Here is a 72,089-nt window from a genome sequence, read left to right as displayed (position 1 = left end):
ATTCAGTTACACTGCGTTATTGAATTCAAGGTTTTATAAAGGCTTCTTTTAAAATTCTTTGTAGGCTCACTAATACTGCCTTATCAAAATACCGTATTTAATAATATGAGATCACAGCATTTCAAAGTATATTTTTATTGTGCTGGAGATGGTATTCTACTGTTCTGTTATCTTTAATTATCCAAACATCCAGTTCCATTGGGTGAGGACTTATGCTCAACTCTTTTTTTTTGCATTGTATTTATTTATTTATTTATTTTATTGTGAAAATATTGTACAGAGGGGTTACAATTATATGGGCAAAATAATGAGTACACTTCTTATCAAACTCAACTCTTGAGAATATTAACTTATGAAAAGTTTTGGAGAAGGCTGCTTCTTCTCCAAGACATGTTGTAAGACAGGGAAAATTTATCCAGAACTGATTTCAAATTTCAGTCTTGTTATTTATTAGGAATGTCTATTGTGTCATAGTGTTTAAGTCTATAGACTTTTTGCTAAAAAAAGATGAATATGAAATGCAATACTTCCAAGGAATGTGGCTGTGATGAACTTTAAATGAAGTATCCCAGAACTCAAATTTTATACAAATAGAATAAAAAAGTAGCTTGGTACTGGCACAAACAGACATGAAGACTAATATAAAAGAAGACGCACAGTATTTTCACAATAAAAAAAGAAGACTCAAAAATAAAAGCACATAGCTACAACCATCTAAGTTTTGCCAAAAACAAAAATAAAAAGTCAAATTGCACAGTGCAGAGAAAACAGTCTTCAACGAATGGAACTGGGAAAACAGATTATCGGCATGCAGAGTGAAGCTAAACCATATCTCTCACTGTACAAAAATCAACAACAAATGAATCAAATATATTAATGTATGATCTGAAACTTGGAAATCCATACATCATAAGAAAAACTCCACAAGATATAATAATAGGTATTTTTCTGAATAAGAGTCAAATTGCTCACGAAATAAGAACAGGAATTGACAAACAAAGGTGAATAAAATCAAAATGTTTCTACATATCAACAGTAACAATTGCCAGAGTCAACAAACAACCAAAAAAAACAGAGCCAGCATATATAAAGAGGTTAAAAAAAAAACCAAGTCAACAGCCAAAGAGCAATCCAATTAGTAAACAAGTAAGTGAATTAAGCAGGCAATTCTCATAAGAAGTACAAAAGACTAATAAAATATGTGAAGAAATATTTGACATCCTAAGCCACAAAGAAATTGTAAATATAAACCACACCATGATTCCATCTCCCCCCAATTCGAAGGGCAATAATAAAAAAGAAATTATTAACAAATGTTGATAAGGATATGGGGGGGGAAGGAATCCATATGAACTTGTTGATGATAATGTAAACCAGTGCAACAAATATGGAAATCATCATAGTTATTTCTTAAAAACTGTAAAGTTTTCTTCTATATGTCCCCCCTGGGAATATATCTGAAATATAATAAATAAATATTCAAGAGTAAGATCTGTATACCCATATTTATTGGAACTCAGTTGGAAATAGCCAAACCATGGAAGCCAAGGTACTTAATGAAAATTTAAAAAAAGAAAAGAAAAACAATATACCATATATAATATACTATATACAATATACTGTATACAATATGTAACATGTTATATGTATTCATATATACTAAGGAATATTATTCAACAATAAGGAAAAATGATGACATTTATAGAAAAACTGATAGAATTGTATATGATCATCTTGATCAAAATAAGCCAAAGTTCCAAAGGCCTAAAATGATGATGATGACAATGTAGATGATGATTTTGATGATGATGATGATGATGAAGATGATAGCATGAATAGAAACATATGTCTCTCTAGGGGGAGTTCCTGTTGGAAGGGAAATGGGAAAGGAAAGGATACTGAGTGGGTAAACAGCATTAAGTTTTTATATGTGTATTGAGGTGAAACCAACCCACCAAAGGAGGAAGGGAAGACAGAACAGGAATATGATTCAGAGAGTACATTTATTCAATGTGTATTGTATGCTGTATGAATTAACATAATGAAACTACTTTATTACTCTATGGTAAGTCAAAAGTGAAATCAAAAGTAAAAAGTAAAAGAGAGGAAACATAAACATAAATCTCCCAAATCATTACCAGCCATGCATTAAATACTCATTATCTTTTCTCTGTTACCCAATGCTAAACAAAACTTTGCAGAAACACATTTGGGAGGCAAAATTAATTTTTTTTATCAATTTGACTGTATTATAGTCCTGATATCTGATCAAATACTATGTGTTGTTGTTCCTGGAAAAAAATCATAATGTGAGAATTATTATCCTCAGTGTGAGCGGGCATCAACTTTTTCACTGGGGATTGAACATAATTCAGGGTAGAGGAGAAAAAATACACTCTATCTCTGCTTGACGGCTAGAGATGAGACTTGAGCCTTCTTTTGCCCTTGGTTCTTGACTTTCCCTGGTCTTTTGACTTTCAGAATTCTACTGGAATCTGTACCAGGCCTCTGAACACCATCCCTGGTTTTCTTAGATCTCTGTCTCCACTTCCAAATCACATACTTCTCAATCTGCATTCCATAAATGGGAAACCAGTACTTCAAAGGAATCAATCTTTTCTTCAGTTTCTCTGTCTCTCTGGATGTCTCTGTTTTTGTCATTTTTTTCTTTGATGACAGAGGATGTAAAAGGAAAGCTTAAACAGACTCGAAGTAGTAATAGAATAGCAACTTATATAACCTTGTTTAAAAAATTCTGTATGTCATACCTCTCATTTAATAAATACCTTTAGATGGGAGAATACTAACTTCCAGACTTCGTAAATGTCTTTATCACCTTGCATACTACTTTCAATAGGTTGAGTGTTAGCCATTTTCTATGAGTTTTTGCTAAGAAAAGATAAGATTTAATTGCTTTATTTGATCTCTTTTTGCCTCTTTGTCATAAAGGAAGTATAATCCTTGATGAAAAAAATCAGCTGTATCTTTAATTCTTTCAAGCTACCTTTTCTGTGTTTTTGTTAAAGCTTCTCCACTCCCTGTGCAGTGAAAATACCCAACTCAACTTGTTTTCCTGGGAAATGATGGACGCATAGGAGTCTGCTTTCTTACCCATTATTGAGCACACATAAGTTTCCCTTTTTGGAGCAAATTAGTGTAAAGATCAATAGAGTTCTTAAATTGGCTACCCCACCAGCAGCATCAATTGAGTTTATGAAGGAGTTACCTTTGCCTTATGGGACAAACACTAACCAAAACTAATCTAAGTCTAATTATAGTCCATCGAATAAAGGTTTCTTACTTATCACCAGATTAAGAGCCTGATTAGGCCCAGGCCATGATGCCGATTGAAACAAATGTTAGTTCCAACTGCATCTACCCAGCCCTAGATACAAGATTCTCTTTAAAATGAAGAAAATTCAGCACTTGTTTGATGTGTTAAAGACAAATATTGACCTGGACAGAATAGAATTATATGCCCTCAAGCTTAAAAGGCACTTGAGAAGCTATTCATTCCAAATGAAAACTAGCCTGAAGGATATTAACCAGCCAGTTATACTATTGGATGTACATAAGCCCTTTATTCTTACCTACTTGACTAAGTAAAAACACTTGAACATTCCCTTCCAATTCTTAGAACCACTCTCATTGTGGCAAGACCCCCATAATGGAGAAGAGTTAGAAAACTTTCTCCTCAAGACTTTAAATGATATTCCTTGAAAAATAGCCATGAACTAAATTTAAATTCCTCAGTAAAACATCAACAAGAGGACCTCAAGTTCGTGTAGTCAACCTTTTAAAAATCTTCAAAAATATTGAAGTGTGTCTTCATCATGTCTTTCTTTTCTTTCAAAATTCCAATTTTAATATGCACTGCAGTTTTTACTACAACCACCCCTAAAATCCATATCTTATTTTATAATAAATGGTATACCAATATGTCTCTTTATATATTTTTTTATTTTTACATTTTATTGTAAAGGGGATATACAGAGGAGTTACAGTTACATAAGTCAGGTAATCAGTACATTTCTTTTTGAACAGTATCACCCCCTCCTTCATTGTCTCCCAGTTTTTCCCCTCCAGATTTTCCTCCCCCTCAAGTTTTATAGTTCATTTCCAACATAGTGTCTAGTGAATATCACTGCTGAATTGATTCACCCTTTGTCCCACCATTTCTGTGCTTCCCTTCCCTTCCCCGAATCAGATAAACTTATATACAGACAAAGGTCACAAAAATAAAAAATGATGGCAAAGGTTATAAGCCAAAGAATAAAAGAAAGAAAAAAGGGAACCACAAACAGTAAAATAAAAACCTCATGTTTCCATTTGATTCCAAATGAATCAAAAATTTCAATGTAAAACCAGATACGCTGAAAATAATATAGGAATGGATAGAAGAAACTATAGGGCTCCTTGGCACAGTCCAGAATCACAACCATTCAAAGAAAGACTAAATAAATGGGGTGGCATCACACTGAAGAGTTTCTGCAGGGCAGAGAACATAGCTAGCAAGTTAAAAAGCCCTCAGAATGTGAGAAAATCTTCATAGGCTATGCTATCAGACAAGGGTCTCATATCAAAATATACTTAGTGCTCAAAAAATTAAACCTCCCCAAAACAAATCTGCAAAGAAACAACAAGCCAATTAATATATCTATTATTTTTTACCTGTATGACATACACTTTGTTTTATAGTCTGAAGTCATTTTCAGTAATATGGCACTTTAGCACTGCTGAAAGCCATATTCTTTTCCTGATCACCATCTCTGTAATTATTAGGGCTGAAAATGTTTGTCTTTATCTCTCTTTCTCTACAAAGAGAATGTGTGATTATCAAGGATATATTCATCATTGTTTCTATTATCCTCTTGAAGCTTAATTATGACTTTTGTATGATATGGTTACATTAATGTCTTAGCAAATTCTGTAGCATTTACTTTTCCCATATGAATATTTAGAAGTGAATTGTCTTGGATGAAGGTCACAAGAGATCCATGCTGGGATTGACACTGTACATCAACCACAGTGGGAGGATGAATACCTATGGATCTTCTTAGAGTTGTCTCTCGATCCCAGATGTTTGAGGAAACATTGTAAAGCACCAAGGAACAGTTATCAGGGTAGGCCTAACAGGCATAAAAATCTAACTAAATTATCAGAGTAACATTAGCGTTTCAAGACTGGCCTAATAGAATCCATGACTTCACAAGCAAAGGTAGGAGAATAAATGTTATTTATATCTTCATTATTGTTTTTTATTCATTGTAAAGCTGTCATTAACTATGCAGTCCTCATTAGTGTAGTTATATGTTTTTATGAAAAGTTCCACTTTAAACTTCAACCAAACTGCTGACCTCCAGTTTGCAAAAGCGTATCAGCTTCATTATGAATAATATTGAAAATGTTTATCAGATGCACATTGAAAGCAGTATCTATTTATAACACAAGAAACTGGTGCAACGGAGCAAGCTGAGTGTTTATTAAATGGTAAAGTTTAAAGCTTAGTTTTATTTAAACTATATCACAAGAGCTTTCTTTCCACACAACAGTCTTTAATCTATTAGGAGAATGTGTAGTGGAACTCAAAGAGGCTTTTCAGGATGAATTCCATTATTGAAGCATTTACCATAAATATTGTAGCATTGTATCCCTGTGTGCCTACAGCTCTGGCTTAGAAATAAATGACGGTTCTGTCATTTACATACACTTTCTTTAATTTTGATAAATAGGTAACTAGACAATGGAACTGTTTGTGACACTAAAAGAAAATAATTGAAGGTATTACCTTTGATATATCACATTTAATGGATTCTGTTATCACCAGAAAATTAAGCAAATTTGCATTGTCTTCTCAACAACCACTAATTTCTCATTAGAAACACTTTGCTGTGTATGTATTGCACTAAAGTATATTAACAGACAATCTGGAAGCACTTTGCATAAGTCTGAAATAGATATTCAAAACCACACATTTTATCCTGATATGTATTGAATTTTGTTCAGCATGTAGAAGATATTTACACTGATCAGACATTTATAAAAAATTTTTTTGCAATTTCCTTTTAAAAAAAAGAAGTATCACATTTGACTAAACATTACCCAGTTTGAAAGTACCAAACTAGGTTCTATTTTTAAAACAACTCCTAGAACCACTAAAATGTTGGCAAGATTGCTAAATTTATTTTAATTTTTAGGGACTTAGAGATGGTTGTTAAGGAGAATTTTTGTTTCCTCCATTCTCCTAGAGTCTTACATATCTTTACAAAAATAAAATGTTCTCCCACAGACTGAACAAATAAAACACATAAACAACAGGTCTCTTTCTTATTTTTTTATGTTACTTTTTAGGGAGTTCTTTCTGGAAGAGGTTCACCACTGTGGAAACCACATCAGCTATGGGAAGGTTTCCTGCTTATTAGTGTACTTCTCAACCAGCTAATTGACCACTAGAATTGCTAACTTAACACAAGGCACAAACTTCAACCTGCATTTGTAACTGTAGTATTTCAAGTGATCTTAAACTTTAGGTAGGCAACTAATTACTTCATTATATTTTCTAAAGTAGTAATCTTGAAAAAAATATATATATATAAATTATTCTTTTACTACAAAGTTGTTTCTTCCTCTTGCTCTTTTAATGAGTTTTATTTTTATAAGGCAACTAAGTCACATTGCCGCTGAGTTTTATTTGAAGAAATACAATCTTAAAAGGGAGAGTTGTGTCTGATAAAGCTAAAGTCTGTGGCCTTTGAGATTCAAAGAAGGTCAAATTACTCTGTTTTATTTTCCAAGCTATTGTACAGTCCCCTAAGGATCTAATTTACCAAACACATTGAATTTGTTGCCAGAAGTTAAACATGATTCTGATTACAATAGATACAATAAATATTGAATGAATAAAAAATGAGAGCAATGTTCAAGGTTATAGAAAGATGAATTTCATAGAAACAAGGATCAGTGAATATAAGACTGTGTACTAAGTACAACAAATCTTCAAGAAGTAAATAAGATAACAAAGGACATAAGTGTGCATTAAAGAGAGTGATAATTCAAATCATGAAGCCATGGTATCTTGGAATGCCAAGTTCATAGTTCTGTGTGCTTGTTGTCCACATTTAAGAAAATTAAGAAATTAAGAATCACCATTCTTTATATGTATGGGACAAGAAAATTCTACTGCTCTTAGAGCTAGGTTAAAAATTAAAAGTAGCTACTTTTTCAAAGGGTACACAGTCCACACTTGCTTGGTTGCATGAGCGTTTACAGACTATTATTGTGGCTGACCACATGTCCAACAAGTGCAGTTCACTTAATGACAGACAGGAAGTGATATAGGAAGGGGGCAGGAACAAAGTATCCTGAAGATCCTCCTCCAAAGACTTACTTCCTTAGCTAAGTTTTATCTCCTAATGTTACTAGTACATTTGAAAATAGCAGGAATAGCTGGGAATCAAAGAATTTAAAAAAATGAGCCTGTGGGTAATGTTTTATATTCAAGCCATAATATTTAATCCTGAAAACCTCATCCTTCCAAATGCATTCAGTCTATTTTCCAGTTGCTAACTCCTGAATAATTTTGATGTTGTTCAAAACCAAAATTTCCTTTGAGACTCAAGAAAAACTTTCATTTGTGAGCACCTCTGTCTGGGAGCATGGACCAGGCTGCTGCTGTCTCATGATATCCTAACCATGCACCTCGGGAAACCAGAATTTAAAAACTGAATAAATCTTCTATTATTTAAACAAATAAGAAGTAGCTTCTGATCCATTATATCACTCATATTAAGGCGATGAATTCATAGCTAGTGCATAAGTAATATATCATGATACTTTTTGTTAAGAAAAGGCAGCCTGCTCTTGCCGTCTAGTAGAGGAAGCAAGTCTTTTGTACATTTAGTATTTTATTAATGAGAGAGAACAGGAAGTGTTTTTATATGTCAGTGATATCTAAAGAAAAGTGTTAATAAGAAATGTTACCCTGTGGTATTGATGCTGCCATGGGTTGCAGGAGAAAAAATCAGCAAAATTATATATATATATATATATATATACATATATATATATATATATATACATATATAGATGTTAGTGGTATAGAAAATGTTGTTGACAAATGGGGCAATGTCATTCTTTCTGCTGGAGGCATAGAATTCCATTGTGTGTGTGTGTGTGTGTATATATATATTACATTTTCTTTATCCGTTCATCTACTGAGGGGTATCTGGGTATCTGGGTTGGTTCCATAGCTTAGGAAAAAATTATATTAAGTGAAGTAAGCCAGGCCCAAAGCAACACAGGTCCCATGGTTTTCCTTATTTGCAATAACTAGTATATGTCTGAGTCAAGCAGAAAACGTCAGATAAGTTGATGTTAGGGAAATGAACCCCAAGATAAGTATTCAAATGTTTTTTCTTTCATGATATTGTTTCTAACGTATTTATAAGATGATTTCTTTGATGCTTTATATGTCCCTTCCCCAGGGTATAACCCCTGCTTTCACTGTATTTGATGTTGGTGTAATTTGTGGAGGGGAAAGGAAAAAACAAATCGTTTAAACAGAGATACAGGTGGACCTATTGCAACAATGAGATGTACAAGACGTTATGTCGAAATACGAACTTTACAACTTTGGCGGAGGGGGCGGGAGGACCGGGTATGGAGAGACGGGGATGGGGTTGGGGTGGGGGAGAGTGATGGGAAGAGATGGGGAGGGGAAACAAAGGAAGAGGCTACAATGCTTGATAAGAAACGTACTCATTTTCTTGCCCATGTAATTGTAACCCCTCTGTACGGTATTTTCACAATAAAATAAATAAAAAATAAATAAAATAAAAATTAATATAAAAAAGAAAATGTTGTTGAGACGAGTTATCATGCAGGCATATTGTGTATAACAACTTCTAGATTAAGGAAAGTATTCAGATGGAAGCAAAGTGGTGATTCTGAAATGGCATACATTGTAATAGTCATTTCTGTATGGAAGATCACAATAAGTCAAAGGGTAATAATATGCATAATTTGTTAATATCTGTAGTTACCAATGGGCTTCATCCATAGTATCTCACAAAATTCCAACAAGTTAAATTCTTGGGGTTTAGGAAAGTACCTGTTATTCTCCCCTGCAAAGAGCATTAGAAGTATACCAGTTAAACTACTGGAGCTTAAAGCTCTGTAAGATTGAGATCTCTCTCATTGTTTATTCCATTCCTCCTAAGACCAATTACCTTGAAAAATTAAAAGCCCAACAAAGCCTCAGCAGTCTGACTACCACACGCTACCTGTGAGTTTTCCTTTTCCTTTTTGGTTGAGGCTTTCTGTCTAAGACATGACATTTGTCATCTCTGAATATGAATGTCTCAGTATTTTTTTTCCTAGCTCCTGGATCTTCTTAAGCACATAACTTCTGATAGCATACTAGGCTAAGCTAATGAGGAAAGAGAAATTTAGGAAATAAAAGAGAGAAAAAGAAAAGCTTGAGTATGAAATGTGGCTAACTTGATCTACCATAAATCTTTGTTATAGATCAGAGAACTATGCAAACACCAATTATTTATCTCTAATAAAAGATAGATGCAAAGACAAATACTAAATTCTTAGGAGATAGTCTCATGCCTCAGCAAGTTGCCAAAGCTGCATGTGCCTATGTGTCTTTGCACAGTGCCATTACTTACAAATTGAAGACGACACTACAATTTTTCTACCATTCTTTCTCTGTGTCCTTCCTATTAAACACTTCCTATCAGCACTTACTCGGGGATTCTAAAATTTCCTCTTTTAGGAAATCTATGATAGCTGTAATTTAGCCTTTATTACTTTGTTGGAACTCTTTCCAATGCAGAAGCCAGATTTCTCATGCTTTTGACTTAAAAATCGGGATGGCTTTTAGTAACAAGTAGAAAGGACATTAGAGGGCACCCTAGCTTAATTTTCCATCCAGTTAAGTCTTGGGTGTTTTGGACAGGAGAAAAGAAACAAAGTTCCTTGATGCTTGTTTCTCTTTGATATGCAAATGACATGTAATCTTCTAAATCATTAGAGAAGAGAAAATCAGCCTCTATGAGAATTGAGTATGGGAGAATACCCAGTCATACTGGCCTTCTAGTAATTCAGGAGTATGAGAACTTCTAATGTATCATGTGCCCTGCCCTCACCTCACTTTTGCCCTTTTATACAAATCTACATTAATAGATCCTTCAGCAAACCATAATGACAATTATCTAATATTGAAATGTGCTCCTCGGTGACTTTTAACATGTCCTTCAAAATGACTTCTGTCTCTTGCCTTCCATAGCCTGTGGGGAGGGGTAGAGGGTTCTTTGTTAATGAGGTTCATTGGCCCAGGAATTTGTAATCTCTATATCTGGATTAATTTATTTAATCAGTCCTCTCAATTGATGGGGCGTGCAAATGTTAAGCTTGGGTTAAGTGATGCCATTAGCAGATGGCACTGACACAGACATGTTTTACAACTCTGGATGTAGCTCCTAAACCATGAGTGATCTATGGCACAGCAGTAAATAATGTTTACATGATGTCTTTGAGTAGGTCACAGCATAATAAGGGAATGATAAATGAAGATGAGCCTAAACCTAGTTAGCACCCAGAAAAGACTCTCAGAAAGGCTGGTTCATCTGATTACAGCCAAATAACAGAATTTTCTTCTGCTACTTCTCAAGGGTTGCTATTTTCATTGGTGGTGGGAAGGGTTATTCAGTTGCCTTTTAGGAGTTGAAGGAGTGATCACGTGAGAGGTGTTGTACAGTGTGCATACATTGCTGCTTTGGAACCTTCCCCATCCACACCTTAGTGATTCCATTTATACAGGACAGGACACATGGTACCAATTTTCCTGGTTAAATCTAAAAGCAGATCCTACATAACCTACATGAAAGAGCATGTTGCCTTCCCTAAATATGTTACATATGGTTTTCAAAGACATTTCTCAAAATTACTATGTTCTTTGTAAAATTCATCATAGACCAGTTTTAACATTACAATTTAGTTACCAATACAAAAAAATGCTTCAAAATACTGATTGAATTAGATTTGTTATAAAATGTTTCCTAAGGGGCTGGGAAGGTGGCTCAGTGGTAGGGCGCTTGCCTTGCATGCATGAGGCCCTGGGTTCGATTCTTCAGCACCACATAAACAAAAAGAAAAAAAGCCGGAAGTGACACTGTGGCTCAACTGGTAAAGCGCTAGCCTTGAGCTAAAGAGCTGAGGGACAGCGCCCAGGCCCCATGACCGGACCCCCCCCAAAAAATGTTTCCTAAGATAAAGAAAAATAAAGATGTCATTGTCCAAAAAAAAGCACTCATTTCCTGACTTATGTAACTGCAACAACTATATCTATCACCTTTTTAATAACAATTTTTAAAAATACATTAAAATGTTTTAAAATAAAGAAAAAGACATGTATTGAGTGAAGATTTCATATTGTATAGTTTGTTTTTTGTTTGCTGGATTCAATTAAAATCCTAGTGTGATGGAAAGCAGATGTTAAATTTATACTAATCCCAAACTGGATTTTCCCTAGATTAATAAAATAAAGAATACATGAAACAATGAAATTGATTTCTTTCTGTTGTTCCCAGTTATTTCAATATAGAGCTCTACACAAAATCAATATTATACATTACAATGTATGTTCCATACTAATTGCCATATAATAGTGTGGCACCTAGTTAAGACAGTTGTTATTTATACACTATATAGTGCTTGGAATGAATCCCCAATGGAGTAATTCAACTATATTAAAAACACTTAATCTACTGGAGACCAATTAGAACCAAGAACCCTTAGAGGATCATCCATGATATAATCCCTTACAGAGTGAAAACCACTTTTACAATATTTAAATGTAAATCCTAAGTTGGCTAATAAAGGGAGAAATGAAAAAAATCTTTTATCAATGTTTAATACAGGACTATTGATAATGTGGTAGCTGTTATTAATATATTATTTTGATTAGCTTTATAGAATGAACAGCCTGTTGTAGCAGGAATGGGGGAAAGAGTGTAGATTTACTAGTGAAATAGTTTTGTGTTCAGTTTTCAATGTCAAATATCAGCTTTTGCTCAAAAGTTCAGTAACATTGGTTGTAAACAACAACAACAAAAAAAACATAAATGGAACTGGAATCATAGTGGATGCTGAATAGATATTGAATGTACATGTCTTTTTCTAGATTTAAGGAGGATTTAGATCATTTAGCTTTCCTCTGTGTCTTTACAGCTATATAGAGTCTTCAAAATCTATCTTTTTACCATACAATTCCATTAATATAGTTTCCTACTTCACCCAGTCACAAAACAATTACATTCACAATCAATAATTTTAGGAAAAGTACTATATATGATGATACAATTAGGAAAAATATTTAACAATGTAATTAAAAGACAAGAAAGTGAAATTATACTTCTCTATGATAGAGTAGTATAGAAACCTCTCAGATACACTATTGTATCATTTATTTGTGTTCTTACTCAATATAAAGTTATATATATTTAAATCTTAGCATTTTTGAAACTTAAGCATATTTGCCAACACGAGGTTTGCTGTTTCTTTGTGTGTGTATTTTGGCACATGTGTATATTTACCTTCATAAATCTACTAATACAAATATGTGTACATTTGTGTTTATATATAAATATATCATGTTCTGTTATCTATTATACTTTATAAGGACATCATTGATATTTTCCTTATATTTGGATACTATGTTGAATATATACATTTAAATCACCTTTTGAGAACTAGATGCCAACTAGGAAAATGTCCATATGCTCTTACCTCTCAGAATTGATTTCACATATCATTCAGAATAAGTGTTAATTTTATAGAGATTAAACATAGGAAAAATATAATCTGTACAATATAACTAGTAAAGAACTGTCAGGCACAGACTCACCAGACAATTAGAGAGATTCCTTTACTCAGTTTACTGGAGTAAATCATCATCAGTGTGGGACATCTCAAGGAAAGGAGGGGGATCAGAGCCCTTATACAATTAGGGAAATAAAGGAAACCAACGAAGGAGAGTACATCTGGAGTTATTTAAGTCATGAAAGAAAGACAATGGGACAGACCAGAGTCATAAGGGAGAATGAGCTGTGGCAGTTAAGATTTTTTTTCTGAAACACAAGAACAGACAGAGCTGTTTTAGCTATTACTTTTTTCTAAAGTACAGGACTTGAGTAAAATTAAACTTTGACTTTTTTATCAACAACATCATAAAATGAAAGAACCTATATATCTGTGACAGCAGTGGAAGAAATCTTATGGTATTTTTTAAAGAGATATGATTATTTTCCCTAATTCAGCACCAAGATGGTAGAGAATCAGCTCTGTTAGTATGCCCATTTACAATGGCAATGCATTAATCTCAAAAGTAAGCAGAACCCCAAACCATCATTATTGACTATAGTATAAATCTCTCTGACTGAACAGTATAACAAGATGTAACTCCCTTTTGAAATGCCTTTATTGTATCATTTCAAGAGGAGTACCGAATAGGGAGAGTTTGTTATTTCTTATCAATTAAGCCATGAATCTAAATAATAGTTATTAACACAAAATTACCTGATTACACACTAACACCTGCTTTGCCCCATCTGTTATTATCATAATCAAAAAACTACCATTAACTATTAAAAATTATTGCCACCACTACAATGGTCACACTTACAGAATTTTCCTTCTAAAAATGTCCGTAGATCTTAATATACTGAGTATTTGACAATACTTTACTGATATCTATTATACTGGAGAGTAACTTGAAACTTCAGGATATTCTCTCTCTCTCTCTCTCTCTCTCTCTCTCTCTCTCTCTCTCTCTCTCTCTCTCTCTCTCTCTCTCTCTCTCTCTCTCTCTCTCTCTCTCTCTTTCTCTCTCTCCCCCTCTCTCCCTCTCTCTCTCTCTTCCTCTCTCTCTCTCTTTGCTGGTCCTGGGGCTTGAACTCAGGTTCTGGGCACTGTCCCTGAGCTTCTTTTGCTCAAGGCTAACACTTTGCTGCTTGTGCCACTTCCAGCCTTTTCTGTTGATGTGGTATTGAGGAATCAAACTCAGGGACTTCATGCAAGCTAGACAAGCACTCTACCACTAAGCCACCTTTCCAGCCCCAGGACATTTCTCTTTACTGAAGCCACACCTTTGGTGTAAGCTGCTTCAATATATATCAAAATATGGGTTCCTTTTCTTTCCCTGTGGCCAAACTTTTCATGGAACTTTAGCTGCAAAAGAGTTGGGATTTTGTTTGCTTGTTTGATTGTTTTAAACAACTCTCACATGTGAACAGATAAGTCAAACAAGGATATATTTTAAAAGCATTTACTGAACAATTATGCTATTGTATTCTAAATGGGAATCAAATGGTTTCTATTTTTAGTTTGTCCTACTTCAAAGGTTACACAAATTTCTATTAATTAGTATATCTTAGGTGGCAAAGTGGAGTATCATCACCCCAAAATCTCAGTAGTTTACAATTTATTTGTCAATTAAAGGACATGCCCTTTGTGGTTACTTCAGACTAATGGAGCTGACATATGTAGAGTAATATTAATATCCAGAGGAAAGTAATAATAATAATAATGGTGGTAGTAGAAGTAGTAGTAATAGTAGTAGTAGTAATCGCATTTTCACCTAGAAGAGATCCATATAAATTGCACGACATTGATCAGAACAAATCACAAGGTTTTCACTAATGGGAAGGGGCTCATGAATTATGTATTTGACAAGTTAAAGAGGCAAAGAAATACTTTATCTGAACCTATTGAAATACGGGAAAGAAACCAGAAGTCATTCTAAGCTGAACTTCACAAAAACAAAGAACTAGAGGGCATATTTTTCCAAGAAGGATAAGGATAGGGTCACTTATTTTTCTAATTGGCTTTACCCAAAGGAGAAGTAAATTTTACAGTATACAGCAATGGTACCCACCTAGGTGGGAAATTAGGCAGTTAACATTCATTTAAAGAGGGAGATGCTTGCAGTGTCCTCAGAGAAAAACACTTACACATGGCAAAACTAGGAATATTTTGAAAAGGTATCTATCTTAAAGGAAAAGAGCAGAAATGAACAATTAATTACAAAATATCTGAAGTGGGTGCTAAGATAGAGAAGTCTGCAGCCTAGAAGCAGAATGTGGAAATCAGAGAGGAACCGAACAGGGGACATCAAACCCATATGCTTTCATTATTAATTGGTGAATTTTCTTCAATAAGCTTACCTTAGGCCTCTATTAAATTCCATCCTTGTTACTACTGCTGAAAAGCTTCTGTTGGCTCAACGGTAATAAAACCACAAAAAGGCCAGGCGCTGGTGGCTCAAGCCAGTAATTCTAGCTACTCAGGAGGCTGAGATCTGAGGATCGCGGTTCAAAGCCAGCCTGGGCATAAAGTCCGTCAAACTCATATCTCCAATAAACCAACAGAAAACCGGAAGTGGTACTGTGGCTCAAGTGGTACAGCGCTAGCCTTGAGCTGAAGAGCTGAGGGACAGCACCCAGGCCCAGAGTTCAAGCTCCACGACCGACAAACATTCTCCCCCCATCCCCGACACAAGGTGAGAAACCTTATCCTTTACAACTCTAAGCAGTAATACTTTCTCTAATGGCAGCCTGCTCTTTCTCTACTGTACGTAGCCTTGATAAGTTTTGTTTTAGAGACACCTGGTTTTCTGTCCAGACAATGTGTATCTTGTTCTGGCAGAAAGTCCAATTTAGTGCTTCAGGGAAAGAGATTCATCCTGCCAAACAATCCAAATAAGTAGCTCCATCATCATGACAGAAAGAAACTTTGGATTCATTCCTGACAATGCCACCACTCTTTTTTGAGGGTCTTACTCCGATCCTGACACTGCCTTTAATTGTTTCCTACTTAAGGGCTGAATGCATGGTTTAAGTGGTAATGCGCCCGATCAGCAAGCAAGCTAAGCAAGCATGAGGCCCTAAATTCAAGCCATGGTACAAGCACAAAAGAAAAAAAAAGCCTATTTTTAAGAAAAGGAAGACATTTCTTACTTAAATAAAAAGAGACTCTAAATGTTGCTCTTAATGTCATAAATCTTGGCAAGAAGGAAGGGATTCACAGGCTAATTAATACACCAGAGGTTAATTAGGAACTTGTCACCTGCATCCATGCTTATGCAAATTTGCAAGCTTCCGGCAAGAAATTTTCCCTATATGTTATTTACTCCTCCTGTGAATTGCTAAAAAGTCAATGGCTACAACAGCACAAGTAGCTGACTGAACTGAGAAGATACCGCCTTTTATTCTTCCTTGAGAGGTCTGGTGCTCTCAGCAAGAGCCTTGAGTTCCTTCACTGGGTTCTCTATGGGCTGACTCCATATATTATTTATTAGAAGCTGACTGAACCAATAGAGTCTTACTGGAAAAGAATGTGTCCTGGCAGATAATTCTCTGAAGTCATCATTACTTTTTCTTTCTATTTATAAACTAATTTTATTTAGGTAACACAAGACAATAATTTGCAGTTGAAGCTCACTAATTCATGTGTTCTGAGTTCTTTTTTTTTTAATTTGCCATGCCTTTTACTTTTTTTATAGATAATTTTTTATTGTGAAAATACTGTACAGAGGGGTTACAATTACATGGGCAAGATTACTTTTCACTTACCCTCTAAAATTAGACAATGATCTCATATAGCTGGAGGTGTTGGTAATCCCGGATACAAAAGCAGATTGAAGGTCTCTAGAAATTGTGTTATTAAACCATTTGAAGGAACATTTTCATGGCATGTAGTATATCCATCTACTATGAGGGTATAGTATATACCCATGGTTTGAGAAAAGCCCACATGCATGCTCAGTAATTACTGCATTTGTTATTATATGGTTTCAAAGAAAATTTCTCAACAGAATGGGACCACTGCAATGCTAAATTTGTCTATTATTAAGCAAATGACAATATGCCCAGCACTATGGTTTATTGCTGTGAGGTTCCTGAATGTGCTCCAGTGCCTCTTTTCATTTCTATCCCTAAAGATTTGGAGCCCAAAGTTCAACCTACAATCCTTTCCCTGGGATGCACTGGCTATCCTGAGAGTGACAAAGTTTCATGTACCAGACTATTGCTTTTCAGATACTGAATCATTATATTTCCAGTGTTCTCATCTGATGGCAAACAGTCATCTCTATCATCTACATGATGGAGAGGAATTAATTCATAACACAGACATAAAACTAGAGTTACTGAGTCCTTGTTTACCCTTTAGGGAGTGAATTACCTGCCCCCATGAAGAGTCCACTATTCTATTCCAAACTGTAATTACTTATCGAGGCAAGAGATTGACCCCTCCTAGTAAACTGCAAGACTTATTTGGAATAGGAGTCCAATGAACATGAAGCTCTCCTTTCAGCTCAGATTTAAGGTCAGCCCTTAGACTGTCAAAAAGAAGGCAAAAGTGCACTACTATACTATACTTAATATCTAAAATAAAATTACCAGATGATTCTTCTAGATCTTTGAAATAGAAAGAGAACACAATAATTGCAGCAACTTCTCCTTAGGCTTCTAATATTTAGGCAATAAATGTCTTTTGTATATTGACTGGAGCATTTCAATTGTTTGTTGGGAATATTATTTTCATAACATGTATAATAGAAGAAATAGCAATATATGTAAATTTTCCCTAAACTTTCCATTATATTTCTCAGGAGCTAGGAAAATGTCAAAGGAAAAGATGATGAGATTTTTTTTATCACTACCTGCAATCTACTAAAAAAATTTTTTTACAGAGAAATAGAAGAAACATCATTCATTAAAAAATGATCTCGACAAGCTATCCCTAAGCATTTCCTAACTTTCTAAGATAGCTAGTCCAGGAGGTTTATAAATCAATATATACCAGAAAACACTCACATTAAATCAACCATGACTGTTCCACCATTCATAACTCAACCTTAATCGAACTAGACTTTGAGTGATTAAGCTCTGTTTAGATAAGGTGGAAAAATACTGTTTGGAGAGAAATTGGCTCTATTTCTAAACATTTAAAAGCTAACTGCCTTTAACCTGACCATCTCTGAGAATTCTGTAAGGGAATTCTAGCAAAGCTTAAAGACGGATATGCAAAAAAACCCTACATAGATGTATTTATTATTAGTGTTAAATTTGGTATATTAATATAAATAGATTGTCCTTTAGTACCGATTGTTAAGCCTAACTAAAAATAGTTCCATTCATTTGGAAATTATTCACTTACTGCAATCCATACATTTCAAGGGCTAGGTTGCAACATTTATGCTCTTTAACTTTACACCTTCCTGTCTGTCAAATGTTCAATTATGATGTATCTTCATGAGCTCTAAGACAACAGAGTATTACTTGGGGCAAAGATACTGTGCTGTTTGATTGGCTGAAAAAAATTACCATTAAAGAAAATCGTCTGCCTTTGTACCAATCATTAGAGAAATAATTTTCCCATCTACTCTCACAAACAGTAGATGTAAGAGACATTAGCTTTCAACTCCGAATTTAGGTCTCATGTTCTGAGAATATCTTATCTTCAGCAGTTTGTTATACCCACCACTACAGAATGGTTACCTTTAGGCTCATTTGACTGGGTTCATGGAATGCTAGGTATATCTGTGAGGGCATTTCAATCGATAGACTAAAAAAATCAGATGATCTGATTTATCATTGATCTGATCCAGTGTTGATGAGCTTCATCTATTCAATACACAGAAGTCCTGAATAGGGCAAAAAGTGTTTGAATAAAGAAGACTTGTTTTTCCTGAGTGTCTTTCAGCAGAGACATCTCAAACACAAATGTGGATTCATTTCACTGGCTCTCTGAGTGCTCTGCTTTGGGTTGAAACTATACCAATAGTCCATCCTGAGAATGCAGGTCTTGGGTCCTTTCAGCCTCTATGGTCATGTGAGGAAATTGTTCCTTGCTTGGGGCTGGGAATGTGGCTTAGTGGTAGAGTGCTTGCCTAGCACACATGAAGCCCTGGGTTCGATTCTTCAGTACTACATACAGAGAAAAAAAACAGAAGTGGTGCTGTGGCCACTGTGGTAGAGTGCTAACCTTGAGCCAAAGAAGTTCAAGGACAGTGCCCATGTCCTGAGTTTAAGCAGCAGGGCTGGCAAAAAAAAAATCAAAATAAAAAAAATTGTTTCTTAAACCTCACATGCTCTTCTTTGATTTTTATCTTTATTATCTTTAAGTACTATAGTTGTACAAGTAGGTGCCATTGAACAATGTAGTTTTTAGGTACAATACATCTTGATCAATGTCACCCCCCTTTCAACATTCTTACCACCCTTCCGCTAGCTTCTTTGCTAGCTTCTTCCCTTAAAATTTCCCTTTTTAAAATGTCGTGGTATATCCACTGAGTTCTTGACTGCATTTCCCCACTTCCCATTTCATTCATCTACTCCTCTCCCCTCAGTCCCACCCCTACTCTTGGATGTTCACATTTTCCGATGTTGATTTTGTTGGGCTTTGACCTAGTCCTTCTAACAGCTTATACTATTTGAGCTCTCCGTAGACTCTATTATGTTTCAGTTAATTCATCTGTAACCACTTTCATACCACCCAATGTGTTTATTTATAGATTTATAGGTATTCTGTCTACCAAAAAAGAAGAAAATTATTCAACCTTTGTTTCTCTGGGTCTAGCTTACTTACTCTTTTACTGTGTTTCTCTGGAGAAGCTGGACTGATACAGATTTCAATCAACAGTGTTATCTTCTGTAAGGAATTACCAGTCTTGAAAGGAGTCATGACTATGTAGGTAATTAATTAAATCAACCTTTGATCTTTCTTGGTTGCACACATAGATTATGGACCACCTTCTTTTGGTCTAGCATAAGTGGGAATGTGTTGCCAAATTAGCATCCCTCATGTCAGTAGACAAGAACAATCTACCACTTAATTATATGGCATGCTATAACTTCTGAGTTTTAATAGAATACTGTAGAATATCATCTTTAAAAAATAAAAGCTAATGAAAAATGCATGGCTGGATACAACAAAGGCATCTGTATACCTCATGTTCACTGTAACAAAATATACAATAGCCAAATTATGGACACAAGCTAGATGCCCCACAATGAACAAAAATGGACCCAAAATGCATTCCCTACATAAAAGGAAATTTTATGCAGCCCTTTCAAAGAAGAAAAAGAGTGTCATTTTCAGGGAAATTGATGGATCTAGAAAACATCATACTGAATGAAGTAAGCCATGTTCAAAAAGACAGAGGACTCACAATTTCTCTCATATATTGAACTTAGACCCAAAATACAACCTCCCACATAAATACAGGGGCATATGCATATATACACAACTAAGTTAACTAACTTATAATATGCACAGGAGTAAACTTCTATTGAACAATTAACAGAGAGAATACCAAAATGGATACCAGGAAATGAAATATAATTTGAATAGGTTCAAGTTTATGGGTAGGGAGGTTGATGAAGAGAGAAGGAAACAGGAAGGAAAGAGTCATGATATATTCCTGTTAAAGGAAATGAGAAATGCAATATGATTACAGGGGGATGAGGAGAATAGTGGAAGTTATAATTCTGAATAAGAATCACTAGACACATATATGGATCACCATTTGAAGATTAAAAAGGATAAACACAAAAAATAAATACAATTGGCTAATTATTGAGAATAATCAAAGAATTCCCAGGCTTCAAAGAATTCATATATCAATGAGTTAGGATTTATTGTCAACCCCATAATTACTAAGAAGTCTGATATAAGAAAGAAATTGTAATTAGCAACCTCTTAGGAAGACAAAATTTTAAGTATTTAGCATAGCTTTCTATTTATTCAAAAGAATGTTTCAAAAATGAATTTGAATTGAGATGTCATACTTACGCAATGAAAACTTCATTTTAAACTTCAGGGGATGTACGGGGTTGGAATAAAAGAGGAGGAGAATAATGTAAGGCGTGACAGTGATCAAGATGCATTGTTTACTTAGATTGACATGTTGAATTGAAACTCCTTTATAAAACTAGTAAAGATAATTTTACCATTAAGGGAAAATAAGATAATAATCATAGATAAATCAATTAAAAATCAATAAAATGAATAAGAAGAATGTGTGCTTATGAGTGTGTGTGTTCCTCAAGAATATAGAAATAACTTGATCAAAAATTCTTCTTTCTACAAAACCTTTTCCACCTTTGAGGTGATAGTGCTTTTGTCTATAATACCTAACAAGTGTTTGTTCATAACCCACAAAATAAAGATATTCAGGCTGAAATTCAGTCAGATTCTAAATTTAAACTCACATATCTTTAAGTCTATATTTAGAAGTCCATTTAGAAATTTCTTGCCCACATTCCTTGGAAAATGAGCTACATGTTGAGATGGGGAAAGCTTTCATACCCTAGATACCATGATACCACAAGATTTTAGGGCACTGTCTTCTTGAAATTAGATGTGGTCATGTGACTTGGCTTGACCAATGAAATGAGTTGAAGATATTTACCTTTAACAAATTTCCCAATATATGACTGCCTGCTTTCTGTCTTGTCCTTTGCTTCCATCAACCTTGTCCTGTGATCAGCAGGCCTTTGTATGTCAGATTTGTTCCTTACGAAAAAAGTAGATACTGAGTTTTATTCAGTTTTAAAATGAGCACGCTAATATGTTTCAATGCAAGGATATCCTATGATAAATTTGGAACAAATCTATAATAACAGTATATTCATTATATTTCTAAATATCAACCTTGATGCAGGTCTTGTCATATATTCAATAGCTATAATCTACATTCAATTTTATACTAGGTTGAGGGTGATAATCATTTGTAGTTACACATTATCTAGTTGATCTAATTTTTTATGCAGCTGCTAATGTTGCTTTTCTTATTAACTTATGTGCAGCTTTCTTCCTATTTTCTAGAAAACAAGAACAAGTGGAACGTTTTATTTCTTCTCAGAATTGGCTCCCATTTAGTGGCTTTGTAAAAGAAGAGATGGCATTTCTAATCTAGATGTGACAAAATTATACTGAAAAAAATACTGAGAGCTATACAGACCTCTAGGGATGGAAAAGGGTTTCATAACAAAATACAGTTACCACAAACTTAGCTTTGTATGGAGTCAAAAAAAATGAGACCAATTAGGGAAATAATATTTAAGTTTAGTGTGACTACAAGTTGATTAACAATGACTAGTTGACCTGTAGTATCTGACTCTCTCACATCTGGTGACAACTTGTCCCATACTTACTGATTTTCTAGCAAATGGAGACAAATGGTGTCATTTGACCCTCATTTCTACTATTTTGCATTCCTGACACTAAAATGTGATTTCATATAATTGATTTGTGACTATTTGGGAAAGGAAGATCTTCCTTTAAACATGAAACATTGAGTGACTTGGCCCCTGCTAATTGCTTCCTATTGAACAGTTCATGTTTATCATTCCTTCCAGCCACAACAAATTATTTCCACCCAATTGGAAAGTATAAAACATTTTCTGAGTGATACAAACATTTAAGGTTTAATAAAAAATTTTCAAGCTTAAAGAATATACACTAATAAATTAAGATTCATGAGGATTATTAATAATTATAAAATTTGATCATCTTATGTGTGTGATAAACTGTACCATTGTAATTGTCTTTCAGAATTGTGGGGGAGTAGAAGTCGCTTGTTATGAGCTATTATAATTTAAAACATAACAGATTCTAGGGAGAATTCCATATAAAAGATGGCTAGAAAAACAAGTACCAGTGGTTTTTCCAGAATCTTCCCTTGAGTTATCATACCTCTTGTTACAGATTCAGATCAAAAGAAGTAAAAAACAGTGTTTTCCCTATGAAAGAGGATTTATGTTCCATTTTTAACACCCAAAGTCTTGTCCTGGGTGTAACAATCACTGCACAATTGCATCTAAAAACAGCAATGATTTTATTCTTATGGAAAAGGAAAAACATAAACATTTGCCATAAGTCTCACATTTTCCTAAACAAAAAATTATCAAAAGAAAAGACTAGGTATTAAGATTAAGGCACGTTTCCTCATACTTGACGATAGCAATTTCTCTATTTTTCTATGAAGGAAAAATGCATTTTCACATTGTTATTTTGATATTTAGCATCCACAACGTTTATCTGTGGTTTATTTGTTTTCTTCTTTGTCAGTGTAAAACTGATTCTTAAATTTCCTCAGAAATGTACATTTGATATTTCTAAATTTTGACTAGCTATATTTGTTCCTTTGTTCACTTTAGACAGTTTTGGAAGGAAAATAACAGCATAGTTCCAATTCCAAAGATAGTCATTTAAATGTCATTGCTTTGCAATTTATTCTATTTCTTTCTAAAAAAATCAAACACTGAAATTACAAACTGATGAGATGATTATAAAGAGTATATCATTTTATAGCCTGCTTTTGTACCTAATAAAAAAAGCATGACCATAGTCCTTTTATATAAGTATTTTCACAGTATATTGATTACTTATTGAATAATTTCCATTTTATGGAATGAAGTATAATTCTTTCATTAAATATGACTTTACAGGATATTTATATTTGTCAAATTTATGAAATAAATTAAATAGCCAAAAATGGTAGGTAAATGTTTTTCAGTTGTACCCTGGGCTTACCCAAACACTTTTGATAGCTACATTGATAGGACAGTACTAGTTAAATTTTTGAGTTATATTCCACATTAACTTCCAAAAGCTTTTTATTGATTTTAACTCCTAACTTACAGGAAAGGTTTTTATTTATCACAATTATCTACAGAATTGGCTAGTAACCTTTCATGTTAATATTTTTAACTTATTAGGGTAAAATTCTCCTTATTATAACTTGTGATGTTTGATATTTACGAGTTTGGACATTCCAAAACTACCTAAGTATAACTTTGTTGTTAGAGCTACTGGTTCTAATAAGTATATCCTATGTTACAAGTAGTAAGACTTTTTTCAAACATGATGGAGATAATTTTCTAATATATTGTTTTCATGTGATTTTACTTTTATTTTCATAATTTAAAAAGTTAAGTATATTAATTTATACCTGACAGTAAATCAATGAGTTCCTTAGAAACTATAATGATCATAAATGGTCACCTGAGAATCAGGAGTCAATTCTTTGGTATATTTTGATCTTAATATACATTAATATATATACTATTCATAATATACATTAATGTCACTTCTGTTTCTTTATTTATTAACTTTAGTAATATTGACTCTGTCCTACACTTTTGGGTGATAGTTTAGGCCAGATTGTTTTCTCATTCTTCATCTTAAAGATTGGAAGTTAAATTATTATATTTTTTTCCTTCATGGTTGACCTTTGATGCTTTAATAACCTTTCCAACTCTATTTCTTTTTCCCTCACCTTACTCAATATCTTAGCTCTCCTCTAGGTAAGATAGAAACAAATAATCTTATGCTTTCCTTGTATTTTCAGTCTCTTTCTTTTTAATCCTTAAGCTTCTGACAGTTATATTAACATTCACAAATTTATCAAAGATAGAAACCTACATATATGGTCTTTAATCTTACATTTTATCAGCATTCTACCTTAAAATTAGTAAGCAATGGTTGTCATATTCATGATGTACATTAAGAGATACCTGTATTGCCATATAAGTACTGTGCTGTCCCTTCTATTTCATATTTTGGAAGGAGGTTTTTAACATCGTCATGTTTCCTATTTTTAAAAACCAAGTGGCATTTTAGTTTGATAAAATTCTACTATATTTTTATAGAGATTTTTGTCATGCATGGTATTTCTAATTTTTTTCTGAGTTAAAAAATTACATAGTTTTATATTATCTTATAGCTTATATCTCCCTTCTCTCTCATTATATCTCTTTCTGACTAGAATTTGTTCATTCCTAATGACATCACCCCATTTTTTTCTACAGCAGAGACTGATGTATCCCTAGGTGCATAGTAGTGCTAACATTATGAGCTTCCCTTCACTGCTTTCTTAAAATCATGTGTATTCTTTCCTATATCCTTTATCTTTCTTGTTCTAAAATTTTCCCATAATACTTTTCCCATTATTCCTAATTGAACAATAACCAAAACCTACATACTCTTGAAGAACGTCATTCCACCTGCTGGCACTATTAAGTTTGGCAAGTTTCTAGTTTCTAGAAGTGCCTATTTCATAGAGTTGTAATAAGATTTAAATGTGTTACTATTTATTAGATAATTATAAGTATATGTAGCTTTATTATATAGGTTCCTAAAACAAAATTTTAGTCTTTTATCACATGAGACAAAATTGTCTGTAATACTATGTCAAAAAATGAACTTTACAATTTAGGTGGGGAGGTGTAATTGAGGAGGTCGGAGGTATGGGATGGTAGGGGAAAAACAAAGGAGGAGGTAACAATGGTGGATAAGAAATGTATTCATTATCTTGCTCATGGAACTTTAACCCCTCTGAACAGTATTTTCACAATAAAAACATTTAAAAAAATACTTTCTAAATGATTATACTGAAAGTTGCTCTTTTTCTCTCAACTTTCATGGAAATGCTTCCATTGAATCTCAAGGCTTTATAATAAATATACCATGTCTTATTTTTCAAAAGCTTATCCAAGTCAGACTAAACTACTTTTAAGTCATAAGCATTCAACAAATTTCAACAAATGTCTTGTGTTATGTCAATTATTTTCCAAAAAATCTATATGATTAATATAAAATAACTGTAGAGGTCTTATGGTCATTCTCTGTAAGTATGTTGTACCACACTCTTGACATATTTGTATAATATTAGATTTTTCTTGTAATTACAGAATGAAGTAAGCCTAGCTGTTTTTGAAAGTACAATTCTATTGCTGCTTCATTGTGGTCATACCATATTTACAGAAATAATTGATATGAGTATTTGGTATCTATAACTGCATAACAAATTTACCCAAGAATTAAAATCTTAAATAAGTAGCCGTTTCTTAATTCACATAATGTTTGAATGTGAAGAATCTGGAACTATATTAGTGGATAGGTTCTATCAGGATCCTTCACAAGGTTACTTTGAGGTTGTGAGCTAAGGATGCTTTCTTCTCAAGAAAACTGGTGCTGAGGATGGGTTTCTAAGCCTGAAATTACAAACTGATGAGCTAGAGATTTTGTTTGTGATTATAGGGGCCTTTCTTTGGGGTTGCTTTAGAACAGAGCAGCTTACTTTGTTCAGAATGAGATAATTTATCAGTAGAATAATAAGACAGATGATAAGTCAGACAGAGGGGGGATCAGAGAAGAAAGAGGGAAATAACAGGCAGAAAACAAGAAAAAGAATAGAGGAAGATAGAGGAGAAAATGGAGAAACAGAGAAAGAGAGCAATCTCAAATGAATGCTCATTTCTCATTAAATAATCTCAGAATGAGTATACCAGTAATTATGCTGATACATACTGGTGAAATGTGGAGGGAGTTGATACACTGATGTCAATATCAATGGCTAGAGATTGTTAAACTATACCTTTGAAGATAATTATTGTCGGAAATAATCATTATATTTTAAAACTGTGTGTGTGTGTGTGTGTGTGTGTGTGTGTGTGTGTGTGTGTGTGTGTGTGTGTGTGTTCCTGTCCTGAGGTTTGAACTCAGGGCCTAGGCGCTGTCCCTAATCTCTTTTTTTCAAGTACAGCCACAGTGCTACCTCTGGCTCTTTTTTGCGGGGAGGGGGTAGTTTTTTGGAAATAAGTGTCATACAGACTTTCCTGCCCAGGTTGGCTACAAACTGCTTTCCTCTGATCTCAGCCTCTTGAGTAGCTAGGATTACAATGAGTCACTGGTACCCAGCTAGTTCTAAAACTTCTATAAAGAGAAATGGTTTTATCCATGGGTTGCATTAATTCATCTTTCTATTTCTTCTTCCTTCCAACTTCCTCAACATTTTAAAAAATTTACTTGTCATTTTTTTTATTTTTATTTTTTTTATTGTGAAAATACCTTACAGAAAGGTTACAATTACATGAGCAAGGTAATGAGTACATTTCTTATCAAGCATTGTTGCCACCTCCTTTGTTTCCCCTTCCCATCCCTTCCCATCTCCCCTAGCCCCCGTCCCCTCCCCCACTCACCCCCAGCGCCAAAGTTGTAAAGTTCATTTTTCGACATAACGACTTGTACATCTCATTGTTGCAATGGGTCCACTTGTATCCCTATTTAAACAATTTGTTATTTCCCTTCCCCTCCCCAGATTATACCAACATCAAACACAGTGAAAACAGGGGTTATGCCATGGGGGAGGGACATACAAAGCAACAAAGAAATCATTTTATAAATATGTTAGAAACAATTGCAAGAAAGAAAAAAACATTTGAATACTTATCTTGGGGTTCGTTTCACCTAACATCACCTTATCTGACCTTTTCTGCTTGACTCAGACATATACCAGTTATTGCAAATAAGGGAAACCATAGGACCTATGTTTCTTTGGGCCTGGCTTACTTCACTTAATATAAGCTATGGATGAAGAAATGTGGTATATATACAAAATGGAATTCTATGCCTCCATCAGAAAGAATGATATTGCCCCATTTGTTAGGAAATGGAAAGACTTGGAAAAATTATATTAAGTGAAGTAAGCCAGGCCCAAAGAAACATACTTCTCAAATTTTTACTTCACACATTAAAAAAAATTTCCTTGACAATTTTTTTTCACACTGTCTTCTCTGGATCCAAATAAAGCCTTTGCATCTGTATATTTGAAAATACTTTTAGATTATATTTTTCCAGAAATTTCTATTTGTCATTATCCTTACAATGTTCTCAATTTTTATTACACTTATAAGGGTGAGTGCCACTGGGTCAACACCTGTCATCCTAGCTACTCAGGAGGCTGAGATCTCAGGATCATGATTCAAAGCTAGCAGGGGCAGGAAAGGTGGTGTGAATCTTATTTCCAATTAACCACCAGAAAACAAAGTGGAGCTGTGACTCAAAGTTGATTCGTGTTTTTTTTTAAACATGGGTTTCTTCTTTTTAAAAAAAAACATTCTCAATTTTGTAGGATTTTACGTTTGAGCTTTTTCCCCTCCTATGGTGAGTTCTTACTATGCTCTTTGTTTCCTGTTCTTTTCGTGTTCTTGTGTATCTACCCTGGTGCTCTTAATTAGAGTCCATGCTTAGGTTTTTGGGGAGTTTTTTTTGGTCTAATGTTTAAATGCAGATAATAGTAAAGTGCCTCTACTCTGACTCTATTCATATATTGAAAGGAAAACTGCTATGCTTCTTCATTCCAACCATGCCTCTAAATTTACTTCCTATATAATCAATTGTACTGAAAATTGACCGACACATTTTCACTTATGGCAGAACTTCTTGGTTATATGCCAATATTTGACTTCCCCAGAGTCTTCTAAGGAGAAACTTGATTTAGCCAGGTATTTTTTTTTTCCTTTTCTGCATGCATGCCTCTTACCAAGGCAGTTCACACCCCTGCCCAGGATAAAAAGCAGCTACAGGTGAAATTACCCCAGATACAACACTCCTAGTAGTTCCTTCCTTTGTTAACTACAGTATTATTGTAGGTAAAAGCTGGTGACCAACTTGGGGAAGTTGAATTGAGAAGAAATCAGCGTGAGACATTTTGGAAAGTTTTCTCAGCTCTACAATAGAGGAGTAGGACCCTGTATGACCCTGTAACTAATGAAACAAACTCATTTTGAAAGGAACCTATCAACAAGAAATGGCAGAGGGAAAAATACAAAGAAGTCAGATTTTGACCACTTCATTCAGATATCATATTAACCATTTGTGACCTTTCCTTGTAGAAATTTGTATTTGTATTGTGATATAACTTTGCTTATAATGTATTTGAAAGTTTTTATTTCCTTTGCTATTAAAAACAGATTAAATGCTACAAAAGTTAGCAGCCATTATCTCAAGAAACCATACAAATGAATTTATAGTCAATGACTTTATTGGTAAAATCCAAGTTCTAAAGATTTAAATATTTTTTAATTGAGTCAATTGTACTTTCATAGTGAACATGTCTAATGTCATAAGTATTTTCTCTGTAATTTACAGAAAAAAGACTTTGGGGCCCAAGTACAGAGATTTTTTTTTGTAAGTCCATTAAGAATTGCCTGGTTAGCTGGGTGCTGGTGACTCCTAGCTACTCAAGAAGCTGAGATCTGAGGATCGCAGTTCAAAGCCAGCCCTGGCAGGAAAGTCTGTGAGACTCCAATAAACCACCGGAAAACTGGCAGTGATGCTGGAGCGCTAGCTTTGAGCTGGCTGAAGATCTCAGGGACAGAACCCAGGCCCAGAGTTCAAGCCCCAAAACCGGAGGTTAAAAAAAAAAAGAAAAAGGACTTGCTGGCAGATTGAGATTCTAGCCAGGGCTGAAACAATTTCAGTTGGTAGCAAACGCTACCAGTACACATTGTAGTTGGAGACATAGTCCTCTATGTAAATGTATGACCCGAGGAATTGGCATCAACACACTATTCTTCGGGGAGTCAGAATTCATTTTCTTTCATAGATAGATGTTTCTTTAATTGTTCTGTGTATGCAGCAAAGAACCTTGGGGAGCTACTAAGTGTTCTTGGGGGGCCCACTAACAGAGGAACAGCTGTAAGGCACTGTGTCTCCGCACACAGAACAGCAGGCTGGAGAACAAGGGACCAGAGTTTCAAATCCCTTTTCCCACCACTAAGGAGGAGGAGTGACCTTGAACAAATTCCTGTGCTGGGTATGCCTCTACCTCAGCAGATATCAACAAGAAGACTAGAAGGGCTACACTTGATGTGCATTTAATGTATCGGGTTTCTATACCTTAAGGCTGTTTCCATGGAAACCTGCATTCATTTGGAAACTTAAAATGTGTTTGCCTGTGGTGGATGCTTGTGGCATTTTATCCCAGTGCAATAATATCTAGACTTTTATTGTGTGGTATATCAATAAAAGACATTGTCAAAGGCTATTAAAAATACTTTCAACTTTAGATAACCAAAAGTCATTTTAATATACTTCGAAGTGTAAAATTATGAAGTTGAGGAGGTGTTGGAAAAATAGCAACCTCGATTTCATTTTTCTCCAAAACATAGATATAAATAAAATCAAGACATTAACAGGAAAGAGATCAGAAGTGATAAGCAACAGTCTGTCCTGTTTCATGAAGAATTTTGGAGAACTAAAATGTTGAATGGCTAAGGAAGAATGGAATAACAACTATTTGTTTTATTGCTTCTGCTGTAAACACTTGAAACATGAGGGATAATCCTTCCCATTAAGTGGGGCAAAAGTGCCGGGCGCTGGTGGCTCAGCCTGTAATGCTAGCTACTCAGGAGACTGAGATCTGAGGATCACGGTTCAAGGCCAGCCTGGACAGTAAAGCCGGTGAGACTCTTATTTCCAATAAACCACTAGAAACCTGGAAGTAGCGCTGTGGCTCAAGCGGTAGAGCACTTGCCTTGAGCTAAGCCCAGTGACTGACCCTCCCCCCCCAAAATAAAAAGAGGGACGAAAGTTCTCTGCCTCTTATAAAAAAAGGCATTTCAAAGTGTGTGTTTATGCTGTTTAGGAGAACTGGGTCCTTCATTATCTGAGTAAAGCCTGGTGGCTTATGTTTTGGTGGCAGAAGGAGAGGGAGAGGGAGGGAGTAAAGGGAGGGAAAGGGGGGAAGGAAAAGGGGAAGAGGAAGAGGGGGAGAGGGAGAGGGAGAGAGGAGGAGAGGGGAAGGGAGAGAGACACAGAGAAAGGGAGAGGCAGAGAGAAAGAGAGACAGAAACACAGAGGGAAGAAAGTTTTCTAATCCAAAATCCAGACATTAAAGTCAAATAAAGATTTAAAGCTCTCCATTTTATGCGTTGTAGTACTGATGGACCAGTTACTAGAACTTTTCAATTCTCTTTTACTGTTTTGGTAAATGGTTGGTGCACACTTAAGCAGTCATATAACAAGGTAGTAAAGATGGCATTGTTTGGAGACAGACTGCCTGTTCTTACTTCCTATACCCACCACTTAGGAGGCATGTGACTTTATAGCTTCATTTCTGTTTTTTATTCCTTCCGGGGTTACCCTATGGTCTATGCCTCGCTATCCACCAGCACAATTAAGTGTTGAAACCTAATCACCAGTATGACTAAATTAGAGATGGTGTCTCAGGCAGGTGCCTAAATCACGAGAGCTGGCTGAGAAGTTTGCATGTCCAGAATTATCAAAAATAAAGCCCTGAGAGCTATCTTGTCCCTTCCACCATCACGTCAGGACAGAGATAGAAGGCATCAACTGTGAATCAGAAAACAAGTCCTGCTGAGATGCTGGATCTGTCAGTACTTTGACTGTAGCTTCTCAGGCCCCGAAACTGCAATCCATGAGTTTTTCTTGTTTATAAAATACCCAGCTCATGGCATTTCATTATAGTACAGCAATGAACGAATATGAGATGATAATAGGGCCTAAACCACAGAATTTTAGTGACAAATTAATGAATTCATTACTACTAACAAAATTTCTAAAATATTATCTTACACATAGAAGATAGGAATTGATAGCTATTAGAGGGTTTTCGTTGTCCAACTATCATATGCTGCTTAGATATTAAATGAGATAATACCTGCGAATGCCTAGACATTTTCTTGACCTGAGTCAGTACACATTTAGAATCTAGACATATTAATGAGCTGCCTGGTTCTTTGTATAATTTTTTCTACTTACATGTATTGTAGGGTTAACATTTCCATTGATAATGAGATCCAGTCTGAAAGGGCAATTGTGAGTACCATGCAGGGGAGGTTAATTAAGTCAGCCACCGAAGCATAAGCCACCAGGCTTTACTCAGATAATGAAGGACCCAGTTCTCCTGAACAGCAGATATTCAAGATAATGAGATTTCACCATCCAGCTAAACCATCCCAAATGTACATTGGGAAGAAAGCCCATTTCCTAATCCCGAGCTCATAGAATAAGAACTAGTATAAGCAAAGTAAATATTTATTGAATATGTGCATTTATGAATGTTAAAAAACAACTACAAAACCGTGATAAGGGATTTAAATTTAGTTAGTTCTGATATTTCAAAGACTCTACAAGAAAAGTCTGCCAATCAGTTTTACCATTAAGTGGGTAAATAGAAATAGGAAATTACTCACTTCTAACAGAGTTAAAATTTCCACCTTAGGAGTAGATGTCAACTCATAGCAAATAATATTGTGTAAATTCTATAAAGAAAACAGAATGTTTATACTTTAGAGAAACTCTTTATATTAAAAAAATCTTATTTAAAAAAAAGAAAAACAATAAATGAAGAAATTAAGAAAAACTATGACCGAAAGGATAGCATATGAATTAATGTAAAACAATGGCTAAGACTTCTGTTTCCTTTGCTACCCCCAAAATAATAAATAACCTCTTATATTTTGGGACAAGTCTATATTCATTCAATCACTATTTCCTCTTTGTCTTTTCACATTAAAAGGTCATAATTAAAAGGTCAGTTTCATGTAGGCCACCTGGCAACAAACCAATCATAGTGAAGTTTTAAAGAAAAATATTAACCCCCAGATAATTTATTTTAATATCTTCAGAAGAGGCACAGATATTTTTATTACTACTATAAAGCATTAAAATGATTGTGACTTAGCGAAGCACAGGGAGACTTGGGGAGTGGAAGTCCTCACTGATCTTTTTGGTTCACTATATTTGAGCTTTCCCTAGTTCATTAAGTCTGTCATTCTTCTACGGGATAATAATCATACACTAAGTGTTTCTGCAGAGCCTACAAACCTTTTGAGTTTTAATAAGGAATAATAACCAAAGCTATTTTGCTGGGCCTGGCACATAATAGTTGTCATGCTTTCCCTGGGCAACATGTCTTCTTTCCTTGTTATTTTAGGTATGGCCCCTCCAACTACAATTTTGGTTATTTATCAATTTTTATCATCAATCATAATAAATCATTATAAATCATTATAAAATTTTTTGTAGTGGATTGAAAGTAGCAGGTAGACTTACAGTTCCATTGTGGTCTAGTGAGACTATGAAGATTTTTTTTTTTAATTTTTATTTTCTTGTAAAGACGTCGTACAGAGAAGTTACAGTTATATCAGTAAGGCAATGAGTACATTTCTTGTCGAGCATTGTTACCTCCTCCTTTTTCTCCTACTACTTCCCTCCCCCACCTTCTCCACTCCCACCCTCCAAAGCTGTGAAGTTCATTTCCAACATAGCATCTTGTGAGTATCACTTTGCAATGGATCATCCTGTGTCCTTGTTTCAGGATTTTGTTATTCCCCTTCCCCTCCTCAAATTAGATAAATGTAAATACAAGATGCAACGTACCAAAATCAAATACAGTGGTAACAGGGATATATACCATAGGAGGAAGAGCATACAAAAGAAACAAAAAAATTATCACATAGTACATTACAAACAACACCAACAAAGAAAAACCTCTTGTGTTCATATCTTGGGGTTCATTTCATTTAACATCATCTTATATGGTCATATGTGTATGTATATAGCTTTTGAGCATTTTTGCTCATCTGATAAGATTATCCTAGACATGTACTAATTATTGCAAGTAAGAGAAACCATGGGACCTATATTTCTTTGAGTCTGGCTTACTTCACTTAATATGATTTTTTTCCAAGTCTTTCAACTTCCTAACAAATGGGATGGTGTTATGTTTTCTGATGGAAGCATAGAATTCCATTGTTTGTATGTCTGTGTGTGTATATGTGTGTGTGTGTGTGTGTGTGTGTGTGTGTGTGTGTGTATCACATTTTCTTGATGCACTCATCTACTGAAGGGCATCTGGGTTGGTTCTAAATCTTAGCTATGGTGAATAATGCTGTGATAAACATAGTTGTGCTAGTAGCTTTACTATGGCCTTGTTTGTGGTCTTTTGGGTAAATGCCCAGAAGTGGGATTGCTGGGTCATAGGGGAGCTCTATGTGGAGTCTTTTGAGGAAGGTCCTTACTACTTTCCAGAGTGGTTGAATAAGTTTACATTCCCACCAACAGTGCAGTAGGAAAAGGGAACCTTTTGGCCACATCCCCTCCAGCATCTGTTGTTATTAGAGTTCTTAATTATAGCCATTCTAACTGAGGTGAGATGGGATCTCACTGTTGTTTTGATTTGCATTTCTTTTATGGCTAGAGAAGTTGAGCATTTCTTCATGTCTCTGTTTGCCATTCTTATTTCCTCTCTCTTTAAGTCTTTAGCCCACTTATTAATGGGACAGTTGTTTCACTATTAAGATTTAACAGGTCATCAATAATCATTCTCAGAACCATAGTTTATTAAATAGCTATAATGCTTTTTTCCTTCTTGAAGAATTTCTTGATTTCAGTTCTCTGCGTTCCTGAGTGTTCAGGCATTGGCAGACACAAGAAAATGTCAATAGATGGCAAATTTACCAAAGTGTTTGGGTCAACTTGGCACAGCAGATTTCAGATCCTTACTTTTAATCTGAAAGTCACAAATTTAAAGTAACTCGTAGGCATATTTTGATGTGATAAATTCTCCACAGGAAGCCATTGACGGATGTCACACAAATGCCTCCTGTCCCATTTTAAAGTGCTTTCTGGTCAGTATTGCAAGAAGGCCAGATAGCTTTGTCATTTTCTGTCTTCTGTTTTACATGATCAATTGAAGCTCTTATCCAGGCATGTTATAATACAACACTATGGCATTGTACCAAACAAAGCTGTCACTAAGAATCCATTCCAAGACTAGGAAATGATCAAAGTTTCCACTCTCCTAAGGGAGTACTGATAACACCATCTTTGAAAACTAATGAGAGACCATGATAATTGACATTTAGTTCCTGCTATTACTATTCCCTAGGCTTTCATAAAACAATCATGGGAAGTGTAGACATCCTACGTATAATGAATGAAGCTTCAAATACAGGTAATGATTCCCTTTTATGTTGTAATCACACCAACCTTAAGCTGTAAATTAGTAAAAACATAAACAAATCAAGACAGAGTTGACAAAGACTCCTGGAAGAAAAGACAATAGTTACCTCAGAGGAAGAAAATGGAAATTAAAGTATCTCAAAGTCATTAGTGACTATTTATGGGAATAAAGTTGTGAGTTAAACAACATCATCTAGTTTACAAAACAAAATACACTTGTATTAACTGAAAAAATAGGAACAATAGGAACATATAATAAATGTTAAACTTCAACAATATAAATTGAGTAAATATCATAATCTCATTAAATATAAAAATCACTGACAGTTTTCTGAAATGATAAACTCAATGGCTGTAACAAAGACATAAAGATGAACTCATCATCTGTTTTACAATTCAGAGACAAGGACTGAAAGGGAGCAAATCACTAAAATTTATATCTGCTATTTTATAACTATTTCAAAATCCATATGTTGGTTTTTAAAAATCATCATTAGAGTATGTTTTGGAAATGTCTCTTCTGAGGTTTCATGAATTTCTGCTTTGTGCACACAGAGATCCTAACTTCCTTTTATTACAAGGATTTTATTTTTTCATGAATATTTGGGGGGGGGGTTCATAGTCTTTTTAAAAAAAATTGTAGAGGTAATGAACATAGTGCATATCCTTGGAAAAGAGAAATAAATAGTGTGTCTTCAAGAATAAAGTGAGGTGAATTTGCTATTCAATATAATAGACCCAGTTTCCAAAGATCACAGTTCCTCTCATGCAACACTAGCCAGTATATGCATGTGCATCCATCCATCCAGGGTCATTTACAACACCCCTGTGAACCTTTTTCCAATAAACCAGTGGGTAGCATTGCCTTTTCTCCCAGCAGCCACAAAAATGTGTGTCAGTCTATCTCTTTAGCTTGTAAATAGATAATATTTCTGATGCTTACCAATTCTTCTAGACCATATCTTTATTCTCTTAAAGTAGCTGTTAAAAGGGATTTCAATTCAACATATCACTGGATGAGTAACAAGCATCTTAATCAACATCACCCCTTTCATCATTCACAGTGCTCTTTCCCAAACTACCCACCCCTTCAAAATACCAGATTCCATTTTTTGCATATATGTGCATTGGATATTATGACAGTATTAGCATATGACTCCCCTTCCCTTGACCTTACCTCCACACCCACAATACATAGTTGAGCTTCCTGGTGTTCAAAATGAACTAATTACTGTAAGTTCATAGTTCCAAGGAGTTACACCATTGTAATCCTGCCCTGTGTATGTCATGCTCTAGAAAATATGTGTAAATTTAGGTCTAATGTCAGCATATGAGAGAAAACATGTGTCCTTTTTCTCTCAGTTTGACTTAACTGCTCTTGAACATAGCTGACAATTTTTAATTTATTTTTATCTTTAAGGAGTTGTACAAGGAAGTTGCCATTCAACAAAGCAGAATAGGAATGCAAGGAATCTTGACCAATGTCACCTTTCCATCATTCTTCCTCATCCCTCCAACCCTACCCGTCTCTCAATTTTCTTAATTCTGTAGAATATGCATTGAATTTTATGACTGATTTTCACCCCTCCCTCTCTTTGCTTGTCTGCTCTCCCTTTCAAGTACCCATTTCCTGGTGTTGATATTCATAGTTAAAGCAGGGAACCTACCAACAGATAAGTGATTTTTCTGGGATAGGAAAGCCAAGCCTCCATGACTATGTTGAAGGATGAGTGAACTTCCCTTGCATCTGATTTATGCTCCTTCCCATCATGCACAAGGGCTAAGAAGTATCGGTCTTTCACTCCCATAAATGCTCAGGAAAACTGAGCAAGGAAAGGTAGCATTGAAGCAAGCTGCCAAATAGTGCATTGCTGCTCTAGGAAGGTTGATCAAGGTTTGTTTGTGTGGCACTAGACAGAAGATAGCTTGACTAGAGCCAAAGGCAATGTAATTACTGCAGCTAGGTCAAGGAGTTCTCTAATCTGCAATAAATGGGGTCAGAAGAGAAGACTTCGCTGTACAATAGAAAGCACTGCACAAACCAAAAGCCTTTGAAATTTGATTTCAGATGAGTAAGTAGTTGTTAGAACTTAAAAGCAAATGTTTTTTGCATGCCTTCCTTTCTCACAGGCTACTTTCTCCTCCCCTCCCCCACCCCAAAGAGCTAGATACTCAGTGAAAAAAAAAGAAGGTAAAGTAATTGTATCAATTTATACAAGATTGACTCTTCCTCATCTGTATGCACCCAAGGAACTGAAGTTTAATTCTTCTACTTCCCTCCCCCAGTATAAAGAGTGGAATATAGAAAAATGTTAGTTTAACACACACCACTCACATACATAAGTGAATGGGCAAAAATTTAGCACAAATGCTTCTACAATATGATATCCCAAATTTTTGACCTATGGATGGTATGGTTGATTACCAATTCAGTATCATGAGTCTCAATATCCAGGAAAATATTGTCACCAATAAATTTCTAGAAAGAATTATTTGTTATTCCTTATGAAAAGCAGGCTACAATAAACAAAAAAAATTTTGGAAACATGAGGTCAGATTGATTAAAATAGGTGTTTCCCAATATTCAAGGAAAATGATATAGTCTTCAACTGTTAAAAAGTTAGGTATAGTGACTCAAGCCTGTTACCATAAGTACTTTGAATAGAGGAGAGCAGAAGATCGTGCTTTGAGGCCAGCCAAGCAAAAAGGAGTTTGTAAGGCTTGTTCAAGAAAAACAGCAGAATGCCTGTCCGCTATTCCCAGTAATCAGCACAAATAGGATCACAGCCCAGGCAATCCAAAATATAAAGTGAGACCCTACCTAAAAAACAACTAATACATAAGGGAGCTGGGGTCATGGGTCATGGTTCAAATGGTAGATTACCTAGCTAGCAAGCACAAGTAACACCAAAAGAAAGAAAAAAGCACAACAGGAAATTCAATATTTTGCTGGGCTGTTAGCTTCAGAAACATTCTGTCTGCCTCTTTGTATCAGCTAAACTTCACTCTTTTGAAAGATGAACACAAATCAATAGAGTTCAGCAATTTTTTCCTAAAGGGGCAAATATTGAATAGTGTAACTAGTTTATGTCCCTGAATTCTATGTAGTATTACTGCCATTTTATCACCATATCATCATAAATGGTAAAGACTTAATTAGGTCATGAGATATTCTTTAAATTTTGTTAGTCTTTTTAATATATATATATATATATATATATTTTAAAAGATCAGTTTCTAAACTCATGGGTCATATAAAATATGAGCCAAATTTGGCCCATTAGTCCCATTTGGCAAGCCACTATTCTATACTGAATTTATAGTTAGCATTTGAACACAGGTCATTTTGAACTGTTATTCATGAGATCAGCAATTGTATAATGTATATGTCTATCAAAATACCACTTTGTACAGATTACTTTTTAATTTTTGTTTGGTATTTTATGGCTAGGAAACAATTCTTTCACATATACTCTTCAATCATCTTCTCCCTTTCTCTTTCCTTCTCTAATTCTCTCTCTCTCTCTCTCTCTCTCTCTCTCTCTCTCTCTCTCTCTCTCTCTCTCTCTCTCTCTCTCTCTCTCTCTCTCTCTCTCTCTCTCTCTCTCACATCTATCTCAGTGTTGCTCGGGATAGAGCTTGACAGGCAAGCAACTGTATCACTTAGCTACATCCCTAGTCCTGTTCACTGACCTTCATTTAATCTTCTCTTTCGCCATAATAAATTATGACTTTCTTCCAGTTTCATTTCAAGCATCACTCAAAGTTTAAGTTCTCTGTACTTCTGACCTCTGACATTAGTAAACAAATTACATGACACCTAGGAGATTTGGACAGCAAAATATATAGTCCCTCACAGAGCTTCAGTATTCTGAAAGAATACTGAAAGAATATGGAAAGGTGATTACTGGTGAAGTAATAGTGAACATTTGAGAACCCTCAAGTTTTAGAATTTTCTGAAATTGTCTTCTATTAACTACTATGTTGACTCTGTATAACACATTAGATAAAGTTGTAAAAGTTTTATATAAGGCCAGAAATCACTAACTTAATCAATATTTAAATACTTTATTTTTAGCTAATACTCCTTCTCTGATATGGAAATAAATAGTACATTTTCTGGCTTTGTCTTGGTATTTATGCTTAAAGCAATTTAGTAAATTGGTGCATTTATGAACTATTAACTTCATATTAATGAAAGCATCATAAAGAAAAATAATAAACGTTTTTTTAAAACATAGCTTGTTCTAATCTTAAACAACTAAGAGCATAATCCACAAGCTGTCTCAAATATTTTACAAGCAAATTTTAAAAACACTTTCTATTGATTGAGTGTTCATGTCCATAATTTTTTCAGGATAGTTTATAATGGAAATGTGTTTTAAAAACCACACTTTTATCAATAGACGATCACATTTATGGAGGAAAAATTATCTGAAGAAAATCTTGAAACCATATAAAATGTATTTAATCTCTTAAAAACTGAAGGTTACAGAGGACTCAATTGATTAAAATGTCTTGCACGTTTTCTCATGACATTTTAATTTTGCCACTTATAACACGAATAAACTGAAAATGTGGTGATCCCAATAACACTTTCGATTACAAATCTGAGCCATTAAAAACCAACATTTTTTGATGTCTAAATTCTGTGCAAGGAGAATTCAGGATTAAGAACCCAAATATTTGATTTAAAGTATGCTTGAGAGCTCATGAAATAAAAACCTCTGTTGAATGCAACTTGGGAAGGAGATCCTTTTATCAGTAGACCTAGATTCAAAGTGAGGGCTGACTTCCACAGCTGCAGAATTTAGCAGAATTATCCACAAGTTCCAGCAGGACCCATACACCCTGTGGAGTCTTTTTCACCAAATCTCTGAGTTATAAACCTTCCGCTCTACAATTGCCCTAACCCTAAGTGGTTAAATTCCTTGTCCATCCACCATTAAGGAAGACAGTTTTGAATATACCTCCAATTTCTTTGAATGTGGAGTTTCCCTAACAGCTCTTTCGGAAAATACAATGTCATACTACTGGCTCCTATGTGAGGCCAACATGGAGCCTGTGGCTGGTATTGACTACAATAATGATTAAAAAGACCTTTCTCTTTCTCTGTTTACATTTTTCTTCTTATCTTTCTCCATCTTTATAAATGGAGACAACAGTGGGAGGTGCAAGGAACCCATCTTATAACCAGAGTGTGCGATGGAATCAATCACTAAAATAAAAGTTTACAAGGTATACATATATCAAAACATCATGTTACTCCATTAACAAGTAGCATCAGTAACAAATAGGCTTACTTCTCGTTTCAGTGATTCATATTTTCCATAATTAACCTCTATCCTATGAGGATAATAACTTACATTACTAATCCATTGTCACTTTCTTGATCCCTTAGACAGTTGAGTTATTTTTGTTAGTTTGACTTAAAAATCAATTAAATTTTCTTAGAATCACATTGTACTCAGCAAATGTGAATTTACTAATGTAATTTTAAAGTTGAAAAAAAGCACAATCTCTCCACAAGGAGTCACTTCCTTTGCCAGAACTTTCCCTCTCAGCTCTACTTATCCTAAGCCACAAATGCAGTTTCATTGTTCTCTAAGAGTAACAGCGAGTTTACCTCCTCAGGATTTTTGAAACAAAAGTAATTGTATCGCCATGTCAACTTGCTAGCTTGCTAAACCATGCTAATTTATTTACTGCTATGTAAGCATCAGTATTTAAGATGTATTAGAATGGAATTTCTCATGTAGCTGTAAACTTTTCCTAAGAATATCATTTCCCTGAGAAAAGTAGTATTCTGTTGCTAAACAATAGGGTTATTTTATTCACTTAAAGGACTAATTCATAGCCTTATGTCCCAGTTTTGATCCCTGAGATACTTTAGCTAGTTTGTTTTTGTTGGTTTGACTGTAGTCCATTTCAATTTACAGCGTTCTCTATTAAAATTCCAATAAAACTGAACGTGACTTGATATCTTCTGGTCTAATTTGAGATAAAAATGTAATAAGAAGATTATCCCCACATACTTAGGGATAATCTCTCAATTTATATGATTGATAGTGCCATCCACTAGTTCTTATGCCTAAAACTTCCCATTGTGTGGTTAGGTTGATGCTTTCTCTTTCTGTGGATATTTTCAGGTCACTCCATATGCTTCAGATGGTCTGTTGAATATTTCTTCATGTGTGTAGCTGTACCGTTACCTCCATTTTCATCTGTCTTTATTGCTATCTTGTAATGTAGGCTAGAAAGGCCAAGTTTTAAGGGCAGCAATTCATTATATTAAACTTAATCAAACTCAGTGATGTTGCTTACAAGTGACAGATTATCAATAAAAATAACTGCTTCTGACAATACCAAGCAGCTCTTCCATGACATTTTGTCTCAGCCAATTTTTACTTACCTTTCTGTCATTTATAGAACCATGAATATGGATGTGCCACTTATAGTTCCGTGTTATTTAAGACTTCTACTCTCTTCATTCTTTACTGTCATATTTGTGGGCCCTATGCTTTTAATTTGAAATTCCATCTTAATAAGTTTTAGCTGCGTATTTATAAATCTACATAGATATCTATAGATAAGTATTTATAGATATTTATGTAGGTTTATATTTAGATATAGAGATATATCTATATAATTGATATGATAAATAAATATGTGTGTGTGGTAGATAATTATACTGATCAACAACAAAGAAGACATCAACTCCCCTAACCAAAGATGGAACAATGCTATCAATTAACATGATGGGAAATTTGACACCAATATACACAATATAATCTGAATTAAATCAGGAATGTCATTATTGTCATTTATGAAGTATTGCCAGTAATATAAGTAGAGAGTTTCCCCACGTGGAACATAAGGATGTGCAATCTCCATCGCCTCTTTCACAGGCAAAGAAAAAATAAAATCACTTATTTTCAGAACAAATAAATCAAGGAAAGCTTATATCCTCCCAGATGACATATACTATAAAAGAATTTCTCAACTATCTATAATTAAGGCCACAAACTTGCTCTTATAGAATATGGCCGATAGAAGCTGAGTGTACAACTGTCAAAAATACCCATCCACAATCCTAATGAAATTGTGGTCCATACCCCTTAGCTTTATGGTAAGTTGTCTTAACCTTAGAGCATGTTTACCAGCTCCTATGACTGTAAATGCTGATTTTTTTAAATGATGACTAGGAAAATATTATGTGTAGTTTGCTTACTTCTAATTCAGAATCAATACTGAAAAAGTTGCAAGTGTGAGTGATATTCAGATTGTGTTTGTGAGGCCAGGTTTGTAGAGGACAACATGTCAGTGGTTTTCCCCTATCACCTATGTTCATTATGTTGCCTAAGGATGCCTTTCCTATCTGGTACATAGAGCTGTCTGGCAAAGACACACTGAAATATCTGCCGAGCTGAAGGCTATTATCTCAATGACCTCCACAAACTTCAGATGTTAAAATCTTTATTCTCAAGGTCATGGGATTTGGAAGTAATATCCTTGGGAGATGAATAAGTCATGAGGCACAGCTCTCATGAATAGGATTAGAGACTTACAAAGAAAACCCATGAGATACACAGCTCTTTCCTTTAATCACAGGAACTTAAAGTGAGAGAATAGAAAAAAGTGGACCTCACCAGACATTATATGTACCTTGATGCATGGACTTTTCAGACTCCAGAATTATGAGATAGTTTTTCTTTCACTTATAAGTCAATCTATGGCATTTTATTATAGTGGTCACAAATGACAAAGACACTGAGATACATTCTGAAATGTAAAAATACCTAAAATCCAAACAAGAAAAATGATGTAGAACATTTATTAAAGAATGACCTAAGCAAGGTAAATTTAGAACAGAGTCGAAAAATAAGAATGGATTTGTTGTATGGCTTTAATATATCATGAAAATTTTCTTGTTATCAATTTTTGATGCTTTAGATAAATCAAGAATTTTATTCTTCCAATAAATGATCACCTCAGTCCATTTCTTCCTCTCATTTCTCAATTATTTAGGACACTGTTATCTTCCAGATCTATAACATATTCCAAAATTCTCATTAAAACAATTCCTTGTTCTTCCCATACCCTCCTCTCATTCTAGAAAAATTATTTTTAAGCCTCATTATATCTTCCTTCAAACTTTTTCTTCACATCACAAAATAGTCTCCAAAAGTGCAGGGACAGAAAAGGACCAGGAAAAAGAGGAACCAGGGATTCTCCAAATAGAGTATACAATACTATCATTTGCTTCTCACATCAGAGCTACTATATAATGTGACAACAACTTTATAAAAGAAATCAGTAACCAAAGAAAATAGATAGTTTCTTTAGGAAGTCCAGTAATTATTTTAAAAATGTATAGGGATTATGTTAGAAAATTGTTTTTAATTAGCATTTTATCTAACAGGATTTTTTTACATATTTGCAAATAAATTATTTTGACACAATAAACAGCATCCAATATGTTATGTCAGAATCAATGTTTTCAGATATGATCTGAGGGGGAATAATTAAGATAATAATTGATAATTACGATTTTTAAGATAATTAATTTTAAGATAATTAATTTTCAGGAACTAATGCTTTAAGAATTAAATTTTCCAAAACCACAATTCAGCATTTCAAATACAGTTTATTATTCTGCTCAAAGGTAAAATAAAGTAGCACAATTTTTAAAAAAGTAGAATGTTAAATAAGAGCTATGTTTTTTTTTATTTGTAATTTAGGATAGGCAAAATGAGCAGTGGGATTGTTTAGATGGAAGTGTAGTTGACCATGAAAAACTAGAGAGATAATCTCATTAAAAAATTCACAGATGGGGGGAGAGAGAGATCTTTCTTTTCTTAATAATTACTTCATTGACAACAATATTAGAAAACATTACTCATTAAAAATTTCAATAAAGGAATTTTATAATGAGTGAGAGAGATTGAGTTTTTTGTGCAAAAATATCATTATGTATGAATTTTTTGACTAATCACCTCACCTACATACAAATGCCAACATATTATGTTGTACATGATATATGCAATAGAGTGTCTCTTTATAATATGTTGTTCTGTGGCTTTACAACTCAAATACAGTGAGCTGGATTTTTCTAAACGTATTGCATGTTTAGAAATGGTCTACCATATACTAAAGGCTATGTGTCATCCTCAAAAGGGAACTTCACAAAACAATTCAGTCTGTCCTTCCAAGTAGCTAGTCCTGAAGCACAACCAGCCCAAATCCCTGTCAGACAAAAGACACATGCTGAGAACAACACAGAGAAAAGCTACACCTTCAACAATGAGCACAAATCAAATCAAAAGAGCACATGCTTTGAATTTCAAGTATTGATTTACAATCAAACTGTTTTCTCACATGAGCAGTTCTATAAATGTATTCCAAGCTAAGTGGTGAGCATGGAGAGATAATGTACTTATGGTCAATGATCCTCCAGTGTGACTTTGAAAAGGGAAGCCCAAACCAGTCCACACAGAAACACACCAGGAGGTCACAATTGAAAAACAAACACATTCCCATTTGTCCAGCCTTTCTTTGATTTGTTGTGTTTCTGGATCTTTAAAAAACAAGAGGTTTATTTTTTGGTTTGTTTTGGGTTTTTTTGTATGTACTTTTTTCCACTATTCTTTGTTTTCTCTCCTTTGATTTATTCCCTGTTGTCACTGCTTTTGATTTCTGTATCCTTTGTCTTGTATAAGTTTGTCTGATCTGTGGAAGGGAAAGAAAAGCACAGAAACAATGGGACAAAGCGTGAACCAATGCAACAGTAATACTCACCAGACACTATGTTGGAAATGAACTTTACAAATTGGGTGGAAAGGGAGGGAATGGGCAAAGCAGGAGAAACTGAGGGAGGGGTAACACTTCAAAAGGAAATGTACTCATTACCTTACTTATGTAACTATAACCCCTCTGTACATCACCTTTACAATAAAAAATCAATAAATAAAAACGAACATAGCAGCATTCTTCCCTAAAGGACTGCAAGATGACATGCAGAAATAGATATTCTCTTTCTGTTATTGTCCTTTGCTATTACTTTGTTGAGAAATACCCCATACAACTAAAAACATCATACACGTTGATGATTACTCTCTGATATTTAGTGTATAGTTTCCACACATGATAAAATATGACTATGACAGGTATTGAAAAACTATTAATAAGTTAACAAATAAAATGTAATTGTCTGACAATATTTTAAGTAGCTATTATGTAGCTTTATTTAAAAAGGAATAGGAATACCTAATTATGTAGAAAATGGTTTATGATATGAGCATTATAAAAAATGCTAAGAAATCCTTAATATTGCCTACTAAGACCTCTATATCCTACCAGACTTAACTTTCACTCTAGAGAAAATAAGCCTTCTGTCAAGTTTTACAAAAACATTTATCCGTATTGCAATAGGACTGTATTGTGCTATATATACTGGTTGAAAAACTCATTTATACCTAGTTTGTGTTTTCTCAAACAAACAAAAAGCTATTGAGATCTATACTATAATAAATTATCAAACTAAATGTCCTTGTATGACATTATATCTTCTATTGCATCTGCTTATGATCACAAAAGTTTATCTATGATTGCTATTGTTTACTAATGCCTACATCTTCCAAAGAAAGAAATACTTGCAGTTGCTCAATTTTGAATGCCTAGCAATTAGCACCATTTTCAGCTCAAAATATTTGTGCTGGCAAATGCAGTATCCTCCTCAAATCTCAAGAAAGAACTTACTATTTAGCCCCAAACAGTGAAATTAATTAATCTCCAGCTGTTCTTGTCTACAGAATTCAAGTCAGAATCTGAACAAAGATTGTACTTATAACCCCAGTCAATGGTTAATTGTGGTGGTAACTAGGGTCCTTCTAAAAAAGAAACTTTGTGGAGCTCCCTATTGGATTATCTGACACTTGATTAGATTTGCCAATGTCATTTGAGGTCTTGCTGACCAATCCAGCTTCCTTCTAATTTCCTTTGCATCAAGGTTCTATTAGTGTCACTGTCTGATTCTGTATCCCCAGTCTTGTTATTTACCTTTCAAAGGCTTTAAATAACTTGCCATACCTATTTGCTTCTTAGACAGCCAGATACAACATATGCTTAAAAATATTATTAAGCTAATGAGCAAAAACGTAAATAACAGAACTGAACAATAATTTCATTACTGAAAAGGAGAAAAAAGGCATTGAAAAAGGTAATCCAAACCAATTCAGTGATTCTCACTAGACATTAGGTTGGAAATAAACTTTACCACTTTGCGAGGGGAAAGGTTTGGGAGGGGGAAAAAGTGAGAAAAAATGGGGAAGGGTTTTAACACTGTTCAAAGAGAAATGTACTCATTACCTGACATCATCACCTGTACAATAAAATTTAAATTAGAATATTCAATAAATATATAGCAAAAAAGAAAATTAAGAGAGAAGGATCTGGATTTCAACTGCCTGGGTTTGAATTCTCACCTGATACTGTCAGCTTGCTGTTTAATCTATAAACAACATAATCTACAATCTATAAATATTGTAGCAACTTCTCTCTAAATTATAGGCAATGAGCTATTTTTATATTCACATTATGTTAGGAAAATTATATTATTCAAACATTTATACTTGTATTTCGATATCAACTACAAAAATTGGAGGATCTAAATGATGATGAAGCCAAGGGTTATTCTTTAAGCAAGTTGGACCCTTGTTGATAATGAAAATGAGAAAAGATGAAATAAGAATAATAGTCACGGGAGGTGAAGGGTAAACAAAGGAGGAGGCTACAATGCTTGGTAAGAAATGTATGCATTATCCTGCCCATGTAATTGTAACCCCTCTGTACAGTATGTTCTCAAATAAAATAAAATAAAAAATTTAAAAAAAAGAACAATAGTCATCCCCTCCCTAAATGAAATACCAATATGTTTTCAGATGAGCCTGAGCTGTCACTTCCTTCTCTTCACTTTCCAGCTGTGAATGAGCAGTATCCTTAACCAGTTATCCATGATCTATCATGTGACTTCCCATTCCAGAAACTGTATCCACAGGATCCAGTGTTGTCAGGATTAAATGGCAAACATTTGTGTAAGTATCTGGCATATAAATATTATAAATACTATTCCTTATTCCCTTATGAATTTAAAAGTTCAAGTGTATCACATAGCAGAGTCCTACTGACTGCCCCATTAAGCCTAAGGACTACTAGAGATCGATTGTTTTGGTGTCCAGAGATAGGGTCATTTGTCTCTTGTCTTGCTTTGTTCTAAAACAAGACTATTTGGAAAAAAAAATGACTGCTTAATCAGTTGTAATCAAAATAAAGATCTTTCATTTATTTTGATCGTGGAAGATTGCTTGTAATATACCCTGATACATTACTGATATAATCCCCGCCCTCCCCCCCTTTCCCCCCCTCCCCGTCTGTCTGTCTCTGGCTCTCCTTTTTGATAGGAGATTCATTTTACCTATATTTACATATAATTAAAGATTTTTTATTAATTTTTCTCTATTTCCCCATTGTTTTCAATTTTATGCAGTTCTTTACACAATAATACTTTTTTAAATAAGTTTTTTTTTTTCGGGTCGTGGGGCCTGAACTCTTCAGCTCAAGGCTAGCACTCTACCACTTGAGCCACAGCACCACTTCCGGCTTTTTGCTTTTTGCTTATGTGGTGCTGGGGAATCGAACCCAGGGCCTCATGCATGCAAAGCAAGCGCTCTACCACTGAGCCACCTTCCCAGCCCCTAAATAAGTTTTTATTGTGAGAATACTGTACAGAGGAGGGGTTACAGGTACATGAGCAAGGTAATGAGTACATTTCTTATCAAGCATTGTTGTCTCCTTTGTTTTTCCCCTACCATCCCTTTCTTCCTATCTCCATGACTTACACCCCCCTCCCTTGTACATCTCATTGTTGCAGTGGGACAACCTGTAACCCTGTTTAAACAATTTGTTTTTTCCCTTCCCCTCCCCAAATTATACCAACATCAAATACAGTGAAAAGGGGCTATACCGTGGGGAAGGGACATACAAAGCAACAAAAATATCACGTGGTACTTTACACATACATTAGAAGCAATAGCAAGCAAGAAAAAACACGTATCCTTATCTTGGGGTTCATTTGGTTTAACATCATCTTATCTGACCTTTTCTGCTTGTCTCAGATATATACTAGTTATTGCAGATAAGGGAAACCATGGGACCTGTGTTTCTTTGGGCCTGGATTTCTTCACTTAATATATTCCAAGTCTTTCCATTTCCTAACAAATGGGGCAATGCCATTTTTTCAGATGGAAGCATAGAATTCCATTGTGTATATATACCACATTTTCTTGGTCCATTCATCTACTGAGGGACATCTGGGTTGGTTCCATATCATAACTATGGTAAATAATGCTGCAATAAACATAGTTGTGCTGGTAGCTTTAGTATGGTCTTGTTTGTGATCATTTGGCCCCAAAGTAGGATTGCTGGGTCATAGGGGAGCTCTATGTGGAGTATTTTGAGGAGTTTCCATACTACTTTCCAAAGTGGTTGAACAAGTTTACACTCCCACCAACAGTGCAGTAAGGTTCCCTTCTGTCCACATCCTTCCAGTATCTGTTGTTATTAGAGTGATTATAGCCGTTCTAACTGAGGTGAGGTGGTTTTTTTTTTTGTTTTAGTTTTCAAATTCTTTATTGTGATTGATTACATAATTTCCCAAATTTTACAGTATTGTGGGATAATGATTAGTTAAAGTAACAAACACATTTTGACTTTCATGGGACAAATTGTCTATCATATTTATGAGTTCAATGAGCTTTGCAATACAGTTATTTCTTCCACATTGGGTGGTATGTACATTTCTTTTGTTTTGCATATCATCAGCTGTTCCCTCTTCCCCACTTGTTCCCTCCCTCACATCGACGCCACTGAGTTGCTTAGTTCATTTTGATCAATGTCCAGTGCAGCTAATGGGTCCCGCTGTTGTATGGTTTTTCCTGATTTCCTCTAGTTCTGTGTCATCCTGCTGGTTTCCCTCTAGTGTGCACATATATGTGCACCATGTATGTGATCAGCAGCATGGGGTTATTTAGTAGTGATTCGACCAGATGAGTGGAAGTCCTTTGTTTTTTAAATCTTATTAATTTTGTCATATCACCTTACATTTTGGATTTAACATCCACTTATCAGGGAGACAATGTGTCATTTGTCTCTTTGCTCTTGGCTTACCTTGCTCAAAATGATTTCTTCTAGCTCCATCCACTGCAAATGCCATTATTTCATCTTCCAGAAACCTCTCTATTTTGTCCTTTCTAATGGCTGCATAATATTCCATTGTGTATAGATACCACAATTTTTGGATCCATTCATCTTTGGTGGGACATCTGGGTTGTTTCGATATCCTGGCTATTGTGAACAGTGCTGCAATAAACCTGGAGGTACATGTGTCCTTGTGTATTTGTTCCTGTTGTTCAGAATAGATGCCTAGAAGTGGTATAACTGGGTCATAAGGGAGGTCCATATTTAGCTTTCTGAGGCCCCTCCAGACTGCTTTCCAAAGTGGTTGTATAAGTGTACATTCCCACTAGCAGTGTAATAGGGTTCCTCTTTCTCCGCATCCCCTCCAGCATTTGTCATTGGCTGACTGTAGGATGTGGGCCATTCTGACTGGGGTAAGGTGGTATCTTAGGGTTGTCTTTATTTGCATTTTTTTCACAACCAGGGATTGCGAACATTTCCTTATGTGTTTCTTTGCCATTTTTATCTTTTTTGCTGAGAAGTCTCTCTTTAGTTCCCTTGCCCATTTAGTAATTGGGAGGTAAACGTTTCTTGAGTTCCTTGTATATACTGGATATTAACCCCTTGTCTGATATATTGCTGGTAAATATTTTTTCCCAGTTAGTTGGTTGTCTTTCTAGCTTGGTTGCTAAAGCTTTAGCTGTGCCGAAACTTTTTATTTTAAGTTAGTCCCATTTGTCTAAATTCTCTCCAATTTGTTGTGACCCTGGAACTCTATTCAGGAAGTTCCTGCCTGTGCCTGTAAGTTCAAGTGTCTCTCCTACTCTGTAGTTTCAGAGATTCAGATTTGATGTTAAGGTCTTTAATCCATTTTGAGTTGATGTTGGTGCATGGTGATAGGCTGGGGTCCACTTTTAGTTTTCTACATATGGCCTCTCAGTTTTCCCAGCACCAGTAGTTGAACAGGCTGTGTTTCTTCCACTGTATGTCTTTGGCTTCTTTGTCAAATATCAGCTGACTGTAGGCATGTGGTTTTATTTCTGGATCTTCTCTTCTGTTCCATTGGTCTTTGGGTCTGTTTTTGTGCTAGTACCAGGCTGTCTTTGTTATTATGGCTCTATGGTAGAGTTTGACGTCTGGCATCGAGATCCCTCCCATGTTGTCTTTTTTGCCTAGAATTATTTTGGCTATTCTAGGTCTTTTGTTGTTCCATATGAATTTTTGGACTATTTTTCTGTATTTCAGAAATGTACATCATTGGGATTTTAATAGGAATTGCATTGAACTTGTATATTAATTTTGGCAGTATTGCCATTTTCACTATATTAAGAATGCCTATCCAAGAGCATGGAAAGTCTTTCCATTTCTTGGTGTCTTCTGTCATTTCTTTATGTTTATATAGTTTTCATTAAATAGTTCTTTTACAGCCTTGGTTAGGTTAATTCCTATTTTATTTTTTGGGGGGTTATTGTGAATGAGGTTGCTTCCTTTATTTCCCTCTCTGCTCCTACATTGTCAGTGTACATGAAGGCAACTGATTTTTGTGGGTTGATTTTGTATCCTGCTACTTTGCTGAAGTGATTTATCATTTTTAAGAGTTTGTGGATGGAGTTTTGGGGATCATGAAGGCATCGTTATCATGTCATCTGAAAAAAGGGATAGTTTAACTTCTTCTTTCCCGATGCGGATCCCTTTAATGTCTTTTTCTTGCCTGATTGTGAACAGTGCTATATTGAAGAATAGTGGAGACAGTGGGCATCCTTGCCTTGTTCCTGATTTTAGGAGAATTGGTTTTAGCTTTTCCCCATTAAGTATAATATTGGCTGTTGGTCTGTTGTATATGGCTTTTATTGTTTTAAGGAATGTTCCTTCTATTCCTATTTTCTCCAGAGCTTTTAACATGAATGAATGTTGTATCTTATCAAAAGCCTTTTCTGAATCAATGGAGATAATCATGTGATTCTTGACCTTGGATCTGTTGATGTGTTGGATTACATTTATCGATTTATGTATGTTAAATCATCCCTAAATTTCTGGGATGAAGCCTACCTGGTTGTAGTGTATGATTTTTTTTATGTGTTTCTGGATTCTGTTAGGTAGAGTTTTACTAAGGATCTTTGTATCTGTGTTCATCAACGTGATTGGTCTGTAGTACTCTTTTTTTGTTGGGTCTTTGCCTGGTTTGGGGATCAGTGTGATATTGGCACCGTAGAAGGAGTTTGCGGTAGCTCCCTCCCTTTCTACTTCTCTGAAGAGCTTGAGGAGTATGGGTATTAGTTCTTCTTTAAAGGTCTTATAGGATTCCATTGTGAATCCATCTAGTCCTGGGCTTTTCCTTGTTGGAAAATTTCTGATTTCTTCTATGTTGGCTCTTTCTTCCATGGGTGCTGTTCCTGGCTTGGGTGTTTAAGCTTCCTTGCATGGGTGCTCTTGAACTAGCCTGGCCGGCTGGATGTACTCCACAGGCTGGTGGAGCTCTAGAACAGTTCCCAGTTTTAGTGGGTCCTGTAGTCCAGGTGTTGGGTTAGGGGTCTGGGTCAAGGTCTGGGGGTTCCCGCCAGCTCTGGTCTCACTTGAGGAGTGATACGCTATCCCCTGCAGGGTACTCACCCTGGAGCTCATTGCTGTCTCTGTGCAATGCAGGTCGCTGGTTGCCACTGCAATCTGAGTTCAGTTGAGATGCTTGTGGGCTGGGCTGGGCAGTGGTGGCTCTGCTCAATGTTGTGTTGATTTGCATTTCTTTTATGGCTAGAGAGGTTGAGCATTTCTTCATGTGTCTACTGGTCATTCTTATTTCCTCTCCAGAAAAGTTTCAAGTCTTTAGCCCACTTATTTATTGGGCAATTCTTCAAGGATTTGTTGTTGGGGATTTAATTTAAATTTTAGAGTTCTAAGTGTATTTTAGATATGAGACCCTTGTCCATTGTATGGTTAGTAGAGATCTTCTCCCAGTCCATGGGCTTTCTATTGATCTTGCTAGGTATGTCCTTCACCATGCAGAAGCTCTGCAGCTTCATTCAATCCCATTTGTCCAACCTTTCTTTGATTTGTTGTGTTTCTGGGTCTCCATTAAGAAAATTTCAGCCTATGCAAAGGAGACCTAGGGTTTCTCCTATTCCGTCCTGTAATGTTTTCAGGATCTCTGCTTTGACTCCAAGGACTTTGATCCATTTGGAGTTGATTCTGGTGCAGGGTGATATTTAAGGATCTAGCTTTAGTTTTCTACAGGTGATTAACCAGTTTTGCCAGCACCATTTACTGAAGAGGCTGTCTTTCTTCCATTTTATTTTTTTAGTTCCCTTATAGAAGATTAGATGGTTATAAGTCTGTGGGTTCATTTCTGGGTTTTCAATTCTATTCCATTGGTCCTGAGGTCTACTCTTGTGCCAGTACCAAGCTGTTTTGATTACTATGCCCTTGTAGTAGAGTTGAAATTTGGTATTGATATTCCTCCAGCACTGTACTTTCCATTAAGGATCGTTTTTGCTATTCGGGGTCTTTTATTGTTCCATATAAATTTTTGGATTGCCTCTTCTATTTCCTTGAAGAATAAGGTTGGAATATTGATAGGTATCACACTGAATTTGTAGATAGCCTTGGGAAGTATTGCCATTTTCACAACATTGGTCCTTCCAATCCAGGAGCATGGGAGGATTTTCCACTTTCTAAGTTCTGTTTTGATTTCCTTTTTCAGGTTTTTAAAGTTTTCATCATAGAGATCCTTCACTTCTTTGGTTAAGTTAATTCCTATGTATTTTTAGTTTTTGTGGGGCTATTACGAATAGAGTTGCTTTCCTGATTTCAGCTATGCTCTTCTCATTGTTGGCATACAGAAAAGTCATTGACTTTTGAGGGTTAATTTATACCCTGCTACTTTGCCACAGTTTTGAATCAGCTTGAGTAATTTGGGAATGGAGTCAATGGGATTCTTTAAATATAAGATCATGTCATCTGCAAAGAGGGACAGTTTCACATCATCTTTTCCTATTTGGATTCCTTTTATGTTTGCAACTTGTCTTATTACTGTAGCTAGGCATTCTAATACTAGATTGAAGAGAAGTGGAGAGAGTAGACATCCTTGTCTTGTTCCTGAGTTAAGAGGAAATGGCTTTAGTTTTTCACCATTAAGTATAATGCTGGCTGTAGGTCTGTCATATACAGCCTTTATTGTATTGAGGAATGTTACATGGATTCCTAATTTTTCCAAAACCTTCATCATAAAGGGGTGTTGGATCTTGTCGAATGTTTTTTCTGCATTTATTGAGATAACCATGTGGTTCTTATCCTTGCTCCTGTTGATGTGATGAATAATATTAATTGATTTGCATATATTGAAGCAGCTTTGCATCCCTGAAATGAATCCTGTTTGATCATGGTGTATGATTTTTTTGATGAATTGTTGAAGGTTATTGGCCAAATTTTTGTTGAGAAGTTTTGCATCAATGTTCATCAAAGAAATGGGTCTATAGTTCTCTTTCTTTGATGAGTCCTTGCCTGGTTTTGAGTTGAGAGTTATGATGGCTTCATAGAAAGAGTTTGGTAGTGAACTTTCTCTTTCCATTTCATTGAAGAATTGGAGTAGTATTGGTGTGAGTTCTGCTTTGAAGGCCTTGTAGAATTCTTCTGTAAATCCATCAGTTCCTGGGCTTTTCTTTGATGGGAGGTCTCTTATTGTTGTTTCTATTTCAATGCTTAATATGCGCCTGTTAAGATGGTTTAACTCATCTTGGTTTAGTTTCGACATGTCGATATTTACTAGGAAATCATCCATTTCTGCCAGGTTCTCAAACTTATTACCATAAAGGTTTGAGAAGTGTTCCCTTATAATGTTCTGAATCTTGTTGTTTCTGTAGTGATGTTTCCATTCTTATGTCTGAGTTTATTTGGGTGTGTTCTCTTTTTTTTTCTGTTAAGATTTGCTAAGGGCCTGTCAATTTAGTTAATTTTTTTGAAGAACCAACTCTTTGTTTGTTTATTCTTCCTATTTTTTTTGGATTCTAATTCATTTAGTTCTGATTTAATTTTAATTATTTCTTTTTGTCTACTGGATTGGGGTTTATCTTGCTGTTCTTTTTCAAGGAGGTTCAGATGTCTCATAAATTGTTGGTTTCAGATCTCTACAATTTGTTGATGTACAAATAATAGCTTCTTTTCTTTGGGCTTTTCCTCCTCTTTTTCTAAATTATGGTGATAGCAGCTTGGATTGTCTATATAATATTTTTCCTATTTAATATGTGTGTTTATTGCTGGCATTTCCCTCTCTTAATAGTTATAGTAGTGACCTCAGGGTTTGCCAATATATGTTTTCACTTCTCTTAAAATGTCTGTTTTCTTTGACCCAAAGACTGTTAGATGTGTGTTGTTTACTGTCTTGTGTTATTGAATCCTAGTTTGATTCCACTGGATTATAAGAAGGCACTCGGAAACTATTCCAATTCCTCCATATCTTTCTTTGGGGATATTGTTTACCTTGATAGATGTTTAATGAGTGCTTGGTATCTACACTCTGTAGTTGTTTGGTGGAGGGGTCAGTTCAAATTGGTTAGAAACTATCAGTTAATTTTGTCAGCATGAGTTCTTGATAATTTTCTGTCTAGATCTTTTATCAAACATTAAGAGAGAAGCATTGGGCTGGGATGTAGCTCAGTGGAAAAGTAGTTCCTAATAAGTGCAAAGTCCTGCATATTATCCCCAGTACCAAAAAAGAAAAGAAAAAAAAGGAAAAATAAAACACACCTAAGTTAGATAGTTTCCAAGTACCATTGTGGATTTGTCTATTTTTTCTTCCAGTTCTATCAGTTTTGTTTCACACATTTTGTTTCTTTATTGTAAACATGCTGTACAGAGGGGTTACAGATACATGAGCAAGGTAATGAGTACATTTTCTATTGAGCGTTATTGCCTCCTCCCTTCCCTCCCACCTCCACAACTACCTGTCCCCCTTCTCCCCCCGCCCCTCCCCCACCAAAGTTGTAAAGTTCATTTTCAACATAGTGTTTTGTACATCTCATTGTTATAATGGGTCAACCTGTATCCTTATTTAAACGTTTTGTTTTTTCCCTTCCCCTCCCCGAATTAGAGAAGTGTATACATAAAAGATGCAGAGCACCGACATCAAATACAGTGAAAACGGGGATTATACCGTGCTTCACACATTTTTGAGCTCGGACAAACCCCTTACCATATAAAGCCAGTTGGTTGCAAATAGTTAAATGTGAATTGTTTTGAGTTCTCTCCCCTTCTTCCTTCCTCAATCTTTTTCTCTGTAAGTTTAACAGAGATAAGTTAGTTAGTGCATATAGAAACTATTAATGTGCATACTTATTTCCAGGTAGAAATGCATATATACCCATATAGAAAATTGTTTTGTTTATATAAAGGAAATACAATTACACTTAGTAAAATTCATTGTCCACTTATGAGATATTACTATAGGCACATGCTATTATCTGCATCATTAATGTATGGCAGATTAATTTTTCTTAAGCTCTCTTTAATTGCAATAATAAATTTCATTTACACATTCTCTTTTACCCATGTACTATGCTAACCTATTTTTCATCTTGATGGAAATCAGGAGAAATTATTGGAAGTATAACATTTGTATAATGCTATGATAAACTGCCTTTATTTTAAATGTATTTTAGGATAAAATATATTAATTAATAATAAAAATTAATGACTATTTCTGAAATAAAATTTGAATATAATTTACTCACAGTAAAGATTACTCATTTTATACATTTGGACATGATAAGTTACACATGACTCTAGATATTCATACAGTGAGACCAAAAGAGGATATTCTTAAGAGAGGATCACAAAGGCTCAATAGCTAAGTGCCTATGATCATATAAAATTATTTTTATCAAAATGAACACTAAGAAATGGAAACAAGAGGGTTTTTTGTCATGTTGCTTTTTATCTTTCTGCTTTGTTACTGCTTTTGTTTTCTGTGACTTTTATCTTGTATGTAAATTTATCTGCTTTGGGTAGGGGATGGGGAGCAGAAAAATTGTGGGACAAATGCAGTAATACTCACTAGAAACTGTTGAAAATGAATTACACAACTTGTAGGGGTGGGGAAGTCAAGAGGGGAAAAATGGGAGAAAAAGGGGGACAATGTGACACTGTTCAAAAAGAAATATACTCCCTACCTGACTTTTGTAACTGTTACCCCTCTGTACTTTACCTTCACAATAACGATAATATATATGAATGATTTGTAAAAGAATTGTTCATCAATAGTGGTTTGGTGCCTACAATTTTGAATATTTCCAATGTCAGAATGACTCAAAATAATTTAGAGATCATTCAGCATAGTTTCTTAGAGCTCTCTAGTTCCGATTATTTCTTTACTATCTCTTGTTTTCTCTTAAAATAATTTCCACCAGTATTTTATTTATTAATGATAATAAAAATCATAATGATAGAAACTTTTTATGTTTTGCAAATGATAGAATTATGAGGAAGAGAGAAAGAATATAAGGAAGAAAAGTAAAATGAAATCTTTCTATCATGAGTAAAAGGGTCATGGGGTAATACTTAAAAGAAACTACATAGGAACTAAGTGTTATTTTTCAGATTTAACAGACACTGGCTAAAGATCAGATTGCAAGTTGGCAATGGAATCTACAGAGCTATTGTACAGGAAGGTGATTGAAGTGCTCTGGCTTTGTAGGAGGCAGGCCTGGCTTGAGACAGAGCACTTCCATTTACTCTGGATTCTTGGCTTCATCCAGACACTTGAAAAAAGTTGGAATCACTATTGGCGTAAAATAAATGCATAAAAGAATATAGTGAGCATACCTTCCAAAAATTCTCAAAAAATCAAAAATATATCATATAACCTAGATGATAAGTACATAAATACTAAATTCCATTATACTTTTAGATATAAATGTTTTGGAAATGCTTTGTGATCAGTACACATGCTATGAGAATAGAAGAATGCACACTAAAATTAAAGATCTAGCTGGTTTAATGAGCTGTAATTGAAATTTCAGTTGACTATTTTATAAGGGTAAGAATATACAGTGATTAAGTTTAAAAGTCAGATTTAATAATGGAATTGTATTTGACATTTGAGACTCAGTCTCTGAGAGTCATCAGAAGATGTTATGCTCATATTGTCTATAAATGAACATATACTAGGAAGACAGCAAAGAAATTCTAAAAGCAGAAAGAAAGAGAACTGATGGCATAAAAGGAAATCTGCACCATTTCAACAAAATCGTGAGGCAGTAAAGCACAAGCAACAATGGCCATCCACACCCAATTTTACTATATTTTACAAGCAAGAAATATTACCCTCTGTGGACAAAGGAATGAATTTCAGCTTTCCATCTGCTACTTACTCTTTTATTTTATCTTGAACATAAATTTTCCCTTCTGAAAAACTGTATTATTTTCTGAATCTAGAGTTCAAAGAAGATACTGCTGATATACTTGTGCTTTCTGCGTGATAAGCTGACCGAAACTGGTGTATCTTTAAAGATTACGGCTCTTACTGTATTAGTTCTCTTTGTTCATGCTATTAATTATTGCTCGAATAAAATAAATATATATTTTCCAGGCTCTTTCCAAACCTTCAGAATCTTTCACCAACTTTTTACTATGTTGTCAAATAAAGTTATTAGTCTTTCTAGTGCAAAGATATGCAATAATCATATAAAGCCAGATAATGTGGTTATATTAATAATTATTGTAAGTGTAAATTGCCTAAAATCTTCACATTAAAATAGATTAATTTGCATAAAGTTCATTTCAAAATTATTTGAATAGAAATTATTAGTTCTAACATTAATATAAACTCGCTTAAGATGGCAAAGGTTTTTTTATTATTAAGAAGTTCTTTAATTGTGGAAATACCATACAGAGGGGTTACAATTACATGAGCAAGGTAATGAGTACATTTCTTATCAAGCATTGTTGCCTCCTCTGGCAAAGGTTTTTAAATTTTGCTATTTGCAATAACAATTATAAATGGCCTGAACTCTTTTAATTAATTTTCTCATATACACTTTCTAGTCAATAACATAAAATTTCCTTTTCATATTTTTGTCTGTTTTGTTGTTATTTGATACATTGGATACTATAATAACAAAAGTATACAACACCATCTTTCTTTTATTTGTTGGTCATGGGGCTTGAACTCTGGGTCTTGGTTCTGTCCCTGAGCTGTTCAGCTCAAGGCAAGTTCTCTACCATTTGAACCACAGTGCCACTTTAGGTTTTCTGGTGGTTAATTGGAGATAAAAGTCTCACAGACTTTCCTGCCCCAACAGATCTCCGTCCCCTGAGTAGCTAGGATTACAGGTGCCAGCTTTTTACCATCTTATCTTTTATGAAATAGCTAAGATACAGTTTTACTTAATAGTTATAAATCATAGAAGAGCTTAATTTATAAATTTCCAACCTTCATGGGAAAATGATGAAAATAAATATACTTCCATTAATACTAAAAATAGAGCCTAGATTCAGCCATAATATAGTAATATTCTATTTAGGTAATTTTTGTATAAAATAAATATGATACAAAAAATTGAATTTAATTCATGGTGACTGTTCTTTATTTCACAAGACCTAGGGATATTTGAGGCTATGACTTAGAAAATATTTAGTCTCAGGAACTTCCTGTGTTTAATAAAGAGAGACATTGGTACAGAGTTTGAGCTATTATTCTGGAGTGAGCCTTCCCAAATCCTAGTTATGAGTTTTATTAAGATAGGAGTCATAATAATTATAAGATTATTTGAGCCTTACATGTGATAATGAATTCAAAATTTCTCTATACTCTAAAAATCTACAGTGCATGTTAGATGAAGCTGCTGATAGTAAGAATTTTATCTTGAGCCTCGGACTGTCTTAATATATTTTCTCATGTCTCTTCTTATGGTGTATTAGATATAAGACAATGCAATATCTCAGATGATTTTAGTGGAATAGATTGCTGAGTGTAATTACCTGGACATGAATCCTGACTATACCATTTACATGATATAGATTATGTAATGTTTCAATGTTTAGAGTTATGTTGATATGTTTCATGTATATTAAATAATGACTGGAATATAACAATAGTAAAGAACTAGTTACTGCTATTATTTGAAAACAGAATACTTTTGTCCCTGGCTGCTAGATTTTCTTTTCTGTGTGTTATGTTTAAAGGAATTGAGAGCACAAAGGTCTTTAATTTTGTTAGTGTAGAATCCATTAAATCAATTACCCATCTAATTACCCAGATAGCAGCTTATCTTTAAAGAATGAAATGTGCAATGACCAATGTATTTTCTAACTATCCAATATATTAAAAGTATAGGGTTAATTACAGTCTAATTAAGTGTGGGCTTAGTCTATAACAATAAATAAAAGTTAAATTATATATTAATTATATGATACAAACAATTCATAGTTTTGAATACTATAGTATTTAGGATAAATAAAATACACACAAAGATTGAGATAATTTCACATAATTCTCTTTGTTTTGGGACATATAACCTAAAGTTATGAACTTATTAATACACTGGCAAAATACTACCTTGTTTGCAACAATCATTAGCAAACTGTTTGGAATTTTAATACTAAAAGTAACAATTTTAAAGAATATTGATCCCCTTAAAAACTAACCATTTCTTTCTAATGTAATGTTTATTATTTATAAATGGTTGTCAGTTTCAAAAGATGCTACCTATTTAATTTTTGTCTGTCGTGGGGCTTGAACTCGGCCTGGGCGCTGTCCCTCAGCTCTTCAGTTGAAGGCAAGTGCTCTACCACTTGAGCTACAGCGCCACTTCCAGTTTTCTGGTCGTTTTTATTGGAGATAAGAGTTTCACAGACTTTCCTGCCCAGGCTGTCTTTGAACCATGATCCTCAGATCTCAGCTTCCTGAGTAGCTAGGATTACAGGTGTGAGCCACTGGCACCCAGCTGATGCTACTTATTTCACAGGAGACTTGGAAAGTAAGTAGGGGAAAAAGGGGAAAGATTAAGCACTGTTTATTAGACTTTGGTTCAATAGGGTGAAGAATTTCTGGTGTGAAATTCTTCAAATAATGATAGTATGTTGTTTATTTCAAGAAATCTAACAAAAAGGAAGTTGAATGATTTCACTATAGAGAAATTATTGACATTGGAGAGTACATGTATATTTAACCTGATTTGAAATTACATAGTGTATGTATGTAACAAAATCTGGCATGGAATCCCATAAATACATTTCATATTTATGTATCAAGTAAAAATTAATGAGTAAAAATAATCAATGAAAATGAACTGGTATAAAGTATTCCACTCAAATTTACCATTGATTTTTTTAACTTGTGCTGGCAATGTAATTCAAGTGGGAAATAGTTCTTATTTCTCAATAGCTTTAGATAGAGTTACAAAAGTTTCAGCTGGGTTCTTTCTGTTCCACTGTTTCACAAAGTGTGAAGACTTCAAAACACTGATTCACATGACTTAAATCCCTTAAGAAAGAAAAATATACCCACCTATTCTCAAATCAGTAAGACACTATGGAAATAACAGTACAACAATATGTGATAAATAGCAGCAAATTCTTAATAGCATGCTAATATAAGTGATCAGCTTTAAAATAATCCATAACTTATTATGAAATCGGCTAGAAATAATTTTACTCTTCAAAAGGGCCATTGGTAGTAACATGGAATAGTATGCACTAGTAACAATTGTGTTTTCATAGTTACTTGAGTAAATGTAGTGACTAAAAACTGAACAGACATCAAATGACACTTAAAAGTAGGCTCATCTAAAATTCTTTTTCATTTGTGAGATTGAAACTATCCTAAAACTCTATGAATAAGTTAAAAGAACTAAATTACAGGGTTTAATAGCCTAATTACTTTTTTTTGCCGTTAGAGTTATATATATCTAAAATTGACATAATCAATGTTTTTTGGACTAACTCAATCAAGAAATACATGGAATAACTAAAACAGAGTTAGATAACTGTATACTTGTCAGTATCCATAAATGGCTTTCAATAATATTAGAGTTTTAAACCTTAAACTTTATCCTAAAAATATAGGTGTACATTAAAAGTGACTATGTATATTTTGTCATTATAACTCCATTGTTAAAAAAAGAAAAGAAAAAGCTATCTAAAATTAGGAAATATTTAGTATTTTATAATTTGTTCACACATACAAAATGGTATAAATGACTTTTAAAACAATTTACAGTATGAGTATTTTTAAAGATAAGACATAATGTTAAAGCAATGTAAAACTACCTAAGCTTTATATCTTCACTTTGAAAACTACATTTTTATGATGTGTTATCACATGTACTATTCATATTCTACTACTTGTATGCATTTTGAATAAGGTAGGTTTCAAGTCACCATTTGCGAGTCAATAAATTCACCAAATCTAAACCTGAAGTGTCAAAAATGTACTGTAAAAATTAAGCAAAACTACTCAGGAACATCATTTTTTTCAAGGCCAGACAAAAGAAAAAAGGATATTTAGTTATGATAATTATTGTAGTAAGCCAATCCCTTGCAAATAAGCTAAATTAAGAAAATACCTGAAGTTTGCTACTGTAATGTTTTGCTTTCCTGTGAGTCAATCCACATATGTTTTCCCTCATACATAAATATATAAAATATTCTTTTTTGCAATGATGAAATTATTGGCTGCAAGGGAGGTGATTCAACATAGAAGAATGATTTCACCAACCCAAAAACATAGATAATATGTGCTTAAGCTAATTAGTTTCAGAAGTTGTCCTAGTTTAGCCTTAAATCCATAATAACTAGAATTGGTACAACTAGAAGATTTTAGAATATTCATTTATTTGTCTAGTAAAATTGGAGGGATAACCCATTTCTTCCTTGGAGAAGGCAGAAAATTAATACTTCCTAGACACTAATGACATCATTATTCAGTTTTTGTATTAATTTTGATCATTCAGTGTGTGTGTGTGTGTGTGTGTGTGTGTGTGTGTGTGTGCATGCGCATGTGAATGTGTGGCAATCTAAGGGCTTGAACTCAGAGCCTTGGTGCTGTCCCTGAGTTTTTGTGTTCAAGGCTAGCACTTTACCACATGAGCCACAGCTCCACTTCCCACATTTTAGTGATTAGTTGGAGATAATAGCCTTTGGATTTTCCTGTCTGGGCTGAATTTGAACCACAATCCTTAGATCTTAGCCCCCTGAGTAGCTAGGATTACACACATGAGCCATCAGCACCCAGCTCTGAATAACATTTTGTGGCATAAATATTTATTGCATACTCTAGAAGGATAAACTTTCAGGGTGTTTAAATGAACCACCTTCACTACTACTAATTTTTGAAGCAATTTTAAAAGAGGAATCAATCAAGTATAAATATAAATGACAATTTTGCTAATATATCTAAAACAATGACAAAAAACAACAAAGATGAGGTCATAGTTCATGTTGGGAAAATGTACCCATTGTCCACAATTAGTCAGACTTTCTCCCACTTTAGGACTTCATAGAAAACCACAGACACTCCTTTTGGAAACAGATCACTGAATGGGGAGCAAGATCAAGAGTAGAACAGAGAATTCAAAGGCACACTTAAGGGAAGTGGTAAAAGCACAGAATTCTATTCTTCCTGTATTCAGCAGGAATGTGAGTGTAGAAAGAAGTCAATTGAATTATAATCTCCCTAAGAGTGCAGGAGAAACAAATCATGTCTAAACCCTACTATTTCACTGTGACTTTCTCATGTGAAGGAAATGTGTTCATCCTTGATCTAGTTTTATTTTTCCCATGTTTGAGAAATTAATTTTACTTTGGCTTATTTGAATACAATTTTGGAGAGAAAAGAAAGCTAAAATCATTGTGGTAAAGTTGTTTTAAGACACAAATTTAAATTTATAAGTAGTGGCTCCTTTTGTAAGAAGGGTTTGGAGTAAGGATGTTAGATAAGACAGAAAGATAATATGGATTTGTATTTTTACTGAAATAGATTAAATTGTCAAAAAAATGATATTAATCCCCGAAGTAAATTTTCTGGCCCAGTAAATTTAATTACCACCCTGTTCTGGGTGACAGCATATGATTTTGTTGTTATTCTTTATTATTTTAAATGCTATTGTTTATAGTCTTCCTGGTTTACTACCTGTCCTCTGACTACTTATTCAAGTTGGGGAGACACATGTACAGAAATTCTTCCCCAGCCCCTACTACTGCCCTTTGTTAAATGAACACGTTTGTGAAACATATGCAAACTGCTTTACTAGTTTATTTGCTAATTAGAATCCTTGTTGGGAGGCTTTTGGAGAAACCAACCATGAAATAAAATAAAACCCAGCTTCTCTTTTTCTGCAAAGTACTATTATAGTCTTTGATTCAATATTCATCTTCTATAGAAAGGTGTCTTCAGATAATATACTAATCCCTAAAGTGTCACGAACAAGTATTTGCTGAACTGTTTCTGTTCCAGGCTTTGCATGGTAATAAAACAAATTTAAGCTCATGGAATGTATAGGCTATTTTACTTACTAGTTACTTATTTCTGTACAATAAAATGTATTGAGGAAATACTGCTACAAATACAATTGTGATCCCATGCATTTTGTTCCTATGTATGAGCACATATACAATACACACATGAGTGAACATACCAGTGCATACATGCATACATTTGCTAAATTATCAATGTCCTCTCTAATCACTTATATATGTAGAATAAGAATTTTAAATCAAGCCAGCCACTGGTGGCCTGATTTTTCTTTATGGTCAAGATACTTGTAACTCCTGCTGGATTTTACTAAAGAGAACGGGATGAATTGAAGTATCTGCTTTTCAAAGTGAAGGTTCTTGGCATCCTCTGTCTGGAAAGTGATTTGTTTGTACACTTTTAATTTGAGAATTATGTGAAATAAATGTGAATTATGGCTTCCATGGCACAGTTAAAATTTGAGGGTTGACATGTGAACACACAGTTTCACCAAAAAGTAGGTAGATTGACTGAGGAAACAGGTTGTTATGTCAATACGAATATCTAAATGATAGAAAGTTCTGAAAAAGATCCATTTTTAATCGCCTAAAATAATATAAAAAATTGCTAATTTTTTTCAGTGATTCACCTGAATTTAAATTTCAGCTAGCAGGTAGAGGAAGACTTAGTAGACTCTGCCAAAACCTTCCTGGGAATATGGCCTTTTTCCTTCTGTCATTTCAAAATACATATTTTTTTTTACAATTCTTTACCCTACAATTGTTCAAGTTGTTATGACAGAACAAGTAAGATCATTTGAATTCAATTCACCCATTACCCCAGGAAGTCAATACCCTAGAGGAGAGATGATAGTGATTTTGTCAAGGGATCATTTCCTGGAAAGATGTCTAGTTAGATAATTGTTCCCTTTTTCAAGGTAAATAAAAATCCTTTATAATGTCCTATAAATATTCCATCTTACAGTAGCGTGAATATTCCAATATTTCTTCTTATGTTCCTTGACCTCATGAAATAACTTTATTTTCCAAAGGGGTTTTTAAAACAGGTACAGGACATATAACCAAATAAGATGATGCTAAGTGAAATGAACCCCAAGATATGGACACAAGATGTATTTCCTTGTTGTTGCTTTTAATGTACTATGTGATTGTTTTTTGTTTCCTTTGTATGTTCTTCCCCCTATGGTATATCCCCTGTTGTCACTGTACTTGATTTGGGTACCCTACATCTTGTATATACATTTGTCTAATTTGGGGAGGGAAAGAGGAATAACAAAATGCTGAAACAAGGACCCAGGATGACCCATTGCAACAAGGATACTCACAAGACAGTATATTGGAAATGAACTTTACAACTTAGGGCAGGAGGGGGAGGGAAGGAATAGTGGGAGAACAGCAAGGGAAGGAGTAATGCACAACAAGAAATGTACTCATTGCCTTATTCATGTAACCGTAACCCCTCTGTACAGCATCTTTACAATAAAATAAAATTTTAAAAATAAATAAAAATAGGTACAGGAAAATAGTTATTATACTAAAACAGTAGCTTTTCTTAAAGTATGTACATGGGACAATTTCTTTCTTCAAAAGCTGTAGTGTGCTCTAGTTATTCAATTGGTTTTCTACTCTAGCAACTGCTATTAGTTTATACTCAAGTAGATGCCAGCAGGAAAATGAATAAGCATTCTGGAGATGGTGGGAGATTGAATATGAATATTCCATTATTTTGGAGTAGTAATCAGGTAGCATTTCAGTAGACCAATTTCAATAGCAAAAAGAAGTTTTTTATTATCATTTACTATAATTTAATGCAATCGCTTATTTTTGTCTACAAGAAGAAGATGTCTTCAATCCTTTAGTCTGTAACTTGTCATAGCATGATGTCCCATCAATCTAAAAGATTTAACTGATGACCTCAGCTCTGTATTTTTGCCCCAAAGTTTGTATTATGTATTACAAACTATAATACAAACTATAATGGAACTTATGTAATCAAAGATGCATGTATGCTACATATATATGTATATATGTATATATAAAGATTATATAAGTTTATATTGTACATATATGTCTATATAAAGACATATATATGTACATATAAAGACAAGTAATTTTGTGACTACAGATATTAATTTAATTATATTTTCTGCTAAAGTAAAATATCTTAAATGTAGCATTTTATAAGGACAGTTTTTAGGTCTCTCGATAAGAGAATTCTATTTGTTCACTAGATGCAGTATTATCAGGTAATTGTACAAGTGCAATGGATAACCCCTTTAATCAGAAATAGCCTCTCTCCCTTTAATGTCACAACAGAATACAGTTGTTAAAGTGCTACCTTCTGTCTGCATTTAGAGTTTCCTAGTTGTATCACTTCAGAATTTTGTCAATATTCAACACTTAATTGCCTCAACAATAGAACATAGATAGTACCTGTGTGGCTTAGTGGTAGAGTGCTTGCCTTGCATGCATGAAGCAATGGGTTCGATTCCTCAGTACCACATAAACAGAAAAGGCCAGAAGTGGTGCTGTGCCTCAAGTGGTAGAGTGCTAGCTTTGAGCAGAAGAGAAGCTTAGGGACAGTGCCTAACCCTGAGTTCAAGTCCCAGGACTGGCAAGATAGATAGATAGATAGATAGATAGATAGATAGATAGATAGATAGATAGATAGATAGATAGATAGATGCATTGTGAACTAAACTACTGCCCCAAATTGCTGAAAATATGGAAATATTGTTGTTTTTCTTAATCTCTACCTTGAACAAATATTAAAGTTTTACTCTACCTTATATATATTTCAAGTATTTCTTTTGTGATAAGAGCACATTAGGTTTTAATGAATATGTTAATGGAATATAATGTGGTGATGGGTTCATGGCTGCATAATTATGTCTAAACTCCTCAAGTCATAAACATTAAACACATATGTCACTAAACATTGTGAATGCCAATAATGTCACCACAAAAAATTGCCCAGGTCTAATTCTTGCCTCTTCAATTTGATCTATATATGACATGAATCAAATTGTATTTTTTTCTAACTTACATTTATTCCTTGCTTATGAGATGAAATGGAAACATTTTAGACTGCTGTACAAAAAATGGTCTGCACAAAGTACTAAGTCCAATGCTTATCACAAAGTCTTTGTCAGATTGTAAGTACTCACTAGTACATGGTTGCTGAAAAGGATGACAATCATTAAGACTCCCTAACATCCTTCCCAGGGGTTCTTTTCCCCTTGGAACTCGTAATTGCTAGGCTAGCACTCTATCCCTTGCACCTTATTTCCATCCCTGATTTTTTTTTTGTCTGTCTAATGGATTTTGATAGCTAGGTTGGCCTTGTGGTTCTTCTTCCATTATCAGCCTCCTGAGTAGCTAGGATTACAGGCATTAATCACTGACTTGTGGCCTCAGTTTTAATCTGATTTATGGATGACATTTTTACAGACTGCTTAAGGTATTTATTAATAAGTATTACATATGTAGGATGATACCAATTCTTACAAAGTTCATATTTCTATCCATGGAACACTTGAAATTAGTTGAACGAGTATATTCTGATAATAATGGCATAGGAAACTGATCAGACTTTCAACATATCAAAATGTGAAATGCATGTCTAAAATAATATGACTATTAAAGATTTATTTTGGAGTAGAGCAGCCTTAATTTTTAAAAGTATGATTTAGAATTGAGATCCTGTCAAATAACATAGAAAAAAGAAAAGTGAAATATAACATCTACCAGGAAGTGGAGAGTGGGTACACAACACTGACATGTGCTTTAACTGAGAACTGATTTTCTTACCAGTAAAATGCATTTTTTTTTCCAGTTGCTCCGGAAGTTGCTATGCTTTCTATTGCTAGGCTCTGGCTTATAGTTCACAGGAGGAGCTCAGCCTTTCACCTGGCAGCATTAGGCATTTCCTTTGTAGATAAGATTCTTCATTTATCTCCTCTCCCTCTGGCCCATCTACTCCTACAGTACCATCTCAGAATCATGACAAAGAACCATTGTGGCCGGGGGCAGTGGCTCATGTCTGTAATCCTAGCTACTCAGGAGGCTGAGATCTGAGGATCACGGTTCAAAGCCAACTGGGGCAGGAAAGTCTTATCTCCAATTAACCACCAGAAAACCAGAAGTGGTGCTGTGGCTCAAGTGGTAGAGTGCTCACCTTGAGTTGAAGAACTCAGGGACAGTGCCCAGGCCCAGAGTTCAAGCCCTATGATTGACATAAAAATAAAAAAGAACCATTTTTTCTGTCTTATTTGAAGACAACAGAAAATACACACATTTGTGTTCAACTGAACCTGAATGTGTGTGCAGATGTCCACATTTTCATATCCTTGTATGCACTTATATAATGTTTGATCTCAGAAAGTAAAGATCAGTTTGACTTAGAATATACCTAGAAAGAATGGTTAAAAAATTCTTCATACAGCTTCCAAGGAAAATATCTTCAGAGCACTTAGTAGAACTACTATGTAATTGAAATTTCTTCAGAATGGAAGATTGTCTCTAGAGGTATTAGTCTATAGCAGTAGAGCCGCATTTGCTTAAGGTAAGAAGGGAAAAAATATAATTGGGATAACTACTGCATTATTGCTAGACAAAATAATTCTCACAGAAAGGCTGATTTTGATTGACATGTTTTCTCTTCCTTTTAATATTTTTTGTATAGTTTACTAGTGGTGGGAATAATTTATGCTCATTTTATAACACTAGAAATATTTTAATGCATATTTTTCTTACAACTCAACTACCTAGAGACAATCAGTTCTATTATGGCACTCGTGATCTGATTTCATACACATATCCAATTAGAATTGTTATGTCTCTTTCAGATGAAAGACCCAAGTAAATAGATATGTCATATTATTAAACTTAAACTTTCATCTCCATATGAAGCACTGATTTTTAATACAAATAACATATTTGGCAAAACATTTACAAATAAATTTATATGGAAATATTTTGGATTTATATAAACATTCAAAGAAACTAACTGAAGAATTCCCATTTAACCTCATACCCAGTTTCTACATTTTATATTATGGCCCATTTGACATTGATGAACCTATGCTGTTTCCTATTATTAGCTAATGTTGAATTAACATCCTCTGTAAACATAATTACAGAATAGTAGGTTTCATTATGATATTCAACTACTTGCATATCTTGTGCTTCTTTTCTTTTCTCCCATTGGTCTTCCTTTTTCCAAGACACCCACATTCTTCTTTCAAATCTTTTAAAAATCTGTACTGCACATACGAAAGTAGACACATTTACATTTGCGATCTTCATTTATTTCACATAAAAATCTCCTGACTATGAAGTTTTCTACAAGTCATATAATTTTTCTCTAACTTATGATTGCATGACAATCCATTATGTATATATGTCACATTTTATTTATTTATCTGAGGATGGTCACCTAAAACAATTCACTTGTTTATAATGAATTGCTTCACAGTAAAACATGAGTTTGTAGGTATCTGTATTCTATGGTGATTTTCATTTCTTTAAATATGTACCAAGATGTAATATAGCAAGAATATATAGTAATTCAAATTTTAGTTTCTTAAGGAACTTCCATACTTCTGTCTAGTAGTAGCTGAACCATAAAATTACCCTTTTTTAAATCTCTTCTGCGTTATTTTGGCTTGAAGTCTGTTTTATGTACTTTACATTTATGAGTATGGCTTTCATAATTTTGATTTCTACTTCACCTTGCATAATATATTATTTTCCATCCTTTCGCATTCAATTTGTTTTTTCCCCTTCCACCTCAACCCTCTAGATCTGCTTCTTGTAGAAACCAAACAGTTGGCTTTGTTTATTAATTTATTTATTCATTGTTTCCTGTTCTTTGGGGTTCTTTTGGAGGTGTTGGTGGAGAGTGCGAGGTTTACACAGGACCACCTGAGCCATTCCCCCAGATATGCTTTTGTTGGTTATTGTGGAGATATCTCATAAATTTTTCTACATTGGCTGGCCTTGAACCATCATCTTCCAGCTTACAGCTCTTGATTCACTAGGATTATGGGCATTTGGTACCAGGCTGGATCCTATTGTTAAATCCAGTCATTCAGTCTATGCCTTTTGAGGGGGTGTTAAGACTATTTACATTTATGGCTGTTACTGAGAGATATTTGTTAGTATTTCCTATTTGGTTTCTGTGCTGTCATTTTCTCTGGTTGATGCGAGTACTATTTGTTCTTTGGTTTTGCCCTTATTCATCTTAGGAATTTGTTGCTTTACTAAATCAAATATATTTAGCTATCTCCTATTTTCATCTGCTCATCTATTTCTCCCACAACATTTATCCTTTCCTAAGCTGTTAAATTTGTGATTGTTTCCCTTCTTCCTCTGCATGTTGAATTCCTTTATGTATCTTTATGAATTCCTTCAATGTGGATTAAGTGATCAAGAATTGTTTTAGTTTGTGCTTATCCTGGAAGGTCTTTAATTTTCTTTGAAGATATTTTTTCTGGGCTGTAGTATTCTTAGCTGGTAGTTAGTGCCTTTGAAATCTGGCATGTTTTTCTTACTGCTTTCTATACCTTTTGTTCACTAGTCCTATTCCTTTAATATGATATGGTATAGATATGTTCTTTTCTGGTCTTGAATATTCAGGATTATAAATGCCTTCTATCCTCAGTAGGCCATATAATTCCCAAGCTGTGGGAAATTTTCTGCAACAATTTCTTTGAGTAGATTTTTCTCTTCCTTTAGTTGATGTACCATCTCATTCTGATGTTTATTCCCTTGATTGTGCCTCAAAGTTCTTGAAAGTTGTGGTTTTGCTTATTAATTATTTTCCTTATTACTGTCTTAATTCAGTATTTTCTTGATCTTGTTTTTAATCCCTGATATTCTTTCTTTTGCTTTATCTGGTCTGTTCTGCATAGTGGCACGGAAGCCTTCTACTTTCCTAGGAACCCTGACAACTGTTGATCTTTATCCAACTTAGCTTCAGCTTCCTTAAGAGAACTATTCATACATTTGCCTGGGAACTAAAAATGACCCAGGCCTGATTCTCTTACACATACTGCTTGTTTCTATACTGTCTCTCACTCTACTTACTCCTTTGACTCAGGGAGGAGATCGGCCCTCCCTCATAGATTGTGGCCTCCCTACTGAAGTTCTGAAGTAGCTACCATTGAACTCATTTCCTTTTGTGGTAGCGTGGGGGCTAGCCCAGGCCAGGATTTCCTTCAGATACAAGAGATGATAATAGAAGCCAGAGAAGTGGTTGAGCAGAGATAAAACCCACCAAATATGTAAACAAATAAAATGTAGAGAAAGAAAACTATGGCACACACTAACAAATTACTAAAAACGAAGTCAATAGTTAAATAGTTCCACAATAAAAACATGTCTGAAGTGAAGTGGTAAAAGATAAGATTATATCCGATTAGTGACAATAGAGAATGAGTGTTACTTCTAGGTGTAGGCTTCAGAGAAAATAGTGATTGAACCTCAAAACGTATAGTTATAAACTAGAAAGAGCCACAGCATGTCTTAGAGGAATGCTGTCTAGTTATGGTGGCATGAGAGATTTGGGAGAATAATACCTTCCTCTTCTCTTCCTGCCTCTGATAGTCTTGTCATTTTCTTTCCCACATCTAACCAAAGCAAGGAAAGCTGTTGTGTATGTACCTAGCTTACCTCAGCAGTGACCAGTGTGAGAACAGATAGCAAAAGTAAAAAGCAAAGCACTCTACTTCAAAGCATAAAATTGAATCTCACCCACCATGTGCAGCTTGCTAGCCAACATGATGAGTATTAGAATCAAAGAGGACAGTTTTACAGAGTAATATAAGGACACAAGGTTATCAAGAAGCACATAGAACACAAAGCCCAAAGCACAAAAGCAGTCCATTAAATGTAGTCATAGAAAAGTGTTGGTGAGAAGGCAGAGTCTAACATTGAGAACCTATAGGACATTAGTCAATGCACAGGAATAAAAAGAAGAACTGATGCAGCACAGCCTTCTGTGATCTCCTCCTAGCTGGTCCAGCACATGTGAACTGTTTTTGAGTCAGGAAGGAAACACAGCTGGCATAAAGTAATGTTTAAAAATTAATTTGCATTGCCTGTCTGGGCGCAGTAAAATGAATTCACTCGTATGATACTGGAAGCACTGAGCATTGTTAGCTCCCTCTGAGAAACAAGATGCAGCAAGAGATTCCCAATGTTCCTACTGTCTGATTGAAAACAACAAGTTTTATTGGATGTTTCCTCATATTTGGTTTTTAATAAAAATGTGCTTAGTAAATCACATTGTGCAAGTGAATTGGGAACAGGAGATATTTAATATCTCACTCTTGTAGTCTAGTTAGGTAGGAATTGCACTGGCTGTAATTATTAGCAGAAATAGTGAAAACTAAAGCCTAGTCTAGCATGTTTGTCAGGCTCTGTCTATGAAAAAATAAACTAACATGAGAGGTGATAGCTGAATGATAATACCATATAATACTTATTAATCAAAGGCAGGTGTTTTAAAAGGTGAGTATTAACCAAGAGGATTGCATACTCAGGAAGAA

Source organism: Dipodomys merriami, unplaced genomic scaffold (assembly GCF_024711535.1).
Source record: "Dipodomys merriami isolate MVZ:Mamm:240054 unplaced genomic scaffold, mDipMer1.0.p SCAF_11, whole genome shotgun sequence".
In the NCBI taxonomy this organism is placed as follows: Eukaryota; Metazoa; Chordata; class Mammalia; order Rodentia; family Heteromyidae; genus Dipodomys; species Dipodomys merriami.
This window is presented reverse-complemented; position numbering follows the sequence as displayed.